We start from the raw sequence: 71160 nt of genomic DNA on the forward strand, positions 1-71160 counted from the left end.
ATAGATGATTGTCTGGCCAATTCGGGTCTCTTTTGTAATCCAGTTTTGGTTAAATCAGGCCTCCTACTGTCTTTGTTGAATTGGTTATTGGTTCTCTTTTAGTGAAGGCTAAGATAGGTCTCCTCTTTTGACTTTACAAGCTGGTGTCAGGTGGGTAATTAGGTAGTTTTTGTTTGAATTTTAGAAAGTCTGGCTTCTTTTCGTGCTCGACAAATAGTTAAGCGGACTTGTATGCAATATAAGAAGCATAGCATTTTGCTGTCTGTTAGCTATTTGGTTGACTCTTTTAACTTATATCTCAAGCCTCTTATGTGTGTGATATACAACACCGCATTTATCTGCTCTTAGTTTGAACTCGACATCTTATTAGCCTTAGAGGGCTTAGATTATACATTCTTTAACAAACAAGCATCCACTTTACTATCATGAACTCATGGCATCACTCATATGAAGTGTCAATGTTGTATCTAGAAGATCCATGAACAGAGCGTAGTAGTAGTAGTAGTAGTAGTATTTTTTCCCCTTTTGATTTGCCACTACATCATCAGGTGGGTGATTTAGCCACTAGTGTGGAACCACAATACAAATATTTATAATAGAATACATTCATGTCTAATGACTTGTCTACTTTTTTATCATGGATATTGCTATTCATTGTTAGCACAAGTTCAAGTGAGTTACCGCTAGTCCAGTTTTAAAAACATATAAGCATGATTATTGAAGATTCTATGTAACGATTCACGATGTTGATGATGTGGACTTCTTTTTTATGTGACACTATGGATTGGCTTAAGTGTCCATAATGAACTGACAAGTACTTTTTTTGCAGTGTTGTGGCCGTTGCATGTGTATCAACAAAAGCACCCACTCAACTTGGTTTTCCTTGGACTCTTCACAGCATCTCTGAGTCTGACTGTAGGTGTAAGCTGCGCCGCCAACACAGATGGTTTGTGATCTCGATTTCATCTTAATGCTCATAACAACTTGTTTCTGTGGGTTGAAACTGGCACTTATAACCCAAATTAATCATACAGGAAAGATCGTCCTCGAAGCGTTGATTTTAACGTCAGCAGTGGTTTCATCTCTGACTGCATACACTTTCTGGGCATCAAAGAAGGGCAAAGACTTCAGCTTCCTGGGACCCATTTTGTTCACCAGTCTCGTCATTCTTTTGGTCACTAGTTTCATGCAGGTCAATCTTTTATTTTTCTCTCTTACACATAGGGTGAAAACAAGCCGAGCCAAGTCCGAGCTTGACTAGGCTCGAGCTCGAGCTCGTTTAACTTATGAAAGCTTGCGCTCGGCTCGATTTGAGCTTTGTTTCTAAAGCTCTAGCTTGGTTTGTTTATTAATTTATAATTATAATTTTATATGTAATTTGATTATTTTTCATAATTTTAATAAGTAGTAATATATAGTTGATATATTAAATAAAAATTATATAAATAGTAGGCTCGTTTTGGCTTGCGAGCCAGCTTGAGCTCGATAACCGAAGCTCGGGCTCGTTTAATAAACGAGTTTGTTTTTAGGCTTGGGCTCGAGCTTTTTTAAGCTAGGCTCGTTTCGAGGTTTATTTTGAGCCGATCTTGACTAGCTCACGAGAACGAGCCTTATTTTGAGCCGATCTTGACTAGCTCACAAGTAGCTCTGCTCGTTTGCATCCCTACTTACACACAATGCACCTTTTGTAATCATATTATAAAAAATGCAAAAAAAAAAAACAGTTGAAAATCATGTTGACCCGACTTGTTTTGACCTGCAGGTGTTCTTCCCACTTGGACCTGCTACAAATGCCATTATTGGTGGATTTGGTGCGGTGTTGTTTTCTGGGTACATAATCTACGACACAGAAAACTTGATTAAGCGATTTACATACGATGAATACATCTGGGCATCAGTCACTCTCTATCTTGACATATTGAACCTCTTCCTTTCAATCCTGCGGATGCTGAGACAAGGAGACAATTAGACATCACAATGTATGTTAAGCATGCTTTGCTTATCTTGAATAACATGTTCATCATCTATCCTTTTGTTTTTTGTTGATCTATAAAAATCCATAGCACATTATGACCAGCAATTTGTAAGTATGATAATCAAAGTGTTTTGTGATGTAATGATTATGATACTCTTTCATTAAAGAATGCTAGTGTGTAAATGTGAGTGCATGGTGATCAACAGGTGGGCGGAAGCCAAGAAGAGACCTATTAAAAATGAGGTTGGGTTGACTGACGAAAGTTTATTGGTTATAGATATTTTACTAAGTTATTATATTATTAACACTAGCTTACAACCCCGTGTATTACACGGGTTAAATGACAAAAAAATGTAAATTATAAACTTGTATATAATTCTTATTAATGAAATGACTTATTTAGATAAAATAGTAAAACAAAATAACAGTTATATTTTCGCTATTTAAAATAATTTTCTAAGTTTTCACTTATCTTATGAGATGCTACAATCCATTTTATTATATATCTTAAAAAAAGTAACACTAAAAAATAAAAAAAAATAATGATCATAAAATTGTAAGTATTTTTAAAAATAATTATAAGTTATGAGGTTATGGTAAATGAATTGTAATTAAATTCTACTATGTATGTTACTGATATAAAAAAATCTTTGATATAAATACTATTTTTAGATATATGGATCATGAGACAAGATTCGAATATCATCATTGTATAGAAAATATTACATTTAAAAAAATCATACTAAAAATAATGTAAACGTTTAAAAATACAGGACTAAAGTTTTTTAAGCTATAAATTTGAGCGTCTACAATAATCTTTTTAATTAGTAGTCGACATCTAAATATTCAAATTAAAATTCTTATAATATTATATAATGTCTTTATTTAGCATGATGATAATGTTTTTAGTTGCGTAATATGATTGAAACTAAGTTTAATATTTAAAATTCAATGTTATTAGGAAGTTGGACCATTTTTTAAGATGAAAACATATTGATATTAACATAAATTTAAAATTGGAAGAAAATATTGAACACGTGTATTACACGGTTTAAGTAAATATAATGTTATATACTTAATAGCAAAAAAAATACGTCTTTTAAAAACCATTTAGTGTTCGCTTTAAAGATAATTTGGTACTTTATTTAGATAACATGCTTGTAATTTTAGTCTTCTAAGTTATACACTATAAGTATTTGTACATGTGATTTGATACTTTATTAGTAATTATTGTTTATATCCAAATAATATATTTTATCTTAACAAATATATATGGTTAGGGTAAAATAAAAATTTCTACAAGTTGTGAGAACTTAGAGAACTCGGCCTTACAAAAAGTTATTTGAATATTTTTATAGGGGGGTGTGAATGAGCGGTTAGAGACTCAGGGCGTTAAAGTTTTTGATTTTGGATTATAGGGACTCAAAAAGTAATTTACTATTAATTAAATTTGCAATTATACGTTTGATCTCTAACTATATAATATTATACTTATTATATTATTTGATACATTTATATTTGTTATAGATAATTATTAATTAAATTTGAATTTATACGTTTATCTCTAACTATATTAATTAATATTATATTATATTTTGTGTATAAAAAATAATATGTAATATTATTATTAAAAGGGAGGAGGCACCAGAGAGTGACACGTATACAAAAAGATTTTTGTTTATTAGTATGTGTGTGTTTATGTTTATTTATGTTTATTATTTGTGTGTTTATTTTTATATTTATGTTTATTAGTATAGGAAGATTTCAATACTTAGGGGGTGTTTGGCCTAGCTTTTATTTTTTGGCTTATGCTTATATTTTAAAGTAGCTTATAGCTTATTTTCTATAATTTGATAAGCTCTTTTTAAGTGTTTGGATTAGCTTATAGCTTATTTTCTATCATATGAGCTAAAACACCCTTGCTTCTTCAAATAAGCTAAAAAAACCATCTTCACACAAACTTCTTCAAACTAGCTTATATAAGCTAATAAGCATAAGCTTAAAAAGCTAAACCAAACACTAAGTTAAGCTTATTTTATAAAAAAAGCTAAAAAAGCTATAAGCTTTGTGAAAAAAGCTAGGCCAAACACCCCCTTAAATGTTTTAAAAGTAGCGCCTACATAGGTTAGAAAATCAAGATCCAACGGGTCCAAAAGGTGAAGTTTGACAACTTGGGTCAAAATGGACAGGGAACTATATTCAAATACTCTCGACCCTGTAGAACTTAGGGGGGTGTTGGCCTGTTGGGTTTGTGTTTTAGAATGATTTAGATGTTTAAAGAAACGAAAATTTGAAGAAATTGGAATTAATTTTATTTTATTTCATCTAAAACTGTAAATGTGTTTTGATACTTTAGTTGGATAGTTAGGATACACGGTATGGTGATGGTCATCCCTTGGAAGATGGTCAGCCACGTAAGCGCCACGTAAGATGGGGCAAAGAGGATGGAGGTAAGGAAATGGGGGATGATCCTAACATGCATATATATAAGTTGTATGTATAGGTGTGTGAGAGAGGGGGAGGACCGGCTTGGGCGTCCCATTCCCGACAATCATTACGCCAGCTGGTGGGGGGGAAATGGGGGGACGACGGCGCCAGACCAAAGACGTGAGGGGACGAACCCCTATACCGTCCAGACTTATGTAGAAGCAATTGGGGTTTATTAATTTTGACCATAATTTTGTTTTTCTGGTCTTTTAACATAATGTCTACAATAATATCAAACCAATCAAATTATTTTTTGAGTCCATATGTTTTAGTGGTTTTAACCACTTGAGTTCAAAATCAAAAAGTTAAATGCTCCGAGGCCCTAACCATTTATTTTATAACGTTTTTAATCCAATTTTGTTAAAAAATTGGACTCAAAAGGTTAAAATTTGGACTCAAAAAGACTCAAATGGTTATAAAAAAAGTGTCTAGGGACTATGGGTGTTAAACATTTTGATTTTGGACTCAAATGGTAAAACCACTAAAACACAAAGACTCAAAAAGTAATTTACTCCGCGATATATGTAATGAAAAAATACCGAAACCAACTTGTATTTAAACCAAAAACCATTAAAATTTATATCGGTAGTGGTAATGTTCGTACAGTATTGGGTCGGTAAAAAAGTACATGTGTTGCAAAATAAAAAAAATAATTATTCATAATTGTTCAATTACACAAAAGTTGTCTTGTGTAACATATAAAATGAAGTCGTAATATGCTTAAAAATATATTGACAAGTGTTTAACGAGTATTGAAAACGGTTCTGATAATATTGATCCTGGTACTGATTTTGTTCTATCAATATCGGTTCAATTTGTTATGACAGTCTTACTCGGTATAGCTTATGATACTCAAATACTTCATTTTTAAATATAACTATCTTTTAATAAAATTATATCGTAATGTTAAAGAAAATCAACGTAATTGCGTATTTAGTTTTTTCTTATTTAAAGTTAACTATGTTGTGAAAAAACCACCTATTAACCTAATAGTAAACCATAAGAGAAAGAGATGTAGGGAGAAAGAGACTGATATTTCATTGATAGATATGATTACAATAGTGGTATATATAGGTGTACAAAACTTGGAGAGAAAGCTAATCTATTTTTGGTGTTGATAACCACATTAATAATAAATATATTCATAACACTCCCCCTTGGTTATCAACATAATACGCTTGATGCTACCTCGTTAAAAACCTTACTAGGAAAACCCGGTGGGACAAAACCATAGCTAAGGGAAAAAGAGTGCAGCGTGTAATGCGTATTAGTTCCCCCTGATACTTCTAGATCAGGTATGTTGCCTCATTAAAAACCTTACTAAGAAAACTCAATGGGACAAAACTTAGTCAAGGGAAAAAGAGTGCAACTTAAAAAAATCTCCCCCTCATTTTAACATGTATCCTTTAAGTGACGTGTGTCCATCTTCCTTGAAAGTTGATCAAAGTTTTGTTGTCAATGATTTGTCGCTCGATCCCTTATTGTGCAATTCTTTATGTTGATCAATGTTGTATAATCTTCTAACAAGACTTTAGGTGCCTCATTCCAAAAAATATCATATGTCCAGGACTGTATTTAGTTACATTCCTGCATCTACAAGACTAACCAAACTTGTTTTGATGGGTTAGTAAAATATAATCAAATATCGTTTATACCTGAAATATTTTGTTAAACTTATTCCAATGTCTCTTCGCTTGACAAAGGTTATATCATGACAATAAGCTCAAGTGAAAGATATTATAACCATACATATCTAGCAAAACATTTTAGTGCACACATCATTTAATGATGGTACTTCTAGAATGAGAATCTCGACTTTGGTAGGAGATGATAATAAGCATTTCTTATAACAAATGACTTAACAACTTTTAACATACTTTAAGGTTCAACTATTCCCAACATCATCTTCTAGATGTACTTGAGGGATTGATAAAACATAATTACATATATACTCGAACTGCAGTTCGAGTAATAGACCGTGCCAATGTCACTCAAAAAAATTTCCCCTCTAAAAGCTCGACAGTTGCTCTCGATGATGCCTAGACATCATCACTGTAAACTGCGATTATAGTGAACTTTTAAAAGTAGAATGTTGATAAAACATGGCTAATTTAATCAAATTTATATCCCTCTTTAGGCGAATATCTCGAGTTGTACAACACTCGACCCAACTATTTTAGTCCATATATATTTTATCAACTTCATATCAATGCTTCTGCCATTATCAATCCATGATGGAATTTGTTCCATCTTATCCAAATATGCACGTGCTTTCATTCTTTAGAAGTTTCGCTAATAAAATTTGCCCATTTAACACATAGATATCTATATCATATGCAAAAATGTCATGAACACTTGCTTTTATCTCTGAAATCTATATTGTACCATGCGTGTACACTATTTATTGAGATATCACAATCACCGGGTACAAGTTTTCTATGTATGTTTCTTGGTGCACATGTATTACATCGTTAAGATGTTTCAATTAACCTTTTAAGCATTCAATTGCTTTAGAAACTCATCAGGAGTTCCAATTATATCCAATATGTAAAATAATCATAACCTGTTCAAATCCGAATATGTATAAATGAACACATTGTTCTCGAGAACTTAGTTTACATGACTTACATAATTTAATCCTTCGGGACTTTCATGTAAACTTTCAGTATCAAGTGATACATAACATTCATAAGACACATATCAATTCTGTCTTTATATTACCAGACTAACAAAATATTAGAAAGTCAATGCATCCACCACTGGAGAATATGTCTTCTCATAATCAATCATAGGTTTTTGCGAAAATTCTTGTGCCACCAATTTTTCCTTATATCACTCAATTTGATTCTCACATAATTCGCATAAAAGACCTGTTTATATCCAACATATTTTACAACTTCAGTTGTATGGACTGTTGGTCCAGAGACTTTCCATTAGAGAATTCAACTTTGCCTTATCTGCGTCTTTCCATTTTGGCAAATCATTTCTATGTTTACGTTTATAGGCATATCACAAATCTTGATCCTCATCACTTAATCATTTCAAGCGCTACATTATATACAAAAGTATAACGATGTCGATTTTATTTTGATTCCATACATATCTTAGACATGATACAACTTATCGAGATCTCTTTATTTTCAGGTACCTGAGGTTCTTCTTGAACCATCATGTCTATTGTCTCTTTAGGAGATCTTATTACTATAACCTCGACTTGACCATCTTAATTACTTGCTCCACTTTTCGAGGAATTTTATTATTGGAATCACTAGTCTACCACGTTTTAGGCGTGTAATAGACTCATTACAAAAATATATGGTTGTCATCTTGGGACACAAATATAACTGGAGCATAAGCAGTTGATTATGTGACTTACTTAGTCACTCTATTTAGGTCAGTGAACTTGTCTGGTAATTTGTTCTTTAATATAGGTAAATGAATTATACTTTAAACTTCTAGTTCATAGTTTATAGTTTGAGGGTCAAGATGCCATGATAATTCATTTCACTTTTCACTTTCCAACTGCTTGTTATCTCCCCCTAATGTTGGGAACATTCATTTAATAAAATGAAAATCAATGTGCCATAAACGAATTTCTCACTACTGGCTTTAAGTATTCAATCATAGACGATTATTTATACCCAACATATTCTCAAACATTTTAGAAGTCCCATCTTTGTACGGTGTGGTGGATGAGTTTCAATATATGTCGCACAACCAAAATCTTTGATGAGACATCTTTGGTTCCTGACCAAAAACCAATTGTATGGGGAGAATTATAACTTATTGGCTTGATGTGAATTAATGGTACTATATGTAAAATTACATGTACCTAAATGCACTTTTACTCCTCTCATGATCACCGGCTTTGTAATCAATAGTAGACATATAGTGATCATCTCAACAATAACACTTATTCCAATTTGGTAATCAAATTCATCATTACCAATAAATATATTAATCTGGATTAATATGCTTGCTATCACATTAGCTAAGCCACAATCACACAAACTTCAGGTTGTGGATTTTATAACCATTTAGACGATGCATCGATTTAAAACACTAAATGGTATTGTGTTGGGATATTCATATCCTCTAACCATTTCCAGAATATTTAGGGAAACACACCCTACTTTATTTGGCAAATATATAACTTCATTTGAGAGCAAACATCACATGTATAATTATCAAGAAGAATCTTCTATTTCTTTAATAATTTCACATCATCAGCGACTCAGTGTGGTCTAACCGGTCATGCCAATTAATTAAATAATCATGATACATAAACTTCTGATTTGTGATTGTATATGTATTATTTGGTCGTACATAATACAAAACGTAATATACAAGAGAATGGTTGATCTCATCTTGCTTGTATGAACTTCCTTTGAATTCAAACTATCACGCTAAAAATTAATATAACTCATTATTAACTCCATAGTTTGCCACCATGTATTATAACTTCATAGTTTGTCACTTTTGGTGGTCCATCTCATTATAAACGTGACCATCATTACAATTCTAAATGTTTGATCTCATCGTTACAACTTTCTCAATTATGTCCATGATCGCTACCTTTACAATGCTCAATATGTAATCACATTCACTTCAGGAAATGTGATAGAATCTGAAAACGTATCTAGATTTTCATTCGTTGCTTAGTCACACGAGTATAAAAGCATTTCAAACCTTTCATACTCTTTTATGATATTGCTACTTCATGAGCATATCTCACGTGTGACAACTAAAAAGAATTTATAAAGTTTTCCTCATAAACCATCTTCTCTTACATGATATCAATTGAGAAAGAATTGTGTATCTGATTCATATAATGTTTATCGGTCTAAAATCTTATGACCTTGTATGAATTGACAATGAGATTTATGGAGTATGACACATTGGGTATCATATCTAAGAACATGTATACTCTATCATGAGAGTAATAACAAAACAACTAACTTTGGTCTTTTATTTTTATTTGCTTTATACTATAATCTCTGTACAAATATTCAAAAAAAACATCTTGAAGACAAAACTGACATGTGATAAAAGACACCACTTGAATGTATGTAATACAAAACTTTAAGAAATAAGATATTTTCTTTCATCGATTACAAGAAAATATATATAATCATGTATAATCAATAACAAGTGTATATCTGTAAATTTATTCATTGTACACTTATATTATAAGTTGTGATTGTTTTCATAAATAAGCATCAAATGTAGTAAAATCAACATAAATAATTAGTATTTAGAGCCGCATATCAACTTAGTAATATCAATAAACAAATGCAAACAAAAAAAATCGTGACTGATTAATATCACAACTAATATCACACCATTGTTTATTGATGGATCAACGGTATATGGATATTGTACAGATTTTACAAACATATTTTTGATCATATAAAACACACATATTTTTGATCATATAAAACACACATAGTACAGAACAATGTTGGCTTCAATAATCAACAATTTATATAAAGCTACTATCAACTTGAATATACCTGATCTAAAAGTAGCATCTTGTAACCAATCTTTATACGATAGTTGGTTGATTTAAGCTATTTAATTTGTTGCAAATTTGAATAACAATCAAAACTAAATCATAGAGGATGTATAATTTTGCAATTAAGGAAATCAAAACATTCAGTGATTCATTACTTTTACATTTAGGATATCTTAAATAAGCCAAGTAAAGGATTACAAAATAAATTAATTAAATCACCAATGGTTCATTATGTCATTTACCTAGAAAAGTTTAAATATATATTGTATATAGTCAACTATAATTTGGATTGACTTAGATTTCCCTTTATAACTCTAACAATGTAATTCATCGTAAAAAAAAAAAAAAAAACTTAGAACAAAATTAAAAGACTATTTAAAACAATTTATCCCATAGTAATAAGTCAATTACAATGTGACGGCATGCCATATTATTAGAGATACGGAAGATTTTATTAGAGATAAAGATATATTAATAAAGCCAAAGTGATATTCTAATATTTAACTAAATGCCATATTCCAATCTTATTTAGGTAAACAAGATTATGTAACCCTAGCCACCAGAGAATCAAGTTTATATATGTTAAAAAAAATCACGTACACACATCAAAAGCATTATAATCATGATGCATAGTCAAATAATTAACATAAACAATATTGATTTTACTCAATTTTTAATGAACTTTACTAAATGGGTTATTTTTTAAAATTTTAATAACAATTATAAGTTAGTAGTACAGCATCGACTTCGAAAGTCAGATTTATGGTCATCTTAATTAATTTTTTCATGAAAAGAACTTGAATGATATGCATCAACAAAATACAGATTATAAAAGTAGATGCTTTACCTTGGATTCCTTTTGAATTCTTTATGCATCATTATACGGAACCGAATTAATGAGCCCATCTTGTTCACGCAGCTCGCATCCGGAATCCTTAATAGACGAAACCAAAAAGTGTAGATGAAGGGGTTGGAGGTGTCAGCTACTTATCACAAAAGAGTACTTTCGTACTGATAACGTTTTGTGAAACAACGACCTATTAACCTAATAGTGAACCATAAGAGAAAGAGATGTAGGGAGAGAGAGACTGATATTTCATTGATAGATATGATTACAATAGTGGTATATATAGGTGTACAAAACTTGGAGAGAAAGCTAATCTATTTTTGGTGTTGATAACCACATTAATAATAAATATATTCATAACAAACTAACATTTGTTATTAGTTTACTCTATTAATAGTTTTACTAATTGTGAAATTTACTCTGTATGATTATTTTTTTGTTGTAAACACTTGTTATTGGTGAAAACAAAATCAAATGACATATGAAATATCAATAAATTAAATGATATATGAAATATTAATAAAAAGTTAAATAGGTTAAATGTTATTTGTATACTAATTATCTAATCTAATACTAATAAAAGAGTTCTTTTAATGTCGCATGACATTCGCTCATAATAAAGGATTCCACCAAAATGCTATGTGGAAATTAGGGATGAGATCGGTGCAATACGAGTACTGTACTGATATCGAAAATACCAATACCGAAATTGAGTACAAGTGGATACCGAATATATCAGTTCGGTATCGGTATGGTATCGATTTTTCGGTACTTTACTACTTTGGTGTTTTCCATTGTTATACCTAATATCCATAACCGATGGATACGAACCAATATATTACAAATAAGTTTAAATTATCATACTAGAAGATGCCATGAACGAGTACACTTGGGCCATGTTTTTTATTGTTGATGAAGATACCATGAACAACTTAGAAGAAAAATCGTGAAGATGGGATATTGGTTTGGAATTCAAATCTAAATAGAAAAGTAAATATAATGAAAAATTAATATTGAATGAGTACAACATAATCTGCCACATACGCAACACTTGTTTTAATCAATTGACTCAATTATGCAACTACTATCTACTATCCACATATTCTTCATTTCACTAACTATTCAAACACTTAATGTTTAGTTTACAAAAACAATAAATAACTAAAATGATTGTAAACAAATATTCAACTGGTTTATGAGAAAAAACTACATCACCCAAGTTAACCCATCTACATTTAAGGATAAAAATTAATAGTTGCCAAAAAAAACCCCTTGAAATTCCTAAAATTACGTACTAATACCGGTTTTTGACGAAAAATACAGGTACCGATACCGTTATTTATTGATACTGAAATTCAAAAAATCTAATACCAGTACCGGTACCGTTTATGGTTGGTACGGTATAGTGCCATTATTTATCAATGCTGTGTTTTTCTACAGAAGTTGCATCTTGGTACAGAGGTCATAACTTGGTCTATGATTGGAGTTAATATTTGATAGAGTAAATTACAAGTTTTGTCGTTTATGTTTACATCAAATTGCAGACGTTGTCCTTTTGGCCAAAAGTTTACAGGCGGTGTCCTTAACCTTTCAAAATCTTGCATGTTTTGTCCTTAGCCCAAACCTGGTTAGAAATCTCAGTTAAAAATTGTCATGTGCAATGCACATGAGGGTAAAATGGTAATTTCCCTTTCAACCCCATTTAAAATAAAAAGAATTTCATTAAAACAATACCACCCACCTATCACTTAACCCCATCACACCTGCATCGTTGACATTACCATTTCTTCTTCAATGGCTTTTGAAAATCATCAATTTTTATAACCAGATTGTATAATGATATATACTTCCCACATTGTATCATTGTAAATATAGATATTTATTATGTATCTATCTGCCACACTCGCATTGTACTAGAACACAGAACGTGCCCCTGTCCTTTCCAAATAGTTATCACACCGGAAAAATCACAATTCCGGCAGCCGGCGGTGGCGATACGGCGGAGATGGAGCCTCCATCCGTAACCAAACGCAAAACAGTCACAGAACCGATCAATGGCCGCATCAAGCACGATAAACAAGGCCGCACTCCAAACAAAAGACGCAGAGAGATGTTGCTAGGGTTAGGGTTTTGGATTCAAGGATTCCGATGCTTTCCATGGATGGCGGTTATCTTCTTCCTCAAAGACGGACTCCGTGTGGATCCTTCAACGCTGCAGATTCTCCTAAATTCTGCCAACCTTCCGATGGTTGCCAAACCGTTTTACGGTCTTGTTTATGATTGATTTTGAACCTGATTTTAATCTTGATTGTTGTTTTGGACTGAAAGTTGGTTCAGTTTTTGTTGAAAAACTGTTCTTCGTATGCTCTGTTTCTGTGTATTCATGGTTGAGTGTGAGCCGAATTTTTATCCGGTTTGCCTGATTTAAATAAAATGTAGTTCAGTTTTTTTTAAATAATTGTGGAATCTTCGTATGTTATGTTCCTGAATCTTCATGATTGATTGTAAAGTGAATTTTTGATCTAGTTAATCCATTTGAAATGAAGACTGGTTCAGGGGTGTCGGTGTAGTGTGAGAGATATAGAGATATTATATTTATTTATTTTTCAATTTATTACAAACTAGTCACTAAACATAAGTTTTTTTACATAATAGTCCTTGAAGATATGAAATGACAACAATACCCTCATGTGCAAGGCACATGACCAAATTTAACCAAAAATTCTAACTGGGTTTGGCCTAAAGGACATAACGTGCAAGATTTTGGAAGGTTAAGGACACCGCCTGTAAACTTTTGGAAAAAACGACAGCGTCTGCAATTTGGTGTAAACATAAAGGACAAAACTTGTAATTTACTCTATTTGATATTTTTACAGTAGATAGTTCTAAGAGGTTACTAAATTCTCCAACTGACATTTTTTCAATCGGATATATGAGGATTTTTCTATAAAATAAACCGTAAACTGTCGACAGAATGTGACGAAATTGCCCTTCATGTGCTAAATGATTTTCGGTGACTTTTATGTGAACAACTAAATTTTGAGAAAATTACACAAACCTTTTCGAAACTAATGACATGTCTCATAAATTATTTGTAACTTTTATAATGCGTTTACTATTTTAAAAGAAAATCACGAAAACAGCTCAACAACGAACGTTGAGCTGAAATCGTCGAAACTTGATGTTTATGTGTAGAAGTGCAATTGTTTGTTAGTACGATGTGTCAATTGTTATATGATCATTTACATATTATGAGGTGTACACATGCACGTAACCACACGAACGAACAACTAAGTGTCAACATGTATGCATATTATGTGGTACTATACGTGTAGAATTTATGTGACGTATGTGGATAATAACTAACTACAATGTAACCATATCAGGACGTGGTTGACCACACTTAACTATAGTCACTAAATCTAGTCGAGCAAATCTAAGGTGAGTTCACAACTTTACTAAAATATTAGAAATATGATTTACATTTTTTTATATTTTACATGTGTAATACACGGGTTGGTAACTCTTATAAATTAAAATATTATTCAATCTAAGTTTCTTTATATTTAATCCTTGTAATACATAGGTTTATAAGCTAGTATTAAAATAAAAAACACACATGAGAACTTGTACACTCTTGTTTTTAAAAACTTAGCAGTTTATTATTCATAAGCATTACCTATGATTAATCAATGAAATTCTCTCGCGCAATGGAGTGAGAAACATATATGTATTACAAATTAAAAAAAATCTATCTATAATGAATTAACTACACAAAAGTTGTCACGTGTGACCAAAAAAAAAAAAATTAAAGTTCTGACATGTCCAAGATGATATTAATACGTGTTTTCTACAATCATTTCAATAAAAGTTATTTTGAATACAATCGTGAAGTTATAAAAAATAATGTCGGGTATAGTTTGCGATACCAAAAAATACTTTATTTTGAATACAACTTTGTTTTCAACAGAAAAATCGAACTATTGACAATATAAATAAAACTAATCATAACTACGTATTTAATTTGAAGTTAACGATCGCAAGTTGTTTGAGAAAAAATATAATTAAGTGACACATGAAACTAAAATATATCAATCCTAGTATGAGGTGTCAAAATTTTAGTGGGCATGATTAGAGGCGCACAAACCGATTATTTTCTTTTAATCGACTCCGTTAACCCAACTGTCAGTTATTTTCTCGTTTTTGCTCTAGTTGGTTATTGATTTAACTGGTTCTGTTATTCACTTTAACTGATTTGGTTAATAACAAGTTATTTTCGATTAATGTATAACACAATTACATGCATAATTATGTAGACCTTGACACAAATCAACATAGTGTTATATATAACAACACAGTTATACGAATGATGCGATTATTTTTTTTCAAATTCTAAAAAGTATATTAATAAGGTACTCGCACAAAAGAGAAAAATGTGTTTGATTTTATGGTATAACTTATCCTTTTTAATAATATGACAAAAAAAATTATAGGTGTTTAAAAAATGGGGAAGAAGGACTTGAAAAAGAGTAAACAAGTAAGTTATAATGGCTTTAATAACTAGTTTTTTTTTTATATTGAAAGTGAACTTTTTTCTATCATTTCTTCATGTTTCGTTGATTCACTCATTCATGTCTTTATGGTCTATATAAAACGTGTTAACTGCCTGGAAGGGGGTTAGAAGGGTGGTATGGATAAAGTTCTAGCCTCGGTGTATAGATCCTGCGAGGACTTGACTCAAGCTTATTAGGACTTCCTTTGAGACGGTTCCAATGCTGCTTGAATGAGGTCAATCGGAGTCTGTTTGATACATTGTGTACGACTTCTTATTTTTAAGAGCCATTGTATTTGATCTAAATCATAATATGTAATATAATGTAATATAACATTATAATGTAATGTAATAATGTAATATAGCATTTAACTAGTTATTGCCCCGCCTATGTTGCGGGGCACCAAGCCGAACATTTCTCTTTCATAATATATCGTCTGTGTTTCGGTTGATCTAAAAAAAATAGATCTAGTCAACCAGCTAAAACAAAACACTACCATACTTTTGCTAAAAAAACTAAAACGATGAAAAAAACTATAACTTTAAACTGGGGCAATGTTGTAATTTGTTCATGAAAAATGAGCGTGTGCCAAGCACCCGCTAGACACGAATAAAAATTACACCGAGTCAACCAATTAAAACAAAACATTACCCTAGTTTTGTCAAGAAAAAAAAAAAACTAAAACGATGGCATGACTGTAATTTTACACTGGGGCAAAATCGTAATTTGACAGGGAAAAAAACCAAAAATGATGGCAAAGCTGTAAGTTTGTTGAGGGAAAAACCGTAATTTGGTTGGGAGGAGAAAAAAACAAAACAATAGCAAAACTATAAATTTAAACAGGACAAAATCATAACTTGGCTGGACGAATGAGAAAGTGTCAGGCAGTGCCTGACACTATTCCCCTACATGGGAAATGTATTATTATCAGTAAAATATAACATATAACATGTAATATAAAGTAATATAGCATTACAATTTAATGTAGTAATAAAATATAACATTACAATGTAATGTCATTGATCCAGTCAAATTATAATTTTTTTCCGTTTAAATTTACAGTTTTGTCATTGGTTTTATTTTTTTTTCTTCTAGTCAAATTAAGGTTTTGCCCTCAGTTCAAATTTACAATTTTGCCATCGTTTTGGATTTTCTTTTCCTGTCAAATTATGATTTTGCCCACGGTATAAAATTACAGTCATGCGATCGTTTTAGTTTTATTTCTTGATAAAACTATGGTAGTGTTTTTTAATTGTTTGACGCGGAGTAATTTTTATTCGTGTCAGGCAGCTACCTGGCACACACACATTTATCTTGAAAAGTTACAATTTTGCCCAAACTTTAAAATTATAGTTTTTCTATCATTTTAGTTTTTTTTTTTTGGCAAAAGTACCGTAGTGTTTTGTTTTAATTGGTTGAATCGATTTAGTTTTTTTTGATATCGTGTTAGGAGTGGTATGCACAAGTAATCGAAATACAGACGTACATATTGTGAGAGAGATTTATTTGATTTCTCCCACAACACAGCCAAGACAAAAACTAGCATAACACATAATATAATGTAATTTAACATATAATATTATTCTATTACATCATTACAAATTTGTATTTTTAACAAAAAAGTTTTCGAACCATCAATATCAAGGTATCAATCACTCACCTTTCGAAAACGGCCTTTTCAAAACCCTTCATTTGGACCCTAATACGAGAAAAGCCCAAAAAACAATAAAAAACAATTAAAAAAAACAAACCAAAACCACAAAAACACCCTTGCTTAGTTCCCCCTCTTTGTAATTTCACTCTGTATGTATAACAATCTCAAATGTAACAAAAACCACATTCAATTTCCGAAATCACTCTTCAAATTTTCCGATTATTCATCTCTCTCTCCGTTAATTCCTCAAACAAACACTGTTCTTGAAATAGCCACCAGAGTTCACGCTCATACAATCCTTATTACATTCACGTTTACGTGAATTGTTGTTTGTATTGTTCGTTTGATCACAAAACAAGCCTCTTCTAGGGTTTTCCACCAGTTTGTTGCTGTTTTAGGGGTTTTAAGCTGTTGTTTTGTTGTAGGTTGGTGTTTAGAGAGTGATTTAGAGTAGTGTGATCAGTTATGTTGGACTTTAGGATAGTGGATTAGGGTTTATAGGGTGATTTTTTAGGGATTAGGGTTAGAGTTAGGGTTTGGTGTTTAGAGATGGTGAATGAGACTGAGCTTGAAGAAGGAGAGGCTCGGTTTGACGATAATGATGCTGGTTTTGACCCTGATACAGCTCTCTCTTACATTGTAAGAGTTTTGACTTTTGTTTGTTTGTAGAAGTTTTGTTTTTTACGCGATTGAATTCATGAATTGTGTTAGTGAAACTTTGTGGTGGTGGTGGTGGTTGGACCGAGAAGTTTACGGTCATTGAATCGTGTCAAGTTTCGTTTTGTATGCGTTATTGTAGGGATTTTACTAAACTGGTTTGGTAACTGTTGCAGAAAAACCAAAGACATGAATCTGCATTGTTGATTGGATTTATGTTTGTTGGTACTTGGTAGTTTGTTGTAATGTCAGTTTGAAACTATTTGTGGTTCATTGAATTGAGAATTCTAGACAGTATGCTTCAGTCGTTGCAAAAAACGACAATTTGAGCACTGAATTTAAGTAGTGGATTGTTTACTTTTTAAAATGTAGCTGTACAAGCACTCATAAACTTATTTACGCAATTATCACGTGCCATATTCTTTTCTTTATAATCATTAACATTTATCATTTATGTTTCTGCTTCTTTTAGGACAAGAGACTTCAACATGTGTTGGGTCATTTTCAGAAAGATTTTGAGCAAGAGATGTCTGCAGAACTATTGGGTAAGCCACCCGTAATAACATATTTCTATCTGGGGCATCACTATAACTAATTTCTTGGCAGGGCCCAAATATGGTGGGTACGGATCCTTTTTACCCGTACATAAGCATCCTACCGCTATACCTTCCCATACGAACACTTTGAATTCCAACAAACCGAGTTCACCTAAAACTTTTCATATGGAGGTATACAAATTATACTTTTTTCGTTATTTATCTTGATTGATATGTGAATCGTGTTTTTTGTTGACGATTGTGGTTTGTGTTACCATTTAGGCTGCTCCTGCCCCCCTAAATCCAGTCGCACTAGTAGACCCTGTTAAACCAGCTGCATTGCACCATAAAGATGTATGTGTTGATCAAAATGCTCCATCTGTTGATGACGTGGCGAGCAAAGATGCATCTTTATCGCGTGGTGAAACATTTCTATCGAAAAATGAAACCCCTGCTGGTGGTTTGGTAAATCCAACTGGACAAAGGTCACTAAAGGTACGGATTAAGGTCGGTTCATATAAGCCTGCCATTAAAAACGATGAAATTTATAGTGGTCTTGGACTTCTTACTCCATCTTCCTCAATGAGCAACAATACCGATGATAGTAGTGACAATGACCCTCCGATTGAATCCCATGACGCCCCTTTCGATTCTCCGCGTAGCATACTACGTGTAAGTGTAATCATGTGCTTCTTACTATTGTTTTGTTATATTTATTTATATATATGTAATATGTTAATTTCTTATTTCTGTCACCATGTTGTAGGATATGAGCTCTATATTTGTCCCCGGAAGCCGGCTGCTCTCACCGTTAAACGAGAGTTTACTTTGCTTAAAGAATAAGGTTACGCCTTTGTTCATGGGGAGACAAACGAGTTTTTCCGTTGTTGTTGATGATTCATCATCTGTTCGTGAAGAAGTAAAGCAGATGGAACCAGAATCTGTTGACTGTAAACAGGGGTTGACCAGTGATATTAAAGTCAAACCATCATCTGATTATATAACATCTGAAACAAATCGAGCAGCTAAGAAAGATGTACCTCTGAAGATCAGAGAAACCAAAAAGGAAATGATGAAAGACCAATTGTTTGGCAATGAGTTTACAAGCAACGAGTCTGCTGAAAGCTATGAGCAGAAAAAGGTCAAAAAGCTTTCGCTTGATTCAAGGGGAGTTAGACTGATCGTTTGTGAAAACGAACCCGATGTTATTAAACATGAGACCGATCGTTTTGAAAAGAAAGTTGGTCTTAGAGCTATCAATTGTGAACCACAAGAAGCAAAATCATCTAACAATATGGCAAAACTGCCATTTGAAAGAAAAAATAAGTTGACAGGCATTCACAAAAAGGAAAACTTGAGGTCTAATCTCTCTGGAGTAACGAAAGACAAGAAAACCGCTTTAAGAGATATTGTAGAGGTACGTAATAGCTATAAAGATTTATTTGACACTGACAATGGAGCAATAAAAGTGGAAAATACTCCGGGAAATGCAATTCCTGCTGACGTGGCGGCCACTCAGCAAATAGTAGTGGGCCCTGCTGCCCCTCCTGATAATTGGGTAGGGTGTGATCGTTGCGAGAAGTGGCGCCTCTTGCCAATTGGTATCGAGCCACATAATCTGCCTGATAAATGGCTCTGTAGCATGTCAACATGGCTGTGAGTTCTTTTCTATCGCTCTTTATCTTTAGAGTAAAATGCCATTTTTGTCCCTGAGGTTTGGCTAGTTTTGCGATTTTCATCCAAAGGTTTGTTTTTCGGCCGTATCTGGGTCCAAAAGGTTTGAAATCTTGCCATTTTCATCCGGCTCGTTAACTCCATCCATTTTTCTCTGTTAAGTCAGGGGTGTTTCTGACTTTTTGTTAAGTTAAAGGGCAATTCGGTGTTTTCACCTTATGTACAAGCATTTAGCATAATGTACAAGTATTCAAAAGACTGAATTGCCCTTTAAGTTAACAAAAATGACGAAAATACCCTTGACTTAACAGAGAAAAATGGATGGAGCTAACGAACCGGATGGAAATGGCAAGATTTCAATCATTTTGGACCCATATGCGGAAAAAAAACCTTTGGAAGAAAATCGCAAAACGGGCCAAACCTCAGGGACGAAAATGACATTTTACTCTTATCTTTATATTTCTAAATTTTTTTTGTAGGCCTGGAAGGAATCGTTGTGATATTGGTGAGGATGAAACTACAAGGGGGGTTCAGGAATTGAACCTTCAGTTTATCTCTCAGAGTCAAGGCATCCTTCAATGTAACGATAGTATGGTTAATATCAGGAATTCTGAACGTAAAAACTCAAATATTCATTCTGAGACCATGGCTAATAAATTTGAAAAGAGCAAGTCTCGACCACCCGAAGGTGCGAGCTCCAGTTTGATTGAAGCTTCACATTCATCAATGGATGCTCTGCAGCTTGATAGACAGAAAAGAAAAGGTTTGAACGAAAGAAACCAACTGTTGTAGCGTGATAGACAAACAAAAAAGAAAATGCCGTTTTCGTCCCTGAGGTTTCGCCAGTTTTGTGACTTTCGTCCAAAGGTTTGTTTTTCCACAACTGGATGCAAAAGGTTTGAAATCTTGCCATTTTCATCTGGCTCGATAACTCCATCCATTTTTCTCCGTTAAGTCAGGGGTATTTCCATTTTTTTTGTTAACGTTAAGGGCAATTCGGTCTTTTTCAGGGGTATTCCGTTTTTTTCACATAACGTGAAAAAAAACTGATTTGCTCTTTAAGTTAACAAAAAAGACGGAAATACCTCCGACTTAACGGAGAAAAATGGATCTAGTTAACGGGCTGAATGAAAATGACAAGATTTCAAACCTTTTGGATCTAGATGCGAAAAAACAAACCTTTGGACGAAAATCACAAAGCTGGCCAAACCTCAGGGATGGAAATGGCAGTTTACTCAAAAAGTATAAATATCCGTTGCGAAATGTGATAATTATATGTGAAAGTACTAATTTGTCCCTTTAAAATATGTTTTCAGGTGATGTGAGACTTAAAAAACTGAAAAGCAAGACAGGGTCTGAGCAGTACGAGACTGTAACTTCAATAAAGATCAAGACTGAAAGTGAGCAGCTAAACTTTAGCAATGGAAGTCATCGGCCCACAGATAGATTGGTAGTTTCAGTCAAAACACGGACTGAAAATAATATATTGGATAAAGAGGTGGAAATTCATGCGAAGAAGAGGAAATTGAAAGACTGGCAAGAAAGTCAACCTCATGCAAACGTATCGGAAAATAGCGAAAATAGAATAAAAAGGAAAGAGAAGAGGTTAAAGACGGAGGTAAAGGAGTCTAGTGACGACATATGTTTAAATAAAGGAAAAACAATGAAAATAAAATTACCGGCTAGTAAAGAGAATTCAGTTGACACAAATCATGTGAAAAATCAGCAGCATAGAAGTAAAACTACTTGTAAAAAGGATTCGGAATCCGAGCGGTTTTCGCTTGCTGCAAATTCAAGTTCTTCAATAGTTTCCGGTTCTTGCAAAAGGGCCAGCTTGCAAGAACGAATAGAGTCACCAGCAGGGGCAGTTTTGTCATCTCCTATTAGTTCTTTTAATGTTGGAAAAACTATTTCAAGAAAAGCTCATGTTAGGACTGAAATTCCAAGAAAGGACATTGAATCAAGCCAAAGTCAAAGAATTGGTGGCAAAGCGGACTTAAAGCATAAAGAAGCCTCAAAGATTAGAAATAGTCATAATCTTGAACATACAACAAATGCTAATGGTGCTATAGACAAATATGAAAGATCTAATGTCCAAAGAGTAAAGATTAAAGCGTCCGATCCGTTGACAAGTCAACCTAATAAAATGAGAAGGGTTGAAGCAAACTTGGGTGATATGGGCAGCCCCGAAATGAACCCGACTGTAAAAAGAAAATCTAAAAAGGTTTCTTTGGGTGATATATCAAAGATAAGGGATGCAAGTGATGTAGAGCCAAAAGTTGAGGTTCAAGCATTTGATTATACCGGTCAAAATCGGTCGAAGGTTATGAAACATCCTGGAGTTGCTGCTAATCCAAATCATACAAGTCTTGTGACTGATTGCGATAATCTCAGTGTTACAAGCTTCTTGAAGGAGTTTGCATCTAGTCAAAGTCAAACTGCTTTGACTGCTTTCAAAAGAGCCGAGGAGTCAAAAGACCATGCTGACCGTTTAAAGGTTTGTATTTTTTATTCACTAAAATTTTATGTCTGGTCATGTAACAGTATTTTAACTTTTAACCTGTGCAGATTTCTGGATTTGATTATGAGTGTAACAATGCGTACTTTGACTCTGCTTTGAAGTTTCTTTGTGCTGCTTCTCTTCTCGAGGCCTGCAATGCCGACATCAGCAAATCAAAAGGAGTGGATACAATCAATGTCTACACCACTTCCGCCAAACTTTTCAAGTAACGCTTAAAGTTTTATATTACATAATCGATGATGCCACGAATAATATTGTTAAAATACTCTAGCGTCTAGCTCATGAGTTTTAAAACAACTTGCAGAATCTGTGCTGAAGAATATGAGAAACGAAAAGAACTGGTTGCGTCGACACTGGCCTATAAATGCATGGAAGTTTCATGCATGAGGATAGTCTATTGCAAGAATTTGCTGACAAGACAAGACTTACAAACAAGTATGCAAATGGTTACTCAAGTTATTTACAAATTATCATTTTGTTATTGTTATAATAATATATCGAATTTATTTGACCCACACAGGTGAGTCACCGTCATCTTCCGCATCTGACGTTGATAACTTAAACAATCAAGCAACAATGGATAAAACCGTGTTGTCTAAAAGCATCGCACATCATAAAAACCATCTAATTGTTAGAAATCAGGCTAACTTTACGAGGCTGCTTGATCTTGTAAGCGCATACTAAATTAAATACATTTGAAATTATATCCGTTCTGTTGAAACTGATTATCTGCTTTTGTTGTAATTGATTTGCAGGCAAGTGATGTAAATCTTGCAATGGAAGCTTCTACGAAAGCACAGAACGCTTACAAATCTGCTAGTGCGGTTATAGAAGAAGCTCAGAACAAAGAGATGACAATTTCAGTCAAACGGGTTGTCAACTTCAGTTTTCAAGATGTGAAAGAATTTGCATGTTTGGTACAAAAGGCACGCGAGGCTGTGGCTGTAAATCGTCAAGGCAACAAGAGGCAGTGAAGTTAGAATAACTTATTGCCATCATTTTTGACCTATCTATACAAAACAAACAAATAGGATGAAGATCAGGATCAGAATATAGAAAAAAAGTGAATATGAATTTTGACCGTTGACCCTTTTAGCACTTTGTGATGGTGTTGGGTATATGAGATGAGAATATGGAGAGGCTTTATTGTAGGATATTGATGTTAGAACTTCATACATAACTTGCTGTTAGTGATTAAAAATGCAACATCTCATCATAGACTTTGTTACCAAATTTGGATTCTGTAGGACTGTCTTTTGACAATCAAAAGACAATTTTTAGTCTGCTTTTGACTTTACTAGACTTTTGGTCTAGTGGTAATGATTACACACACAATCAGTGACGGAACTAGAACATTAATTCAGAGGTATCCAAAAAAAAAATCACCGTTCAATCGTACAATATTAAAAAAACGACAATAAATAAATAAAGTAAAACAAATACCTAATAGATTTGTCCTCTTCTTTTTTCATAGCGTGAAATCGTTCCATCACATCGTTGTCTTTTACTTCACGTAAAAAATCTTTACCGCACAAACCATAGCACTGTTCAAAAATCCCAAGCCTATTCGATTACATAAATCCGTCTTGACAATCTTCAATTTCAAAATACATTTCAGCCCAAATTGCATATAACAGTCATTCAAATTGCATATAACAGTCATTCAGTCAACAAGTTTAAAAACATGAATACTTCTAAGTTCTAAAAGATACTCACTTGACACCAAAAAACCAAACAAATTAATTAACAAAACCGATGAAGTCGGACTCAATACCCACGACTTTAGTCAATATTTAGTGATTTATTTACCATGTATCCTTAATCAGAATCAGAATCAGAGCCCATGAAGTCAGACTCAATACCCACCCACGACCTAACAACCATGAATTCAGCCGACAGCCGCTGAACTGAGCCAATGAAGCAAACGTTTGATGATGAATCAGAATCATCACTGATGAAGCAGACGTTTGATGATGAGGATTGAGAATCGACATTTGGTATCCTTGCCGTGCATTAAAACTTCAGGGCTTATTTTATTATTTTGGGCTAACATATTGGGCAATTGGGCTTATTATTTACAATCTTCAACTGATTTGGGATAACATATTGGGCAATTTGGCTTACTATTTACAATTCATTTGGGCTAACAGACTTTTTTTAGGGGTGTCCTTGTACTTGTTTAGGGGTATCCTTGGTATAAAAACCGAAAAAAAATTACACTACCGATTAAAAGTTGAGCCGTAGCTCGTGCTACGGCTCGGTATACATTAAGTCCGCCCCTGCACACAATCGTTGTTCTTTTAGACTGCAGGGAGTGGGGCGCTTGGGTTGGGGGCTTTGCTCGACACGTGGCGATTGTGGGCTCCACCGGACCACCCCAAAAAAAGTGGGGTGTGGAAGCGGCGTGGGTTAGCGGCGTTTGACTGCCATGTTGGCTTGGCTGACTTTATTTTTTTTATATATAATTGAGATCTATAAAATAAAATACAAACTTAGATTTTTCTTAAGTTACATAACATCCTAAAAAAACTACTTATTAAATCCTAAAAAATTAAAGAAAGTAGTTAATAATTCCTAATTTTTTTTTACAAAGGTCTATAAATATTAAAGTGGGAAACCCATTTAAATTCTGGATTCTCATCGTGCCTCCACTCGATCTTCGCGATCTCCATTCGATCGTCGTGGCTTAGGTCCCCAGCAGGGACACGATCGAAACAAACTTTAAACCGATCCAACTTTGGTTTTAGTTCACGCCACTTGTGTTGGCAGGCGTTTAGATTGTCGGAGTTACTTTCTTGTGCTTAAACACGTTAATGTCATCGTGCCAATGAGCTTAACGAACGTAAATGTGCCCTTAAACACGTAGTATAAAAGGTGTCTCGTCACAACACGCAGACACATTATTTTCACTCTTTAATTTAAAAAAAAAACTATTCTCATGTGACATGTCAGTATAAATTCGCGTTTCACCGTAAGTTTTCTCACTGACATTACTAGCTAGGGGTGTGCATGGTTCGGTTCGGTTTTGGGCAAAACCAAAACCGAAATGTCAGTTTTCGGTTTTTGATAACCGCTTGGTTTTGGTTTTTCGGTTTTTACACCAGTTCGGTTCGGTTTTTCTGTTACACCGGTTCGGTTCGGTTTTTCTGTTGATTCGGTTTTAGTTCATTGGCTGCAGTGGCGGATCCAGGGGTGTTTTGGGGGTTCCCGGGAACCCCCTTGGTTTGGAAAAAAATGAAAAAAAATAGTGGAAATTTTATGTGATTTAAAAAAATTGGGAAAATTAGTGAAATTTTACCAAAAGGAACCCGGTAGAAAAATTTTCTGGATCCGCCACTGATTGGCTGCCGGGTTACTGTCGGAGTTCGCCGGAGTAGGTAACGTCAATAAGAGAACACAAATGATGATTCTGAAGAGAAAAAAGATCATTCACTCCAATGTCTAAAAATATGAATGAACCTAATTTCATACAATGTTTTCTTAATAATGAATTAATGGTCCACATTATTGACTGGAATGTTAAAACAGGGAACAAAAGAGGGAAAGAGAGAAGAGGAGAGACAAGGGTGTTATATTTAATATTCTTTTTAGTTTTAATTTTTTGAATTAAATAAGCAAAATTACAAAAGTATCCCCATGTGGCTAGCACATCCATACTTAACTAAAAATTTTAATTAGGTTAGTGTCAAAGGACGTAGGGTGTAATGTGTTTTACAAATAAAGGACTGTAACTGTAAATATTGAAGTTAAAGATCATCCATTGCAATCCAATACAAACGCAAAGGACGAAAAATGTAATTTACCCAATATATTAAGTTGTGACAATTCAACTACCCGCTTCAAATTTAGAGTGACACGTACACATGATATATATTAAAAAGAAACTAAAGAACTTAAAGGAAAAGATTTCTCATTATATAAAAGATTATATAAAAGTTTAGGAGAACAAAATTACTTAACTAAAATAGAGAGGGCAAAATTACTTAATAAAATTACTTGCTATATGAACACAGGTTGTTAGTAAGGCTAGGGGTATGGGGTTCGTCCCCACCCCGTCGAGCTCCGGCGACGACCGACAAACCATCATGGGCCCTCCTCCCGTCCCATCCTCAGCGTCGAGTTCTTGTCGGTGGCGACGATCCAATTTTGGTGGGCCCCCTTCAAATGTGACCGTTAAAATAAAAAAAAATACAATTACAATTACAATATTTTGCATTTTAGAGAGAAAGTGTCTCGTTTTAGGTTTTAGAGAGAGAGAGGATGTTGGAGAAGAGGAGTGAGACTATGAGAGGGAAAGATATGAGAGGGAAAGAGAAGATGTCAATTGTTTAATTTTTTATTTTACTTTTTTTGCTTAATTTGAGAGGAAAAGGGGTGGTGGAGAATATATATTTTTTTACTTTTTTTTTTGTTTAAGTTTAGTTTTTTTTTATTAAAAATAAAAAATAATACAATTGTTGTTTTTAGTGTATTTTTTTGTTCAAGTTTATGTAATGTTTTTTAATATTAATGAAAATATTTTGTTAGTTTATTTGTTATATGTTAAAAAAAGTAGAAGATTAAAAAAATAAAAAACATAAAAGTGGTAGGGTAGGATCATCTAGGACCATCCTCCATACCCTCTAGTTTTGTGGGATGGACCATCCTTGGGAGGACTATGACATGGCGCCTACGTGGCGGATCATCCTCCCGACCATCACCATACCCTCTAGCCTAAAGGGGTTGCTAGTAATGTCAGCGAAAACTCTTTTTTTTTTTAGCAAGGAACGACGTGTCAACCAGCATGATATAAACGCTCTGACCAAGGACGACTACTCGACCGCCGCCAGCCCATTAGCTCTCCCGGTAAGACTACAAGGTATGGTGATGGACCATCCTTGGAGGATGATCCGCCACGTAGGCGACACGTCATAGTCCTCCCAAGGATGGATCATCCTCCAAAACTAGGGGGCATGGGAGGATGGTCCTAGTCATCATCCTCCACCACTTTTATATTTTTTTTATTTTTTTTAATCTTCAACTTTTTTTAAACATTTAACAAATAAAGTAACAAAATATTTTCATTAATATTAAAAAACATTACATAAACTTAAAAAAAAATTAAACTTAAAAAAAATAAATTAAAAAAAACCTAAAGTTAAAAAAAAAAACTTAATGTACTCGTCTAATGCATCGGGTGCGAAACCGTATGCAAGTTGGCGAATGGCCGACGTACATTTTTGTAAATTACTGAAACCCCTTTGCCCCCTAGCATCGTTTCGCAATGTAAAAAACGGATCAGACTGGGCCATGTCGCCTGCAATACGTAAGAACAGTGGACGACTCATGCGGAAACGACGTCGAAAAATCTCGGCTGGGTACACGGGTTCGTCGGCAAAATAATCGGCTACTAGTTTATCGTGGCCGGCTATAAATTTAGAACAAAACATAAATGAAATTAATTATAAAATACATTTTAAAATCTATATAAAACATAAGGAAAAAAAAAAGTAAAATACCTTCTTGGTCTCGGTTATATTTTGCTCGTCTAGTTAGCCGTTGGGACGACCCTTCATCGGCCGCCATGAACACCTGAGCCGCGTTCATAATCATGTTGTGCATAATAGCATCCTCTTCCGAAGACGATGAATACCACTCGGACGAAGACGATGAAGACATAGAAGAAATTGAAGAAATGGAAGAAACGGGTGAAGCCATGATAATTTTTTAGCGAGAGATGGGGTGGTAGCGGGTAAAAAATGGTACAAAATATGATGATTTTTTTATAAAAAGGGAAGAGTGGTTTATAAAATATGAGAGAGATGGGGTGGTAGTGGGTGAAAAGTTATGAAAAAAGGGGTTAAAGATGTGAGTATTTATAAAAATGGAAGTGAAATGAGGTGTTTTTTAAAATACAGCCGTTTGAAATTTTGTTTTTTTTTTTATTTTCAACGGTCAAAAAGGTGGGGGGCCCACCATTATCGCTTCGTCGCAAACGGCTAGAAGCCGACGATCAAGACGGGACGGGATGGGGGCGGCATGGTGTTTGGACCGTCGCCGACCCGCGACGCACCGGGGCCGCACCCCATACCGTGTAGCCTAATGTGAGCGAAAACTCTACCAAATTTGCTAATATGACGATAGCTTGTTGCCTTGATCAATTGTGTCCTACTCCCCACGAGTTAAGACAAAACATTAGTCAACTCGTCATAATCAATTGTATAAATACTTTGATTGATCACTTCAAAATATATTGCTGCTTTGACCTTAAACCCTAGATTCTGTGTCGTGAACTACGTTCAAAATTCATGAGAATGGTAATTTAATCTCTATGTTAATAATCAATTGTGCCACTTAGTCATCATAATCAATTGTATACTTTGATTTCACCTGCATAATTGTGTTATTTTCCCTTTGTATTTCATGTCTTGTTAGTATTTTCTTCGTTATGATCATTTTATGTTGCTTGAGTGTTGGGATGATTGATTTTAATTTATACATTTTCAAAGAAGTCAACGTTCAACATCCATGAAGAAGAAGGTAACTTAATCCTTGGTTTAAACAACAAGGCTCAAGCCCCTGTGCTCATGTATTCCCTGTATTTTTGCGCATCAGGTTGTTGTACATCATGTATTTCAGCCTGTACATGTGTTTCAATTAGTCGCCGATTAATCCCAATTTTTCCCACACTGTGTGCCGAAACATTTTGTGTGGGAGCGCAGAAGCGCTGTAATGTGTCACACATGAAGTACTTTCTGGCCATTTTCAGAATAAAAGAAAATTTAATGTGCATTTTGGAGTAACTTTTTGTTCATGTATTCATTCTGGGAATTTGGCCCTTACAAAAATCATCGCCCGCCCGTCAAAGTCTTACCTCTCTGTTTTCCTTATGAATGTAACAGTTGGATTGATACGCACAACACATTCCACAGTTAATCACCACTAGTTAGTTCCATTGCATCATAAAAGTTGCATAGTCAGCATGAACGAGAGAGGACCAATGAACTTAGAAGAAGGATGGGGCTTGATGCAGAGAGGCATAACAAAGTTAAAGAACATTCTAGAAGACCTTCCCGAGTCGCCATTCAGCTCAGAGGAATACATGATGTTCTATCAGTATCTATTCTCACTTTTATTGGTCTTGTGATTAACTTCCCAGTTAATTTATTATGTTATATGTTGTATGATTTCTTGAATTTGTTCCAGACTCGTGTTCAACATGTGCACGCAGAAACCGCCACATGATTACTCTCAACAGTTGTATGACAAGTATCGCGAGTCTTTTGAAGACTACATTACTTCAACGGTAATTTGCCTAGGATTGGATTGTTTTAATTACCACTATGATTCTTTATTCTATATTTTTAAATGATTATATATATAGTATATATAATATATAATATGTTTGCCAATCATAGTTGTTAATGGTGTATTAATTTTCTTGCACAGGTGTTACCATCCTTAACAGAGAAACATGATGAGTTCATGCTCAGGGAGTTTGTGAGAAGGTGGTCAAATCATAAAGTCATGGCTTTGTGGCTTTCACGATTTTTCCACTACGTTGATCGCTACTTTATCTACCGTAGATCTCTTCCGACACTAAATGAAGTTGCATTTGCTTGTTTCCGTGATCTGGTATTCAACATTCTTCAGATGTTATTTGTTAATTTCTTCAGATATTTAGTGTTGATTCTCTGTTGGATACGGCGTTAGGTGTACCGAAAGGTGAAAGGGAAGGTGAGAGATGCAGTAATATCTCTGGTATGCATTTAACCATTGGTTTCTCTGCAGACCTGGTTGTGTTAGTTCCCTGTTGAAATATATATATTGAATGATGATTTTGTAACCAGATCGATCAAGAGCGTGAAGGCGAGCAGATTGACGAATCTTTACTGAAGAACGTTCTAGATATATTTATTGAGATGGGAAAGGGACAGATGGAGTTCTATGAGAACGATTTTGAATCATCCATGCTAAAAGATACAGCAGCGTACTATTCGCGCAAGGCTTCAAACTGGATCTCAGAAGATTCTTGTCTAGATTATATGCTCAAAGTAAACTTCTTATATGATCTTCAATATAAAATTATAATTATAATTATAATTTCAACATCATATTTGTTTGGTATTTCAGGCAGAGGAGTGTTTGAAAAGGGAAAAGGACAGAGTTTTAATCTATCTTCACGTCAGCAGTGTGCCAAAGCGGCTCGAGGTCTTTTTTTCTTTATACAAGATTTTTTAGGTTTTCCTTAATAGTTAATATACTTGAAGGCTGTATAATGTGTATATCTCTCCAATTGGTTGTGTGTAGAAAGTTCAACATGAGTTGTTAACTGTTTATGCAACTCAATTGCTTGGAAACGAACAATCTGGTTTTCATGCATTGCTCAGAGATGACAAGGTATATATATATGCACTGCTCAATAATCTTTTTGTTAAAAAATAAAATAGTGTTCACATCTGTATAATGGTTCAGACTATTTACTCCTTGTCTAGGTTGATGATTTATCAAGGATGTACAGACTCTTTTCAATGATACCCCGGGGACTAGAACGTGTATCTAGTATGTTTAAGCAGGTTTGTAATATTAGACGCAAATTTCTTTCTTTCTTATGTTCGTTTTCAATCTTGTTGTTTCATATGTATCCCTATGTTGTACAGTATGTCACTGCTGAAGGTACAACATTGGTTAAGCAAATAGAGGATGCTGTAAGTAACAACAAGGTTTGTACATACGATTATACGAAACATGTTAATTCACAATCTTTTTCAAGCATTTAAGCCGTTGTGTGGCTCTTTGCAGGCTGAAAAGAGAGATATGGTTGGTTTGCTAGAACAGGTAATCATAAAAATATGGAATTTTCAGAATTAGTAATCTTGATAATTTACTTATGAGCGGAAACTTGTGTGTGTTCAGGTTTTTGTTAGAAAAGTGCTTGAACACCAGGATAAGTACTTGACATACGTAAATGACTGTTTTAGTAACAATTAATATGATTTTTTGTTTTCTTACTATATTCTGTTTCGAAATTATTGTGTAGGCACTTGGAGAAACATTTGAAATCTTCTGCAATAAGATCATTGCTGGAAGTTCAAGTGCAGAGGTACTTGCTACGTATTGTGATAATATTCTTAAGAAAGGTGGTAGTGATAAATTGAGTGATGAAGCCGTTGAAGATACATTTGAGAAGGTATTTTTTTTTTGTGTGATAGAAGTGGTAATGCAGGATTACAGGCTCACATTTAAGTTTTTAAATCAATTTGCACTTTTGCAGGTTGTTAGGCAGCTTGCCTACATCAGTGATAGAGATCTATTTGCAGTATTTTATAGGTAAAATCGTTTAGGTTGTGATAAGTTGAAGTGGTAACGCAGGATTACGGGCTGGCATAACAAATTTTATTTTTCCTTTCTGATAACTAGAGATGGAAACATGGGTGGGCTGTGAGGACCGGTAACATGTCAATAACTAGGGTCTGTTTGGTACGGGGTAATGAAATGGACAAAGGAATGAAATGGATCATTATCATTCCATGGTCTTGTTTGGTTACCATGTGGGAATGGAAAAAACAATTGCTTTGTGAATAAAATCAGCGGTGGAGGCAGTGGGTGGCGCCGACGGGTGGTGGTGGGGGTGGCGGTGACAGAGGGCGGTGGTGGTGGCGCTGGTATGTGCCATCGGTGGTTGGTAGCGGTGGCGCCGATGGTCGATGGCGGCGGGGGTCAGTGGTGGCGGGGGTGGGGGTGGGGATGGTGATGATGTTGGTGGTCGGTGGTGGTGATGGAGGTGAGAGAGGGAATGGAATGAAAAAAAAAACGAGGGGGTGGATGGAATGAATTTGAGGTTTTTAGAGGGAATGGAATGCCGTATGTAATGTAATGGGTGATTCCATTATCTTCACCAACCAAACACATTTTTTTCATTCACTCGTAGAAGGGGTATCAGCAGATAAAAGCAAGATTGACAGCATGTTGAGCTGGCCACAACCCACTACTGTAGTGCATTCCACTCCGCCTCTCATTCCTCATACCAAACACTACCCTTGTGTGTAAAATATGGTCACAGAATTTGAATTATTATAGATAATAGATGGTTTCTGGTCCGTTTACCTGTTTCCTTATTAGTTAATTTCCTTTTTTTTACCTGTTAAAGATAGATCGTAATTGAAAGCAACACATAGATAAGTATATGGTATGAATTGCCAGCTATAGTAAACAATATATTCTGCTACCAGGAAAAAACTTGCTCGGCGGTTTTTGTTTGACAAGAGTGCCAATGATGAGCATGAGAGAAGTATCCTAACAAAGATGAAACAACACTTTGGCGGTCATTTCACGTCAAAGATAGAGGGAATGGTAAGTGCGTATTAGACAAAGTAATATAGTATAGGGACTAGATGTGTAATCTATTTTTTGTGTCTGGTTCAGTTTACTGATTTAGCATTGGCAAAAGAATACCAATCCCACTTTGAGGAGTACTTGAGCGATAATTCAAATGTTAGCCCTGGGATTGACTTGACCGTTACTGTGTTGACAACTAGCTTCTGGCCAAGTTACAAATCCTTTGACTTAAATCTACCAGCAGAAATGGTACAACCACCATTTTTACTTCATTTTTACGAGAAATAAAGATTTGACTATTGTTCTTGTTTTTCCTTTAGGTGAAGTGTGTTGAAGTTTTCAGAGATTTTTATGAAACAAAAACAAAGCACAGGAAACTAACATGGATATATTCACTGGGTACCTGCAACATAAACGGGAAATTTGAACCAAAAACTTTGGAGCTCATTGTCACAACCTACCAGGTATGCTATTTCTATTAACTTACGTAGATAAATAGTTGGTTTATGTGTAAGTTGACCTTTTGATTTTGACTTTGACTTTGACTGATGCAGGCTTCTGCACTCCTATTGTTCAACTCATCAGACAGATTGAGTTACCAAGAAATTATGAGTCAGTTGAACTTGTCAGATGACGTTGTCGTTAGGCTGCTCCATTCTCTGTCATGTGCAAAATATAAAATTCTTATCAAGGAGCCAAACACTAAAACAGTCTCTCCAACTGATATATTTGAATTCAACTCAAAGTTCACAGATAAGATGAGGAGGATAAGGGTATTTAAGCGTTGTTACTTTCTATACATCTTATGATTACATGATAGTTTAATTATTTTTTAAAATTTAGATTCCTCTACCTCCTGTGGATGAGAAGAAGAAGGTAATTGAGGATGTTGATAAGGATAGACGGTATGCAATTGATGCTTCACTTGTGAGAATCATGAAAAGCAGGAAAGTGTTGGGATACCAGCAGTTGGTTATAGAGTGTGTTGAACAGTTAAGCAGCATGTTTATGGTAACTTTCTTTCCCCCCTCAAAATACAAAATAAAAATTAAATAAAAATGGATAGGTGTGAAAAGCTTAACAAACAAGCTTCAAATTGAAAATTAGTACGAGCATAGTTGTCAATAGCGGTCGCTATGGTTGCTATAGCGAATAGCGTAGCATATAGGTCGAAGGTCGCTACAGGGTATGTAGTCATAAATAGCGGGATTTCAGTTTTTGTTTTTTTTTTTTGTTTTTTTAAATATATGCGATTTAATATAGCTATAAAATAGTTGGATTTTAGGAATTTGTTAAATATACATGTAAAATAGCATATATACCCGGGTATTTGATATAATATACATATTATTTTAAAAAAAATTCTAGTGTATGGCAATTTATAAAATAGCGTCCGCTATTTATCGCTATTCGCTATGTACCATATAGGTATCTTATCGCTATTTGTCGATATTCGCCATTAACAACTATAAGTACGAGTTCTTACAATGATAAAGCCATATTGTAAATCTCAAATTTGATATTCCTAAAAGTATGTTACATAACTAACACATTTTGGTGTGTTGGCTAGAGATGGCAAATCCTGCGGGCTAGGTGTTGGCCAAAATAAGCAACTTTTGCATGAGTTGAAACTGGAAAATATTTGTCCAAATATATGAAGTTTATTACAAGTAATCAATGCGTCAAATATGATAAGAAATTTTAATATTATATAAAAAAAATAATCAATTTTTTGCATAAATTGATTTTGGGGATTTTATGTTAAAACTATCCTTTGAGCAAGGACTTTGACCCTTGTTCTTTTAAGCTATTTTCATTTCATTTTTCTTGTTTGACCCGTTAAGAGGTGAAACATAACATGAATCGACCCGTTCATAAGTCAATGGATTGCGCTTGCCACCTCTATTTAGCCATTTTTTTAAACATTTTTCACAATCTTCTCCGCATTAATCCGTAACTGATGAGTCATGAACATATGCAGCCTGATGTAAAAGCAATAAAGAAGAGGATTGAAGATCTCATAACTCGTGACTATCTTGAAAGAGACAAGGACGACCCAAACATTTTCCGGTACTTGGCATGATTCTGGTTGGCTGTGATGGTCACGGATACATTACACTTGCATATAAGCTTTACTTGACATGTTCTATTGCTCGATATGTGATGGGAATCTGTTGAAAAAGAAAAGGTAACAGACAGGATTTGGTATAAATATAACTTGGTCAATTTATATGGTTAAGCATGGCTCAACCATTTTGGGACCCAAAGCAATGTATAAATTTGAGGGCCTTTCCCATGTACTTTTTTGCCTACAATCCTAACATGCTGATATACATGATGACATTAGCTAATTAGCTATACCATATTGCGTTTTAGAATTTTTAAGGTTATGTGAAGAAACACCAAACTAATCTGGTGATTAGTCTGTGGTTAGTGTCTAGTCCAAATAAGGTTAATCTTCTTCTCTTCTCGTCTAAACAGCGATGATGATCCTATAAAACAATCAACACACAGTAAGCTCGTTACAAGGAGGAGAATAGGGGGTTCTCCTTGTAACCACCCTCCGGCGTGAGAATAAGTAACTGTTTTGAGGATAATAGTGTATGTATTAAGTGAGAGAGCGATCCTTAAAACCTGGAGGTGAAGTTCTCTATTTATAACCGAGGTGGGTTGTGATGGAGATGGGTTGATGGGCCTTGGGCCTGAGGACGACAACAAGAAATATCCATTCTGCTCCCTCTGCTACGACCGTTAGTGATTCCAGGCGAGAGGGTGGCTGGTGCATGCTGAATGGATCCACGTGTCCTGACGATTGTCCTTGTTGTCTGGTCTGTCATCTTCAGCTAATTGGAGATCATGGAGCAGTGGTCGGCGCACACTGATTGGTGCCACGTATATGTCCTTGTGTATCTTTTTGTCTTCTGTATGATTGTTCATCGTGCGGCACGATCAGATACAGACTGTTGAACGCTTATTGGCCCACTGCTCTGCCACTTGTACCTTTTGTACTTGTCCGATTTTTACCTGCGCTTCTTGTCTCCACGCGACTCGGGTATATCCCGTGCAGCCGGCGCAAGGTCGGGAAAGATATCAATTTGGTTTATCTTGGGTATCGTCTCTCGCGCGAGAGGCTGACTTGTATGATCGGCGCAGAATTTAGTACCATACCCCTTCATTATGTAATACTAGTACAAATGAAGGAACATACATAAATGAAGAACACACCAGAACTGAATAAGAACATGGTACAAGTAATAAAGATCATACAGAAATAATGAAGAAAACAAGAACGTAATAAAAAAATAATAACTACGAATGATGATTTGGAATCTGGATATTGATATTGACTAAAAAAAACTCTGGGCTGCTAAAATTGGGCCCTAAATTTCAAGGGCCCAAAGCTATAACTTTTTGGGTAACACTGGTGGGCCGCGTCTGGATATGAATATATGATGCCATCAATACAATTGTAAATTTAGAGGTGTACAAAATGGTTTTTCTAACCTAACCGGGTTAAACGATTAGACCGGTTATTTTGTTAAAAAAAAAAAAGAAAAATCAAGTTATTAAGACCATGTATAGTGGTTATGTGAAATCCCCATTTCACATTCAACCCACATGTGAAACATCATCTCCCTTGCATGTGAACTAGTCAAAATAATGTGGTCTTGGTGGTTTATACATGTGCAACCCACATTTTCTAAATTGTTTGTTTCCCTTTTTGAAAGTGTTTAGTAACAGGCTTAGTGGGTTTAACCCATTAGGTCCATGTTTTTTTAATTCAGTTTGTAATTAAGCCTATAAAAAGGCATATGATATGTACCTTAGTGTTTGATTCCTACTATTTTCTTTTGAGCTTAATTCACTCAACGAATTATTTATTATAAATCTGATTGGTACATAACATAGTAAAATGAACATTTTAAGCTCAAACAATTTCAGAGGTGACGCTTCTTATTAGAAACCACAAACGTATTTTTTTGAGCAGTATATGTTTACGTATTTAACTCAATAACAAGAAAAAATTATATTAAAAGAATTATTAGAGCATCGGTTTTAATGTAGTAGCAAGTTGATGACGTACCAATCACCCTAACAAATATGAGTTTGAAGGTTGACTTTCTTTTATGTTAGGAATGTTTATTCTCCAAAGCATTATATTTTTATCAACTAGAAAATGACATCTCAGTTTAACAAAAGATAGACTACATGTATAAATTTGACAATAATCTCACATTGACTATTGAAAGTAATGGAGGGAGAACAGAAGGAAGCACCTGCGATCGGCATTGACCTTGGAACAACATATTCATGTGTCGCGGTCTGGAAGCATAATCGAGTCGAAATCATACCCAATGAACAAGGCAACAGAACCACACCGTCTACTGTTGCTTTTCGTGATGAAGAACGCCTTGTTGGTGATGGTGCCAAGAATCAAGCCGCCATGAATCCTGCTAACACCATTTTTGGTCAGCCTACTAGTTTTTTTTTTCTTTTTGATGTTATATTATTATTATTATTGTTGTCTTTATGAATTAAAAGTGGATTTTTTAGATGCTAAGAGGTTGATTGGAAGGCGATACAGTGATCCAAATGTGCAGGCTGACATGAAGTTGTGGCCTTTCGAGGTGATAAAGTGGTTCCCCGACACGCCTAAGATTGTTGTCTCGTACGATGGTCAAACGAAGAGATTTTCGGCCGAAGAAATTTTAGCAATGATACTTGGAAAGATGAAAGAGACTGCTGAGGCATACCTTAGAAAAGATGTGAAAGATGCTGTTGTAACGGTCCCAGCTTATTTTAATAATTCGCAGCGTCAAGCAACACAGGATGCTGCCACTATTGCTGGATTAAACATCATCCGCATGATCAGCGAGCCAACAGCCGCTGCAATCGCGTATGGTCTAGATAATAAGTTTGATATTACTAGAAAAATGAATTTGCTTGTGTTTGACTTGGGTGGTGGTACTTTTGATGTCTCTATGTTGACTATCGATGAAACGGGTAGTTTTAAAGTGAAAGCTGTTGCGGGTGACACTCATTTGGGAGGTGAGGATTTTGATAACTGTATGGTGGATCATTGTGTTCAGGTATTCAAACGAAGATGGAACAAAGATTTGACAACGAATGTAAAAGCGTTGGGGAGGTTACGAGTTGCGTGTGAGAAAGCGAAAAGGATTCTCTCAAGCACTACGCAGACGTCGATCGATTTAGATTTCTTGCACGAGGGGGTTGATTTTTCAATGAAGTTTACTCGCGCCAAGTTTGAAGAGCTGAACATGGAGTTATTCGATAAATGTATCGAGATCGTGGAGAAATGTTTAAATGATGCAAATATTGAGAAATCAGATGTAGATAAGATTATTCTTGTCGGTGGGTCGACCAGGATACCAAAGGTCCAGTGTATGTTGCGGGAACTATTCGACTCAAAGGAGTTATGCAAGAGCGTGAACCCTGATGAGGCTGTCGCGTATGGTGCAGCCATAATGGCGGCAAATTTAAGCGGTGATCATAGTCACGAGAGTGTCAAAAATTTGTTGTTATCGGATGTCACACCTTTGTCACTTGGTGTTGAGACAATAGGACAAGTAATGAATGTTGTGATCCCTAGGAACACTCCAATACCTACAAAGGAGACTCAAGTGTATTTTACAACTGAAGATGATCAAACTTTTATAAATATCAAGGTGTATCAAGGTGAAAGAGCGAGATCTATAGATAACCATTTGTTGGGGAAGTTCGGTATTTCTGGGATACCGCGCGCTCCCAAAGGAGTTTCGAAAGTCAAAGAATGCTTTGAAGTAGACGCTAATGGTATCCTTACCGTCACAGCGGAGATATTATCTACCGGGATGACTAAGAAAATGGTAATAAGTAACGCAAATGGAAGATTGTCAAAGGAACAGATTGAAAAGATGGTAAAAGATGGCGAAAGATACAAACTTGAGGATCAAGAATACAAGAAAAAAGTGGAGGCATTTAATGAGTTAGAAGAATTGATATACATCAAGAGGAATAAGATCAAAGACGACGGTATCAAGAAGAAGTTGCATCCGTTCATCGTGGAGAAGATAGAGGATGCCTTAGATGACACGACTCGGTGGCTTGAGGGCAACCAAGGGGCCGATGTTGATGAGCTTCAACGCGTGAAGGCTACGCTAGAGCTTGGTTGGATGTCACTAATCTAGTCATGTCGTTATGTTCGTTGTGTGACATGTTTTGCTTACATAAATTTGGGTGTATATAAGTTGATGGGTCTGTAAATTTGTATATATAGCAAATCTCTGTTACCTTTTCTTTCTCTACGTATTCGCATAATCGCATCATATATCATTAAAACAAGGTAAATTGGATTTTAATAATCCCACCTTTTGGTGGTTGGCCAATAATAATCCCACCATCACAAATCTCCACCGGCAATCCCACCTGTTAAAAAAAATCTCACTGGACCTCCGTTAAAATTCAGTTTCCCTTAAAACAAGTCGAGTAAAGCCGAGATGCAAAAGAACATAAAACTTCTAATATGTGAACTATAATGCAAATAGCAAAACCGAAAATACTATAACACCCATGAGAGCATCAGTAACTGTCATGTCGGTCTTTCAAGCATCTATCATTAATCCAAAACATTGGCAAGATCTAGAGTAGTTTCTAGCCAATCAAACTCAAAGCACCAGTTAACTACTCTGGATTTCATGATACTTTGGCTCTCATTAATCATGGTCCACCAAAATCATGCTAAGTACCGGAACAAATTCGGGTTCTCTTTGTCTCTTTCAAGATAATCACGCGTTATCAGATCTTCAATCCTCTTCTTAATTGCTTTCACATCCGGCTGCATATGTTCATGACTCATCAGTTACCGATTAATGTAGAGAAGATTGAAAAAAATGTAAAGAAAGTTACCTTAAACATGCGGCCTAACTGTTCAACACACTCCATAACCAACTGTTGGTATCCCAACACTTTCCGGCTTTTCATGATTCGCACAATCGACGCATCAATTGCATACCGCCTATCCTTATCAACATCCTCGATAACCTTCTTCTTCTCATCCACCGGAGGTAGAGGAATCTAAATTTGAAAAAAAAAAATATAACAATTAAACTATAGTTTAACCGTATAACCATAAGATATATAAAAAGTAACATCACTCAAATAGTCAAATACCTTGATCCTTCTCATTTTATCTGTGAACTTTGAGTTGAATTCGAATATATCAGTTGGCGAGATTGTTTTCGTGTTTGGCTCCTTGATAAGAATTTTATATTTTGCACATGACAAAGAATGGAGCACCCTAACGACATCATCATCTGACAAGTTCAACTGACTCATAATTTCTTGGTAACTCAATCGGTCTGATGAGTTGAACAATAGTAGTGCAGAAGCCTGCATCAGTCAAAGTTGAAGTCAAAGTTGAAGTCAAAGGGTCAACTTTACACATGGACCGATTATTTATATTTATCTACTTAAGTTGATAAAAAAATAACATTTTTTATAGGAGAACTTAACCTGGTAGGTTGTGACAATGAGCTCCACAGTTTTTTGTTCAAATTTCCCGTTAAGGTTGCAGGTACCCAATGAGTACATCCACGTAAGTTTCCTGTGCTTTGTTTTTGTTTGATAGAATTCTTTGAAAACTTCAACACATTTCACCTAACAAAACAAAAACAATATAAACACATTGCGGAACAGCAAAACCAAAACTCGGATCTTCGTTTCTCGTAAAAATGAAGTGAATGGTGGTTGTACCATTTCTGCTGGTAGATTTAAGTCAAACGATTTGTAACTTGGCCAAAAGCCGGTAGTCAACACAGTTACAGTCAAGTCAATCCCGGGGCTAACATTTGAATTATTGCTCAAATACTCCTCAAAGTGGGGTTGGTTTTCTTTTGCCAATGCTAAATCAGTAACCTGAATGAAGCAAACACAAAAGATAGATTACAGTTTTGTATTGTATTGTATTGTAGGCATTGCAAAATATAATTGAGCTGGCAACTTTGACCCCTTCACTTTGTAATTAATAAATTTGGGTCACGATTTATCTCTAATGGGTCATATAGGAAACGGGTCAAATGAGTTGAACAAGTTAAGCGGGTCAAAAGTTGTCCAAAGTGTATTTATAATGCACAAGACCTCTTAGGAGTTAGATCGCGATATTCAAAACTTCATATTACGACTGAAATAATGTCTTCTAATCATATTCAAGACGCTTAACTATTCATAACAAGTTATATACAATATCTTAAAGAGAAAGGTCTTTCTCTATTAACCCTCAAACTTTTGACAACATTCACTATTAACCCCCAAACTTTCGACATGAGGCACATTCACTATTAACCCTCAAAATTTTGACGACATTCACTACTAACCCTCAAACTTTTGACATGAATCATATTAACCCTCATCTTTAAGTAAGTTACACGTTCACTTCTAACTTTTGGTAATTGACAACTTTTACCCTCCAACCTTTTCTACTTAATAAATACTTTTCTTTATTTATGCCTAACCACTTTAGCGTCTAATTTACTTTTACGACTTTACACTGCAACGTCCGAGACATACTTTTTTTATCTATGTCAAATGACGTTAATTTCACAAACGTAACGTGTGTAACAAAGTAAAAAAAACATGTAATGTCACGTGTGCGCACCACACGTTAATGTCATCATCGTTGCACATGTAACAAAGTCACAAACACAACTTTGCCGCCGCAGCGCGTGGCACGGGTCAAAAATCTACTTATCTTTAGACAGAAAGTGTTTCACGTCAGCCTGAACCAAAAAAAAATCGCATGTGTTGACATGAACCAATTTAGACCCGTTACTCACCCCCATCTAACCCATCCATTTGCCACCTCAACACATATATGAATATGACTAATTACTTATGCATACTTACCATCCCCTCCATCTTTGATGTGAATTGACCGCCACATTGTTGCTTCAACTTCGTCAGAATACTTCTCTCATGCTCATCATTAGCACTCTTGTCAAACAAAATCCGCCGAGCCAGTTTTTTCCTGTTAGCAGAATACACTGTCGGTACAGCTGGCAATTTCAAACCATATTCTTAAAGTTTATCAGAACCTAAATGGTTTTACCTATAAAATTCAGCAAATAGATCTTTATCACTGATGTACGCAAGCAGCTTCACAACCTGCAAATCGATTTCAAACTCATTTGTGAGTCGTTAGTACCACTTCTACTAAAAGAATAGCATTATAACAATAAAAAAAAATACCTTATCAAGCGTATCTTCAACTGCTTCATCACTCAATTTCTCACTTCCACCCTTCTTAAGAATATTATCACAATACGTAGCGAGTAACTCCGCACTTGAGCTTCCCGCAACACCCTTATTGCAGAATACTTCAAATGCTTCTTTAAGTGCCTACACGTGAATTTAAAAAGAACAAACGTTACGAAAAAATGATATTAGTGCTCTATCAACAGAACTACTATATAAGTATATACCGTATACATACCTTGTGAAAGAGGGTATGGTTACTAAAACAGTCATTTACGTACGCCAAGTACTTATCATGGAGCTCAATCACTTTTCTAACAAAAACCTGAAAACACTTGCACACGTAAGTTTCTGCTCATACACAAATAATATATTATAAGGGTTACCTGTTCGTGCAAGCCAGCCACGTCTCTCTTTTCAGCCTGTAAAGAACCAACAAATGGTGTAATAAAAATATGATTTGAAAAGATTGTGGATTAACATGTTTAGTATGTAACTATGCAGTGGCGAAGCTTGAAATTTTTTACGGGGGGTCGAAAATGTATATACCCAAAAATTTCTATAGAACCGGGGGGTCGAAAACATATATACCCAAAAATTTCTATACGAAAACTACATATATAACACTACTGGCCGAAAAGTTCGGGGGGTCGGGCGCCCCTCCCGGCCCCTTCAAAGCATCGCCCCTGTAACTATGTACAAAGTACAAACCTTCTTGTTACTTGCAGCATCTTCCGCTTGTTTAACCAATGTTGTACCTTCAGCGGTCACATGCTGTACAACATAGGGATACATATGAAACAACAAGATTGAAAAAGAACATAAGAAAAAAAGAAAAAAAAAACGCGCGTCCAGTATTACGAACCTGCTTAAACATAGTAGATACAGGTTCTAGTCCCTTGGGTATCTTTGAAAAGAGTCGGTACATCCTTGATAAATCAACAACCTAGACCAAAAAAACAAATGAGCAAGGATGGAAACATTATTTTATATGATTAAATAAATTTCACTAATTAGTGCATACCTTGTCATCCCGGAGCAATGCATGACAACCGGAGTGTTCCTTTTCGAGCAATTGAGTTGCGTAAACAGATAACAACTCATGTTGAACTTTCTGCACGCAGTCAATCGGAGAGAATGAGCGATACAAATTACATAACCATCGAAGTATATTAAGTAAAGAGTAAAGTACACGGATGATCCCTATGGTCTACCAAAATTTTGGATTTGGTCCCTAGCTTTCCCAAAGTACACGGATAGTCCCTGTGGTTTGCACTTTGTAACACATTTAGTCCCCAGCCAACAAATCTAAAGGTTTTAGCATGTCCAAGTTAGGGACTAAATGCGTTACAAAGTGCAAACCACATGGACCATTCGTGTACTTTTGGAAAAAGCTGGGGCCTAAATGCTTTACAAAGTGCAAACCGCAGGGACCATCTATGTACTTTTGGAAAGCTAGAGACCAAATTCAAAATTTGGGTAAACCACAGGGACCATCTGTGTACTTTACTCTTAAGTAAAACTTGAAAATGTTAAAAAAAAAAAAAAAAAAAAAAAAAAAAAAAAAAAAAACCTCGAGAAGCTTTGGCTCACTACTGCCATGAAGATAAATTATAACTCTCTCCTTTTCCTTTTTCAAACACTCCTCTGCCTGAAAATTCCAAATAAAAATAATTAAAATGTTGAAATTATAAGTTTATTTTGAAGACGAAATAAGAAGTTTACTTTGAGCATATAATCTGGACAAGAATCTTCTAAGATCCAGTTTGAAGCCTTGCGTGAATAATACGCTGCTGTATCTTTCAGCATCGATAATTCAAAATCATTCTCATAGAACTCCATTTGACCCATTCCTATCTCAACAAATATATCTAGAACATTCTTCAGTAACGCTCGATCAATCTGTTCGCCTTCACGCTCTTGATCAATCTGGTTACAAAATCATTAAAATATTTCAATTGAAAACCATCACAATTCACAACCATGTTTGCGGAAAAAACAACTGAGAAACACATACTAGAGATATTACAGCGTCTCTCACTTTCCCATTCACCTCTGTGTACACCTAAAGTTAGAAGATAAAATAGAACGATTCAAGTCAAACGGATAATATTATGGATTGTTAAAGATTTTTTGAATATTATTTCATAGAATACCAGATCACGGAAACAAGCGAGTCCAACTTCATTTAGTGGCGGAAGAGATCTACGGGCGATAAAGTAGCGATCAAGATAGTGGAAGAATCGTGAAAGCCAGCGAACCATGACTTTATGATTCGACCACCTTCTCACAAGCTCCCTGAGCATGAACTCATCATGTTTCTCTCTTAAAGAAGGTAACACCTGCAAACATATAATCTTAGCATTTGTAGATGGAAAAGTACCCCCCCTGGTTTTAAAAAGCGAGAGGCGCACAAAAGCGACGATGTCTAAAATTGAGGCGCGAAGCGCAAAAGCGGTGGGCTTTTCGTACCCGATGCGCAAGAAGTTTATAGAATTTTTTTTATACATCCCATACATATCCCATAGATTTTTAGCTTCCTTAACCAAAATATAGCTATAAACAAGGCTTTTATACCATTTTACTTACATGTACAAGTCAAAAAACCCAAGGTACAACATTTTTCTGCAGTAAAACGCCTCAGATACATGAGGCGCGCGCCTCAGGCCAAAAAGCCCCCACAAAAACTCTAAAATTTGCGCTTTTTGGGCACTTCTTGTAATTACACAAGGCGCTAAGCGAAAAAGCCCCAGAGGCTGTGCCTTAGTGCGCCTCGCGCCTAGGCGCGCTTTTTAAAACCCAGACCCCCCCCCCTCCCTCTAATATGAACCTAACACGAAATTTGTGGGTCTGGGTTTAGTCTAAGTGGGTACGGGTAAGTTTCGGGTCAAACCCACGAACACATTTAGCTCAGAGGCCATGTTTGGGTCCACAAGTTGACCCGTTTAACACCTTTACGTTTAAGTAAAAAAAAGACTATTATATCATAAGTCATAACTTAACTAATTGAGTTTTGTATGCGAAAGCTTTTGAAAAAAAAAAAATCGAATTTTACATGTATTAGTATTTTTGGTTGTAAACTAGTAATTTTAGAGTATCATGCCTTGTTCAAGTTCATGTGTGTCGCAACCTTTTTAGTTTTCAGTTCGGGTTGGTTTTGACCCGCGGTCACGACTTGTTTAACACCTCTACAGCAGAAATGACAATATGCATAAAATGATTTTCAGTTCGGGTTGGGTTTGACACTTTGACCCGCAGTCACGACCCGTTTAACACCTCTACAGCAGGAATAACAATATGCATTAAATGAAAAAGATCAATTTATGCCTTTAATTTGCACACCTAGACTTACAATAGCAAAAAATCATTGAACTGTCATAAAAAAAATAATATGTAGTTTACCGTTGAAGTAATGTACTCTTCAAACGACTCACGATACTTGTCATACAACTGCTGAGAGTAATCATGCGGCGGTTTCTGCGTGCACATGTTGTAGATAGTTCTGCAACAAAGTTCAAGAAAATTATACAACATATAACCTAATAAAGTAACCGCGAAATCACAAGAACAGTAAAAGCGAGATTCTATACGTATAGAGCATCATGTATTCCTCTGAGTTGAACTGTGGCTCAGGATAACCTTCTAGAATCTTCTTCAACTTTGTTATCCCTTTCTGCATGAAGTCCCATCCTTGTTCTAAGATTATTATCTTTCTATCCTTCATTTTGATTAATGTTCTACTTATACCACACTCTTACAGCTCTGTATAGAATCAAAACCAATGAATCAGATTACTTGCAATGATGAGCAGTGGCGGATCTAGAAAACTTTCATAGGGGTAACGTCTTAAAAGAAAGGGGTAACGAAATCGAAAAAACGTTAAAAAAATGTCAAATTTTTCCAAAATTTACACTACCGATGGATCGCCAAGGGGTAGCGGAGGCTACCCCTTCTTATATGGTACATCCGCCCCTGATGATGAGAATTTGTGACTAAGGTGGTAAACGAACCGAACCGAACAGAACGAAACAGAGCCTTGTTCATGTTCGTTCGTTTAGCATTAAACTTGTTCACGCACGGTTCACGCACACACATCGAACGAAAGTTCTTGTTTGTGTTCGTTCATTAAGAAATTGAACTTGCTCACAAACAGTTCATGAACGCAAACGAACATATACCATTTAGAAAAAAGAAGAAAAAAACAACATTCATAATCCCAAACATTAGATGTAATCACCTTGTTAAACACTAATTATAAACATAATTATCCCAAAATAAAGGCACAAGGTATTAGACATAATAAGCATATACATAATTATCCAAAAATAATGTTTCAAATATATAAGTTTCTAATGACTAAAAATAAGATAAACAAAAGAGCGCGAACAGACGTAAAAGTTCACGAATGCAATTGAACGAACGCTACCTTTGTTCGTGTTAGTTAATTTAATTAATCAAACGAAATTCCTTGTACATGTTCGTTCGTTCATTTAATAAACGGAAGAACTTAAACGAGACGGTTCGTTGATCTTTCAGTTCATTTACAGCCCTATTTATGACATCTGAAAATAAATAAAAAATAAAAAAAGATGCAAGCTTTATAATGCAGAGGAAAGGAAGATGAAAACTTACTTATACAGCAACCAACAACAGGACAATGAATTAACAAATTTTAATCAACATGAACGCTTATAACAACAATTTGAACAGAATAAACCAAATGGGGGAATCTCACATAAACCCTAAAGATTCAATAAACCAAAATTCCCAAAATTGGAAGCCAAAAAACGACTTTATCAACGTGGAAACAAAAGGGTTTCGATAAAGATGCACTAGCAGGCAAACCCAAAAGGGATTTTAAAAAGGGTTTCGAAAAGAAGACGATCTGGGTGGTATGATCACAATTCGCAACGAAATATATACAATCAAATACACCAAGATACGTATACCGATCAATAGATTAGATGTTGCGAATGTGCAACGAAAAGTGTCTTTTTTAAAGGAAAATTATATATCGTATGGATCGGTTACAATAAACTATTATATATGATGGTTGGTTTCGGCTACAAAGTTCATTTTTTCTTACAAAATGTACAAAGTCATAAAACATCACAATTTCAGCCATACAACACACTCAAAACCTACAAATAACAGAGTGAAGATCACTAAAACACAATATTCAAACCCTAACAATCTATAAAAACTTCAAACACACCATCCTATAACCAATAACTGTGAATATAAAACACAACAGGATAATCAACATAAAACACACTCATGTTAGTTATTCGATAATCAAAGCCTTATCATCCAAAACACAACACAAAACCCACAAATATGGCGTTTAGTTAATCTCCACTTTGTTATTTGGGGTGGTTTTGAATATGTTTTATGGTTGACGTTATGGTGTTTTATAACTTTTTACACTTTGTAGGAAAAATGCACTTTGTAGCAACTCTTACCCTGTATAATATGAGACATGAGATATAAGTTTATTTTTATTTTTTTATATTCATTAAAAATTATATTTTGTGATACACAAAAATCGTAGATCTGGTCAGGTTAGACTGAAATATAGTCCCTACCTTTTTAAAATTACAGTTTATATTTCAAAATAGATTTGGTCGGGCTAGACTGCAGATATAGGCACAATCACCAGGGTTTTTTATAATCTTTACACTCTGCTACAAATACATACAATATCCATACATGCTCTTTGTATTGATAATATTTGGGTACATTGTAAATGATGACATATGTGTGAATTGATTTAAAAGTACGCAAGTTAAAGATGTTTGAGTCGATCGAAAAATATGCAGTTTCAATAAAATAATAATTAGCGATAAACATGGTATTCACGATCCAAGAAGGTAAAAATGAAAATCATGGAAACATAACAGATTGAATCGATTGAATAGAAAATTTTAAAACAGTACCTTTGATGTCGACCGTAACTGATGGAAGGTTTTGATTTACGAAAGGAGATTTTAGGGTTAAGAAAGGGATTTGGGGATATCAAATGATTTGGCGATTTGGTATCGGCGGAATCGATTCTTAATTAATAGGAGAGTCCAGTGATGATGTGGCATTTAAAGTGTGGTAAGAAACATGTGGATTATTTATAATGTGGTATTTAGAATCTTGTGTATTACACGGCTTGAGTAATGTAATGGTATATACTTACTAACATAAAGGTTATATCTTTTTAAAAAACATGTGTATTGTTATATAAAGGTTATGTCTTTAAAAAAAACATGTGTATTTTTATGGTTGAGTAAACACGTGTATTAAACCAACATGGCCAAAGACAATTTGATACTTTATTTAGATAACTCGATTGTAATTTTAGTGTCCTGAGTTATACGATAAACGAAATTACAAGTACCTGTATATATTATTTGATACTTTATTAGTAATTATTGTTTATATCCAAGTAATATATCTATATCTATATTATATTATAATGCATGAGGGATAAGCATTTTAAGATACCAATAAAAATAAGAATTTTTCTCTCTTAATTATAAATGCACCCCTAAAATGAGGGTAAATTGGTTTTTTAAACGATAATTGTATTTATCCCCATCCCCCCTCATGTTACTACACTTAAATCCCTGAGTTTTAACATAATTATAGGTAATTAGTTACATTTTTCACTCTCCACAACAAACTTATAATTCTTTTATGTATTCTTGCTGTCACACCCCAATCGATGGCGGAAACATCGGGATGAGACGAAGTGTGTATAGATTGCTAGAGACGTCATAACACTATGTGTCAATATTTAATTAAATTCAAATCTCATTTCAAAACTAAATGTCATACATAATTCAAAAGGAAATAACAACTTTGTTTCATCATTCCTCCATACTTCAATAATCAACCTGCAACATGTATTAAAATAGAGTTCAATGCTAAAGCAAAGAGCGAGTATACAAGTTTGTTTACATAGCATATTAGAATAAAACTCTTATCCAACATGAACATAATAAAATAGTTTCAACCATGCTAGTTTACGCAGTCCAAGTGATAGCCCAAGTTTCCAATGCGTTAAGTGCCTTTCCCAAAGTTTAACGGGAGGTTATATGTCTCATCCTAACAATACCCCAAAGACTAACGGGGAGGTGCATTACTCCTATAGCTCTAAAATTGGCGGATGTTACAGTCTCCCCTACTTTAGGAGATTTCGTCCTCGAAATCTAAGATTAACGTATTTTCATAAAAATTTAGAACAATCCACATGCCATACTTAGTTAACAAGATTAACGTATCCCTGGCATGTGAATACACAGGTCAACCCATCGAGTATGTTAAGGTGTGGCTTCTTACGAAGTTAATGACAAGTTTATCACATAAAGTTTCACCCAAGTAACACGAATCTAGTATAACGTATTAGCATGCACGTGAAATAAATTCCAAAATTTTTGAAAAGGAACGTTCAATCATAAAATTTCATTGAGAACGAAGAAAAGTTGGTAACTACCTCCGAGGTAAGAGAATCACCTCTAGCTCGTTGGTGAAGTTAGAAAGTGAGTGGAGCTAATCATCAAGGTTTGGGAATCACCCCTATCTTGATGATAAGTTTCCATTTTTTCAAGTTTCATGTTTAAATGGATAGAGTAAGTTTCAAATAAGTTTCAAGTGTCATGTGCGTTTAATATAGAATACATGTTGCACCCAAAGTGTTAAAAGTAAAAATGGGTTCGAGTATACTCACATAATTGCTAAGTCTTCCGATTATCCAATTGTTGACGAGTGTAAGAGATTAGGAGGATGGAACACCGAGGTTACCCTATAAGGGCAAACGATGGTGCATGAATGAACGGAATTCCAAGAGAACGAATGAGGGTGGTTATCCTAGATATGAAGAATAATACAGAACGAATTCACTATTAATATTTATAGGTGAGATAATATCCCTCATATTTATAGTTTACATTTTAAGGGTTTAGTTAATAGAATTTATCCCACTAATAACCGTGAGAGTTAAAAAAAAGAACACACTAAATTGTTGGTTATTTAGAGAATTTAAGGGTTTTATTTAAGTTTAAAAAAAAGTATAAAAAGTAAAATGTTAATTATTTAAGTTAAATAAAAAAGGAATATAAATAACGAGACTAAAAACAAATACACAAAACCCGCAAGGTACCCGGTTCGAATCAACTTCTTCCCCATTGACTATAACCATTTCCATAACTAAAGATTTACTAGATCTCCGATTTACATAAATGGTCATGTGTAAAATTTATTAGAACAAGAATGATATTGTGGGGTTGTGGTTAGCTTGTAAACAAAATATTTTGATATTAACTTTATTTGATGAAAACAGTAGAAATCAATAAAAGAAGATATTTGAAAAGGATGCCATTGTCTTCTTTATAATAAACCTAGACTACTAGTAATTGGTTTGGTTTTATAATAACAAAATAGCATTGTGTCATCTTCTTAGTTGCAAAACAAACCATACGTACTGTTATGTTTTTTTTTTCTTTTATTTTTGCAAATTCCTTTCATGTTTCATTATAGCTATAAAACAAAGTGATAAGAACCCAAATGTATCAGTGAGGATGAGGTATACCGAACGGACGGAAACTGAACCGAATCTGACCCGAGCCGAAACGAAACTGCACCGAGACTTGACCCGCAAAACCCGAGTACGAAAACTGCGGAGCCATAGCTGAACCGAACAATCCGACTCTGAATCATCACGAAGCAAAACCAAACTGACTGAATAACATCGCCACCTCCACTGTTGACGACGACCCGAATTTGAACCGACTAATCTCGAAAATCACTTGAAACTCGAACCAAAAACCAACTCAGGATCAAATCTCGAACCATGACCCGCAACTAGAACTACTTACCTGAAGCTTGCACATCAACACCATCACTGCTCCACGACCGTCGCCGGACTTCCGACAGAAACCCGTCGGTCAAAGCAAAGACCGCTGATTCTTTGTCGGTCACCTGCTGGCGTCGCGTCGGACCACCGGTAACCGCTCGAGCTTCTTCTTTCTCTCTCCTCACTCTCTCTCTCTCCGCTCTGTCCCGTCCCCGCGTCACTGTACGCCACCACCAGACGGTGGTGGTGGTCGTCCGTTAATTGAGGGGGAGGGGATGTTGTGGTGGTGTGGTGTTTGACGAGACACGAACAGTCGACCGTCGCCGGATCCATTCCGGTCACCGGACTGAAATAGATGGAGGGAAGGGATGTCTGGTGGTGTATGTTTGAATTACAAAGTGGATGAACGAATCTCTGTGTTTTGTAGGTGTAAATGTGCAGACAAAGAGAGGTGAAGGGGACAAGGGGGTAAGCGGCTGTAATACCAGAATGGGTATTAGGGTTTTCAACTTTTAAATAGGTAGGGTTTAGTTAGTGAGTTGGGTTAAGTTTGATTTAACGAGAGTTTTTAAAAATTCAGCAATTTATTCAAACACCCCTTGACTTTAATTAAACTTATGTTACCTTTTTTTTTAAACAAGAAACTAACTTTACAATTTAACTAACTAAGTTAGTTTATAATAATAGCTTTACAATTTAACGAGACTAACTAGATTATTATAGAAATAAACTTTTAAATAGTAAAACTACTTAATTTAATCAATTAAACCATGAATAAATACCCATTTTTCATAATGAATTAAAATAGAGATAAAAGATTTCCGACGATACGACGGATTATAATTTTGCAAGAGGCAAGCTTCTAAAATAGATTTTTAAAACTCGATTTCTAAATTAGGAAAGTCATGAAAACGCGGGGCGTTACAGTCTCCCCTCCTTTAGGAAATTTCGTCCCGAAATTTATTCAGAAGGAAGACTTGAAAGGGTTTTGGCAAACAGAAGAGGATTGTTTAAAATTGAGGCTTTGGAGTTTGTGACAACAAAGAATAATCGAGGTATAAGGGTAAACGATTGATCTAATAAAAGATTATGAGTATAAGAATAGCATGAGTAACGGATAGACGAAAGTAGCATGTTAATAATGAGGTCTCGTCGTAGATAATCAGATATAATGCGCTTGTGAGTTGTTTAAAGTTTGTATTAGGTCCAAAAGGTCTACAAAACACTGAATTTCTCACGGCACGTTTTACGAATGTTTGGTAACATAGTGAAAACACTTATATATAGGAAGTACCAACGGCGTATCCACCATGTTTTGACCACGTTACGTCCGTTTCGTATTCGGTGTCATGTTACATCCCGTGTCTTACCATACACAGTAGTACACTCTATGGTTTCTCATACGCCCATCACTATAATCCCGTGTGCACCCGCGATTATATTGACCGTCGCATGATCCGCATAGCTTGTACTAGTTACGTATGACTCACGGTATACATAAATTTTGAAAACAAAAATGCGTGAGTAGAGAAATGTAGCATATAAGCATGTTTACGTTCCAAATAGTATAAGTCCAACGTAAGCGAATCCTTCGGGTTTCGCTCGTGTACATGTGCGAATGTATAAATTTTTGAGTAAAAAGCATGAGCATAGTATAAGTTTAAATTTGAACATGCACGTAAGCATAAACACAAAACGCATGCCAGGAGTATGAGTAAAAGTATAAGCATAATGTGTTTTAAAAATGAGCATAAATGTGAGCACAAACGAATGACGTGAGTATAGACACAATTCGTATAAATGAGAGTACAAACAAAAGTACGGGCATAACAAAAATCTTATAAACGTGAGTATAAATGCGAGTATGAATGTAACGAAAATCGTATAAACGGGAGTATAAATGCGAGTACGAGTATAACATAAATCGTATAAATGAGAGTATAAATGCGAGTACGAGTGTGAATACGAGTATAAATATGAGTATAAACACAAGATGCTTGAGTATGGATGTAAATGTGAAAATTAAGTGTAAAACATGAATGTTTAAGTATGAATAAAATACATGTGTATGAGTATAAGTGTAACAAAGTTGTAAAAGTGCAAATGAAAACATAACTTGTATGAATATGAATACGAATGTAGCATAGACATGAATGTAAGGACAACGTAAATGTATAATTGTGAGTGTGTGTATAAACGTAAAACGTATGAATTTTGATTCATGAGTATAACATAAATGTGTAAGTGTGAACATAAGTAAAGGCATAGAATGTATAAGTATGGATGCAGGAAATAATGATTTTACTTACATTATAAATCGAAATGCACGAGTTTATGCGCGTAAAAGATTAAAAGTTTTGAGTATGAAAGAAAACAAAAATGAGTAGTATACGTGATATGGTCAGAAGATATAAGCTAAAACACATAAGATGATATGCATGTATAGTTGTTTGAGCCAAACGTGAAGTTTAATTAAATAGATTAAGTTGACATGAAATATAGAATCTTGGCTGTAAATGTAAAGAGAGTGTAAAAACATCTATTGGTTATGTGAGTTGTACGTTGTAAACGAATGGAAGTGCCACTGTGGTTTTAAAAAGAATTGATATGGTTGAAAATTTGTCGGTTCCTACGAAGTTTCCTTGCCCACATGTTTTGAATTTAATTGTTGTAGCGAGTAGGGTTTTGAAAAAAAAATCTAAAGATTAATAAGTTTGCATCGTTTTAAGTGACTTTGCGTTAGAAAATTTTGAAACTTACAGCTTCTTGTAAAAAAAAAATTGATCCTTAGAAAAAGGAATTTGGTACATGAACTTAGTGATTGTTGAAAAATGTTTCATTGGTTTTGAAAAGGAATTTTAGTAGATGATTAAATAATATTGGTAATATTTTATAGGTGTGTGCGAAAAAGTTAATTTGATTCTCAATTGAGAATAACAATCTCTAGTTTAATGGCGTGAGAGGAGCGTGTTTCAATGTTTACGTTGATTGGTGAATTTGTGGGCAACGGATTTATTAAACCGATTAGGCTGACAAGTAGTATTTCATGAAATTTTTGAAATCGAGGAACACACGTTTATGGTAACATTTAAAATTTTTTGTGTATGCGAGTGATGTGAAAATAGATTATAGAATAAGAGGTACGTTTAAATAAATGAAGCATTTTGAAATACATGATAAATGATTTAGGTATAAACATGATCGTGTTTACGTAATATAGTCTATGAAAGAAAGTATTGGTAACAATCACCTAGGTAAGGGAATCACCCCAAATCCGTTGGTGAGGTCGTTGTAAGATGAGAAAAGAAGCGAAGTTAATCGTCAAGGTAAGGAAATCACTCCTATCTCGATGATATGTCTTCACTCGTTACGAAAGTGTAATTAAAATTAAGTGAAATTATGCATGCTAATGATGTATAATCGTATGATGTATGCGCAAAAGTGAAATCTTAAAAATGGTTCAAAATTGACAAGAAAGAGTTTCATCATAAAAGATCGAAGATAATAAAGCGTACATCTGATAAAAAAGAAACTTGGATGGTTCCAAAACGGAACGTTGACTAACCAAAGTGGTCGAAAGGACTTTTGAATCTGAGAGCATGCTTTGGCCTAATAGGTGGTATACTCTCGCCGACAAGTCGGTTAACAGTATTCACCCTTCCGGTTACTACATGCCCCAATTCAATCGAAAATTCGAGACTTGGCGAGATTTATGTAAAATCAAGGAGTGGGACTAGTCGACTAGATGCGGGTTTCACCCCTAGCTTGACGAGTTCGTACCCTTAGTGTGGTTGGTACTCGTTGGGTCAAAATTTAATTTCGACACGTTAACGAGGGTCCACTAGAAATTGAATTTGAAATTTGAAATTTGAAATTTGAAATTTCCATTAAGATGTGGATTTCACTCCTAACTTAATGGTGTAATTTCGTGCAACAAAAATAAAATAAAGCGGGATGAGAGTTGTTTACCAAATTGTGGGTTTCACGCCTATGTTGGTAAACTCGTCTTGTTTGTACAATGCGAGGGTTTTTGAGTTTTTAAGAAAAATCGAGTAAAATGCTTTAGTAAAGGGGAGTATGTTAAAGGAATACGAAAACAAGTGTAAACACATAAGAATGCACATCAAGAACGGTACATAAAGGATAGGACAATAAAACAAGTACCAACACATGGTGAAATATGTTAAGAATACACATAAAGAATCGAACAACGGAACAAGTATTAACACGTAATAAAACAAGTATAGCATGTGAAGTGTTAACACATAAGTGACATATAGGTTTGAAAGATGAAAAGAGAATAAATAAAGGCAAATAAGATAGCATGCAAGTAGTTTCAAGCAAAACATGAGAATAAAGCTCTAAAACTATAGACTAGGTTAAAGCATTCCTACTTTTCCTAATTCCCTATAGTTATGGCTCTGATACCAATCTGTCACACCCCAACCGATGGCGGAAACATCGGGATGAGACGAAGTGTGTATAGATTGCTAGAGACGTCATAACACTATGTGTCAATATTTAATTAAATTCAAATTTCATTTCAAAACTAAATGTCATACATAATTCAAAAGGAAATAACAACTTTGTTTCATAACATAACATAACAACCAAAATGATAGATTAATCTAGGTGTGTATCTAGTCCACCCTAACTTGTTTCATCATTCCTCCATACTTCAATAATCAACCTGCAACATGTATTAAAATAGAGTTCAATGCAAAAGCAAAGAGCGAGTATACAAGTTTGTTTACATAGCATATTAGAATAAAACTCTTATCCAACATGAACATAATAAAATAGTTTCAACCATGCTAGTTTACGCAGTCCAAGTGATAGCCCAAGTTTCCAATGCGTTAAGTGCCTTTCCCAAAGTTTAACGGGAGGTTATATGTCTCATCCTAACAATACCCCAAAGACTAACGGGGAGGTGCATTACTCCTATAGCTCTAAAATTGGCGGATGTTACACTTGCCATAACTTATAAACTATAGTGTTTTAAAATAATCCGAAAGTGCCTTGACGACCTACACATTTTTGTCGACGTTTCGATAGTTGTCTTGATCAATATTGACATGTTGACGTGTGGATTAAAAAGTACAAGTAGATGATGCCTTTAGCCTTGGTACACAAGTGATTAAAGCCCAACGTACTAAGTCATTATTCTAAAATGTTTAATAGTTATAGAATGTCAAGTGATTAAATATTGTCAATTTAATCATCTCATCTAAATTACACTTTAATCTCTCATTTTTAAAAATATTATAGATAACTAGTTAGTAGTTACATTATCCACTTATAAAAAAACTAACCCCCCTCCCCACGATTTTTAAATGGACATAACTTTTTGGTAAGTTAACATTTTTTTAAACTACACCATATAAACGAGTACTTTATTCTCTTTAGTTTGAGTATAATATTGCTATAGTTTTTCTTTTACTTAAAGAAATTATAAGTTACGTGATTAACAGTGTCTAAGGGTGAGTAATAACTGAATCGTTAACCGAAATCAACAAAAACTGCATTAACTGAAAACTGATTAACCGAAACCCAAATTAACCAAAAACAGTTATCGATTTTTCTGTACCCTCATTTAACCAAAATTAACTAAATCGAACTATTTATATTTTCATATATTTATAGCTTTTATACCTTCAGTCCATGTATTTCATATTTATACACCCCCCCCCTAATTTTATGTATTCATACCTCCATTTCATGTAGGGGTGAGCAAATTAACCGCCATAACCGATAACCGAACCATAACAAACATATTCACACCAATTTTACTATGAAAAATTGGTTAACCGACCAATCGGTTATGGTTATGGTTATGAAGCTTTTGCAAACCGATATAACAAAAACCGAATCGAACTTGTAATGTAAAGTCTATAATTCTATATAATGGATTTATGTTTTACAACAACCATGTATTTTTTTTACTAATATAAAAGTATGGTACTAAAAAAATGATATTGATGTAGATGTCATTTTATTTTGATGGAGAACTGAGGTGTTATGATAGTATGAATATTCTGTATAACACTGACTACATAATTACTTTAATAAAATGGATTATACATCGGTAGTTTAACCAAAAGTACGTGTAGTCTTGTATGTCTTATAAAAAAGGCCCAAGCTAAGTCCAACATGGTGAGTTCCATTCTTATTTTGTAGGCCCATTGACGTATAATTTTTAACTTTAGTCGAAAAGTTAGTTTTAGCTAAAGTTTTTGGTTAACAACCGAAATTAACCAAAACCGAACCATGACCGACTTTATAACCGGTTAACCATAACCGAAAGTTCGTTTATGGTTAAGAAAATCCATAACCGAAGTTAGTTGTTATGGTTGTGATTAATGGTAAAAACCGAACCAAACCGACCCATGCACACCCCTAATTTCATGTACCTATATATCTATTTCATGTATTTATACCTAAATTTCATTTTTTTTCTAATCAAAAGTTTTAGCCAAAGTTTGGTTTTGGCTATTAACCTAAATTAAACGAATCAAACAAAAAACCGTCAATCTAACTGAATAAACCAAACCAATTAACTGAAAACGGATTAGTTAATAAAATAGACTAATCGATGACCTCGATCTTGGTTGAGGATAATAATCTAACCAACCAAACAATGCACATTGTGGCAACGTTTGTGTGTGGCAAAGTCTGTGTTTCATGCCGCATCGCGGCGCACCTATCGATCATTAACCGAAATTGGTTATCGGTGAGCAATAACTAAATCGTTAACCTAAGCCAACCGAAAACAAACGAAACCAAACCGAAATCAACCAAAAACTGAATTAACTGAAAAGTGAAAACCGAATTAACCAAAAACCGGTTAAAAATATTTTTGTACTCTCGTTTAACTGAAATTAGTTGAACCGAACCAAATCATTCATATTTTCATATATTTCTAGCTTTTATATCTCTTGTTCATATATTTCATATTTTATATCTCCATTTCATATATTTATACTTTCATTTCATGTATTTATATCTCAATTTCTTACATTTCTAAGCAAAAGTTTTAGCCCCAAGTTTGGTTTTTGCTATTAACTAAAATTAACTAAACCAAACCAAAACCGTCAATCTAACTGAATAAATCGAAGTGGTTAACCGAAAACTTATTGGTTAATAAAATAGACTAACCGGTGACTTTGGTTTCGGCTTCATTTGAGGATAATAACTTAACCATGCACAACACAATGAAATGGATTACCCGATTACTTCGCTTTTGATGTATATCCATTACAATGATGCTACAATAAATATTATACGAATAAGAAAACAAAAAAAACGAGTATCACAATGCGATGTGTTGCTCCCACTGCATCGTGCGGTCTCCTACAAGTTTTGTATTATTAAGCTGGTATACTCGAGTCAAATTGGCAATGTTTTATTGCACGGGTTATTTTATCACTATCTTAACAAGGTGTGTAAAGAAAAAAAATATTATTTAATAAGAGAGAAATAGGAAAATAAGGGTGAGAATAAATTAGATTTGGTTAAATTATTGTTTATTTTTACCATTATTTTCTTACTTCCCTCTCAAATTAAATAATAATTTTAAACAATAAATCTAGTTGGTCCTAACCCCCCCCCCCTCCTACCTCCACCCTCGTGTTGCAGGTCGGGGGCATAAAAATGTGTTGACCGAACGATGAAGATTATAATGTAAATTAATGAATGAAAAATTAATCTGGGTAAAGTACAAGGGGTGTGAATGAAAATTACTAAATGACAAAGTAATAATGTATATGAGGTGTAAATAAATTTTCACTAAATGATAAAGCACTAAATGACAACTTAGTAAAGTAAAGAGATGTAAACGAAAGTTTACTCTAAAAGACAAATTAACTATTATTCATCCTTATCTTCTAAATTAATACATATCATATCATATCATGTAACACTCCATCCTGTTATTACCGAATATCTTACATATTCAGATAATTTGGTCCAATTTTTTTTTTTTGTATAAATAAAACGAATAACTAATGAGCCTGGGTTAACTGATAACCCAGACGAACCGACATAACAAATTAATACACTTAATTTACAATTTAGAGATATCAGAGTTTTAACTCAAAAACTTTGTCATGCATGATCATGCTTCAACCTTCTAGTGAACATCTCCAAAGAGATAGCGTATCAATAGTGTTCTGTTTTTCGCATTCTTGGTCGTCCGTCCGGTTCCCGCCGCTGTAAAAGCCTAACATGGCGAAGTGGGTAAGTCGGTCGGGTTTGGGTCACAGGTTGGGATAGGTTTGGGTTAGGATAGGTTTGGGTCATGATAAGCATATTAGAAAAGAGTTACGATGGGTTAAGGTCATGATAGGTTTGGGTCATGTTAGATTGGGTTAAAATGGGTTTTGATACAAATCAATATGGGTGAGAACGGGAACTCTAGTATTAAAATATATATGTCTAATTTTTAACATAAAAAGAACATAAAACATATAATAACGTGAAAATAGAAAGAAAGGTAACATGGATAGTGTGATGGTTTAAATTACCTAAATATCTGTTTGTTTCTACCAAAAAAACATATTTAATATTTTAATAATTTTTATTAATAAAAGTCGATAAAAAAGCAAATGGTTTTAATTACCCACAAATTCAAAAGACACATTTTCTACTTAGTAGTTCTGAAAACATATTCTCTCACACACAATGGTAGTTAAGAAACAAAAAAAAAACATAGGCTTGTAGAAGAAGCCTACGGTGGTAGGAGGCGTGGACGAGGTGGTACACGGAGGTGACAACGACAGAACGAGCTATTGTACAAGAGTGTAACAGGTTGTCAGTGTTTATATCGGCAGTAGATAATAATTGCTGGTGGCGGCGATGGCGGTCGGAGTACGGGCGGAGACGGCGCTAGAAAGTATGGGTGGCGACGATGGTCGGAAGTACGGGCGACGACTAGAAGGCTGTGACGGTGACTTTTAACATGTTATGGACCTATGGCGTTAAAGAGAAGAAGATCTGGAACTGGTAGCTGGCAACGCACCACCGTCCATCCTGACCCTTATTTTATTTTGTCTGACCCATCCTGACCCATGGATGTCTCCCCACCCCCCTCCGCCCCTCGTTCAACCCATCGAAACCCACTGCTAATTTTCTTTTAGCCCATACTAACCCATTGCATTGTAAAAATTATCCATATTGACCCAAGATTAACTGTTTGGGTTACATTTGCCAGGTCAGTGTTTGAGTTAAAGTGTCAAACGCGATTAAAACAACAAAGAAAAACATAACTTTTTTTAGAGGTTTATTCCTCTACAATCCAATTCACATCCAATTCGGTCCATTTTACTTTTAGTTATTAAGAGGATTATTCCTCTACACTTTTTAAACTATAGCCCACTACCCGGGCTCATATTCCTTAAGTTTTTCGCTCTTACTATTCGGTTTGGGTTTATTACTTAATGGTCGTTTATGGGTATTATCCATTCTAGTTCATAACTCATATTTTCTTATGACACCAAAATGATCAACTTTATCAAAGAACTCATTATTAAATCTACCATTGGAGGTAGTTTGACCGTACCATAATCCGAGGGCGTTTTAGTAAATTTTAGCCCTTTTACGAACACGAAAAACTTTTATAAGTGTAAATGAAAACAAACAGGCACATTTAGCTCGTTATTCTATCTAGATTTATTACGTCCCTAAGGACATAAAAGTTTCCAGTGGTTTAGTAGTTTAAAACACATTTAGCCGTAATTTCGCATCATAGACATGTTATTAGCTCTAAAGGTCGTTTTACCCAAATAGTAGATATATTTCATCTGAGTTAATCTAATTGCAACATCTAGCCCAACCATATTTCGTCAGGCCAAAAGCCCTTATTGAAAGTATAATCCTTTACACATACCTGGCGCGGGTCAAATCAATGACCCGTTATCAATACCTTGTGATTCTATTCGCTAATTCATGGCAATGCATGCCCATACATTATGTTTACCTGTAAGTATGAAACTTAACAAACAATGCATTAAATATCATATCCATTTGACCCGCTTGACCTGTTTATAGCTTACTCTTTTAGTGTTTCGACTAACAATGTATTGGTTATTCCTAAAAGGTGCATACTTACCATCTTACCCATTTGACTCGTTATCGTTTACACCTTAGGGTCCTATTACAAAAAGTCATAGGTTTACTTAGGGGTGTTCATCGAATCGAATAACGATTTTTGCATTATTCGAATCAAATTTTTCAAATTTTTATTTTTTTACATGAATTCGTATTCGATTCAATTAATATTTGAAACTCGAATTCGAATACATTCGATTTAATTCAAATTCACCCTAAACAAAAAATTATTTTACTTTCATTTTTTACAACTGCTACAAGTAATTATATTCAACATAAAATATAATAATCCGAAAAATTAGTTTACTATCAATATGTCAAAACACCAAAACTTAGAAGATAGATTGGTTACTGGTAGCGATTTAAGTTAGGTAAAATTTTGGAAATAAGTAGTATGAGCTATTTAGAAGGTTTGGTAATGTTATGAATAATAAACTATCAATTATAGAGGTAGTTTATACTTTGGCCAAGTTTAGAAGCTATATGTGTGTGTATATATGTTTGTGTATGTATATACATATATTAAAAAATATATATAAATTGAATTCGAATCGAATTGAAAATAATAAATTCGTTTTCGATTCTAATTCGATTACTGGACTCGAATACGAATCAACTCGAATTCAAACATTTTTAATCGACTTCGAATCGAGTCGAATTTCGAATTTTTCGAACCCAAATCGAATTCTGAACACCCCTAGGTTTATTGCCAAAAAATCATTTTTACTTGTTCGACCCATTTTGATTCGCGCCAGAAAGTCTTATTTTGAAAATTCATTGGTTTACCACCAAGAATTCATTTTTACTCGTTCGACTCATTTTGGTTCGTGTCAGAAGGTCTTATTTTGAATATTCATTATTTACTACCAAGAATTCATTTTTACTCGTTCGACCCGTTTTGGTTCACGCTAGAAGGTCTTATTTAAAAATTCATTGGTTCATCGCCAAAGCATCGTTACTTACCATTTTACTCGTTCGACTCTTTTCATGGTTTACACCATTGGTCTCGACTTTAACCGGTCATTGTTTATTTCTAACTATAGTACATCGTCTTTTATCCATTTTGACCCGTTCATGGTTTACACCATGGGGTCTCGACTTTAACAACTCATTGTTTTTAACCAACTACTTCTCATTTCTTAAATAGTGATTCTATTCTAGGAAGTGTAAGATTTACATATCTTGCGTCCGATCATGTTTTCTCGTGTTTTTGACCCGTTTGACCCATTCATTTCCAAGCTCTCACCTAGCTTGTCAAGAGTCAAATTATCATATAACATCCACAAAATGGTTAGCTTAGTCATCTTACATCATGACCATCACACCTTATGAACTTTTATACCATATTTCTCATTCAATTCTATTATAGATCAGTTGCCATTTGACATATATAAATACAATAACAAGCTCATGAAACGAATTTAGGCGTTTTATCAAATACTTGGTGGGTATCATTCTTAGGCCATCATAATGGCAAAACTAACAACCAAAATTACCGTGTTTTCTTTCCATCTTAACAAGTTCATACACTTATTAGCATTAAGTTAACATAAACTTTCAATTATCATAAACTAATACATCAACTATGATACAAGAATTTGGGGTTTTCATCACTATGTAAAAACCCATTTCACCATATAAATGGACATTCATCCAAACATCTAATTTAGTCAAGTACCTCATACTTTTTTGTAAATATGATGATTTCAAGCACATTTTAACATCACTATAACATCAATTTCATTATACCATCAACACCCACTTCATGACATGTATGAACATTTACTTGAATCTTTAAATTGATCAAGAATTTTACATATACTAGCAATTACGATGATCATAAACATAAATACATCATCAATTTCATCAATATCATCAAAACTCACTTACACCAAAACTCATGATATGAAATTTCACCACATGCTTTATGATTTGTAGGCTTAGATGATTTATAATCCTCAATCATGCAAGGAAATCATTTCATTTTTCATCTTCAATTTTGAATTTTTTTCATTCTTTGAGACTTTGGGAGATCCCCCCCCCCTCTCTATGTGTGTGTTTTGGTTTTTCTTGCCATTTTATACTTACAGTTCCATTTTAGCCCTAAGGTTTGGTTTGTATTTAGTTTATTTATAACTCATTTAGCTTTCATCAATAACCAACAATATTAACTAGGTTAATATTCCTAGTTATTTGTTTCATGCCAATTATAAAACGGACATGATAATTCGATTTACTAAGTTCGGGGATGCTACCACCCGACTTAAATTAAGTCCCGATAGCCCGAGCCTTTTTATGAACTTTATTTCTTAAAAAGGCATTCATTTAACATTAGGCTTATCTAATTAAATCATAATGTTTATCGGGTTAACTTTTACCACTAACAATATTTTACCCGCCCATCCCTAGTTAATTTGGTTTGAGTTCTAGATTCGTTTTGGAGATGTTACAAGTCTACCCCCCTTAAAGAGGTTTCATCCCCGAAACCTTTCTTACGTTGTTCCTTGGGTCAAGCGCAAGGAAATTAGTTTCGGTTTTCATTTGAGCATTGCTCAAATTTTAATCATTCAATAATCTTACTAGCAAGGTAGGGCGTACTCGACCCATTTCCGATTTTTATCGTTTTCTTGGTCAACATCTTTGTTCTTGAGACGTTTAACCTTTTGGTCAAAGATTGCCATAAGCTTTGCCGCACGCGCCTTTCACATGTAAGGTCCCATAGGCCATCACTTCCATCTTGTATTCCTTCTCTTTATCATTAACTAGAGCGAGTCAGTCTCCGACCACTCGATCATATGAATCTATCAGCACAAGTATTCAACGCTAATCTTGTTAAGACAAGTGCAATGGCGATAGGTTATAAACACTATTTGACCTTGATCGATCTTGCCGGTTAGACTCACCAGTAACCGGTCACCTTATACCCCGTTATTCAACTACCAGTCCAGTTTAAATTTTTTAGAATTTTTAGTTTTTTTCCTATAATTTTAAAATTATTTTTATAATAAATTAGTTCAACTATTAGTCTGGTTTTAAAAATATTCCTTAAACCTTCAAAGTTTATGGCTTTACTATTCCTGATGTGGATAAAGCAATGAAACATCCAATTAGAGGTGTACAAAAAAACAGAACCGGAAACGTACCCGGGAAAAAGACCCGGAACCGGGTATCTAAGAACCGACCCCACCCGTAAGGTACGCATAGGGTATACATTTTAGGACAAAAAACCGAACTCGGAACCGGAACCGATCTGTACTCGATTATATCCGATAACTGGTTCCAATTCAATACCCAGAATCGGGTTTTCCCAATACCTGAACTGGGTTTTCCAAATACTCGAAAATATATATGTTTTTTCTAGCTCCTTCAATTAAAAAATATATATAATAATCTTTATTTTTATGTTTTTAGGCAAATATATATATATATATATATATATATTTTAGGTATAGGATCCTCTACCTATATATATATATATATATATATATATATATATATATATATATATATATATAGGTAGAGGATCCTATACATTAATCCAGAAGTGTGAGAAATGTATTATAACACTATATATAACACTATATAACAAATATTACACTATAGTTTGTCTGATAGCATGTCTATGATGGATGTATAGTGTTATATATTGTTTTATAGTGTCATATAGTGTTACATAGTGTTATATGGTGTTATATGGTGTTATATGGTGTTACATAGTGTTATACGGTGTTTATATGGTGTTATATAGTGTTATATATACTGTTATAATACACTTCTCACACTTCTGGATTAACGTACAGGATCCCTACCCTATATATATAGGGAGAAGATCATGCGAGAACCACCTCTTATTGGGAGAACCGCGAGAACCAATGTGAACACAACCAAAAATGCCTAAAAATAGCTAAAAATCACAAAAAAAAAAATTAATATTTTTTATATAAAAATCGCTACTTTTCGAAGCCAAAAAAATTTTTTTTTTTGCCACTAAAAGTAGCGATTTGAGCATAAAAAATATTAAAAAAATTAGATTTTTTTTTTATTTTTTTAAGATTTTTTTTAGGTTTTTTGAGGGTTTAGTTTTTAGCATTTTAGCTTGGGGGGGGGGGGGATGTTTAGGTTTTTGTGGGGTGGGGGAGGGGGGTTTAGGTTTTTCTTTTGGGGGGAGGGGGGTTAGGTTTTTTTTTTTTTTTTGGGTGGGGGCGGTTCTCGCAATAAAAGGAGTTTTGGGGATCGCTAAAATGAAAACCACCTTTAGTTGTAAGAACCATGGGAACCACTTTCTAGCCTTTAGATCAACAAGATGGATGGATGAGATTAAAAGTAACAAAAATTAATATTAAATACATTTTGTCTTATTATGTCTTTAATATTTTAATAAAAAAGGGTAGTTTAATAAAATAACTCTTTTTTGTCTTTTTCTCTTTATTATTTTTTAATTACTTTTTTGTTTTATTATATTACTTTTTAGTTTTATTATATTACTTTTTATTTTTTAAAAATATTTTTTTATTAAAAACATTTTTAAATTCATATTTTTTTAACAAAGACAATTTTTTTTTCGCGCCAGTTTTTGCACGCCGTTTTTACGCATCGTTTTTTAATGAGTCGTTTTTTCACGCCGTTTTTTACGCTCGGCTTTTTCAACCGTCATTTTTTTAACGCGCCGTTTTTTACGTCCCATTTTAACGCAGCCTTTTTTACGTCCCGTTTTTTTTTTTTTTTTTGCGGCGTTTTTATGCGCCACATTCACGCCCCTTGATTAGGCGCCGTTTTATCACACGGTTTTTTACGTTTTACAACTTACGTAGAAAAAGGTTTACGTTTTACGTTTTACGTTAAACTTTTTACGTTTTACGTTAAAAAGTTTAAGTTAAACTTTTTACGTTTTACGTTAAACTTTTTACTTTTTACGCACCGTTTTTTAGCGCGCCGTGTTTTACGTCCCGTTTTTACACGCCGTTTTTTTGCCCCGTTTTTTAGGTCTCGTTATTACGTCCCGTTTTTACGCGTCGTTTTTACGCGCCGTTTTTACGCGTCGTTTTTACGCGCCGTTTTTACACGCCGTTTTTTTACGCCCCCGTTTTTTACATGGGTTTTTTTACGACCCGTTTTTCGCCCCATTTTTTTGACGACGTTTTTGCGACCGTGTTTTTACGCGCTGTTTTTTATGCCCGGTTTTACGCGCCGTTTTACGTTAAAAAGTTTACGTTTTACGTTTTATGTTTTACGTTAAAAAGTTTACGTTTTACGTTTTAAGTTTACGTTTTACATTAAAAAGTTTTTACATAAAAGTTTACGTTTTACGTAAAATTTTTATAGTTTTACGTTTTACGTTAAAATTTTTACGTTTTACGTTAAAAAGTAAAACGTAAACTTTTATGTTTTACGATAAAAAGTTTACGTTTTACGTTTTTAGTTTACGTTTTACGTTGAAAAGTTTACGTTTTACGTAAAAATTTTATATTTTTTATCCTCACACAGCCACCACCTCCGACACCGACGACACCACCACTCACACAGCCACCACCTCCAACACCACCGCCGTGAACACCGTCGGGCCACCCCCAAAACCGCTGTTCGAAGTATAAATGTTTCGTATAACGGATTTTTCGAAAATCAGGCAGAGTTTCCTCTGTTTTTGGACAATCCCGACAACTAAGTGTCGATTTATTTTTTAAAAATACAACAATAAACCAATCACAATTATCAATATATATAGTTTTCGTCGAAATGTCAAAACATAACAAATTTCTAATCCAGTCGGTTCGAGCTCGGGTCGCGAATAACTAAAAATCTATAACTATATAAACAAGAATTTCGCATTGTTTAAATTGTTACCGGGTCTGGTTTTGACCGTGGTTGACTGCTGTTGACCAGCAGTTTGACCGTTGACTTTTGACTGTTGACCCGAATCGTTGACCCGAATAATCTGTTGACCGAAGTTTGACTGGACCCGAGGCTTGACCCTTGAACCGAATCTGTTGAATCGAGAATCCGAACCAAACTTAAAACCCGAAACTCCCGAACTTGCTGAGCCGAAACCCGAGAAGTAACCCGACCAAGCTTTGACCTGTGCCTGCTGTCGACCGGACCCCATACATGAACTGGGACTATAAATGCTTACAATTTGGGGATGATACCACTTACAATTTGCGACGGTATCTTCATCACCTCTACTGCAGTCGTCGCCCGTCGTTCATCGTCACTCCCCCGGTCATCTTCTCCGATGGCCATCGTTCACCGCCGACCACCGCCATTCTCCGACCATCCTTCTCACCTCAGGTAACCAACAACAACCACCATAGCCACCACCTGCAATACCATTACCATCTCTGATCACCTCCGGCGACCACCATCAAACCTGCTCTAAAACTCCGACCATCTCCATTCGCCGTCGCCGGTGGTCTCACCGAAGAAGAAGAGGGGGTTTAGGTGCGTCGTTGTCGGAGAAGGGGGGGTTGTCGGCAGCCGGAGCTCACTTCGGTGGTAGGTGCTACGAGAGTGAGAGAGTTCTGATTTGGGTTTCTTGTTGTTCAGAGGATTTTTGTAGCTGATCAAAAAAACAAAAACAAAAGAATTGAACAACCTGATAATGTTCATGACCCTCATTATCATGCATAAAAATTAAGTTTACTAACAACTACAGTACCACTAAAAAAAGCATATAGAATGATGATATCATTTTCAATACCTGAAGTGTAATGCCCGTAATTAAAAGACGGTAATTGGTGTTGTAGATCCTCATGGTCTTAGAAAGAAGTGAATTCTTGGGGATAAAATGAGATGAAAGAGGAGAGAAGAGAGAGGTAGATAAAGAGACAGTGCTTTAAATGAAGAGAGAGAAAGATTAGACATTTGGGAGTAAATGACCAAAACACCCTTTTTGTTGTTGTAATCTGATTGGTGGAGAGTGGTTTTCACGGTTCTTACAACTGGAGGTGGTTTCTATTTTAGCAGCTCCCTATATATATATATATATATATATATATATATATATATATATATATATATATATAGGTAAAGAGTAAAATACAAATGCGCTTATCGTACGATACGTACGCGATCATCCCAGCCGTTCGATTAGGTGCAGATCTGGTGCGAATTCAATACATACCGCATGTGATAAAATGGTTAGCATGGGGTAGTGTGAAAAATGGCATGGGGTGTGTAGATGGACAAAATCGCATGTGGAAGATTTGAATATCGCATGTGAAAAAATGGCATGGGGTAATGTGAAAAATGGCATGGGTTGTGAAGAATCGCATGTGGAAGATTGAATATCGCATGTGAAAAATGGCTAGCATGGGATAATGTGAAAAATAGCATGGGTTGTGTAAAATCGCATGTGGAAAATTGAATATCGCATGTGAAAAAATGGCATGGGGTAATGTGAAAAATGGCATGGGGTGTGTAGAATCGCATGTGGAAAATTGAATATCGCATGTGAAAAAATGGCTAGCATTGGGTAATGTGAAAAATGGCATGGGGTGTGTAGAATCGCATGTGGAAAATTGAATATCACATGTGAAAAATTTGTGTGTGTGTTACTGTTCATCTTCTTCGATTGTTGGTCGATCATTGTCAGTCTTCTTCCGTTTGACCCTTACAACTCCCAAATTAGTAGTTCTTATTATCGATATCGCACTAAAAGGAACGAAGGGAGGTTGGGGAAGAAGATTTTCAGGTTTTTGAATTTGATTTAGGGTTTAATTTTGAACTATCATCGGTCAATTACAGAGATTTATGACCTCGCAATGACGTTTAACCTTCCTGGTATGATTTAGATATATTAAAATGATTAATTTAATCATTTAAATTAGTTTCGCTCGCGTTTGATCGATTGAAGATCGTACGGCTGAGGGCATCGCGTACATAATGTAGGATAAGAGGTATTGTACGTTAACCGGCCTCTCTCTCTCTATATATATATATAGAACAAAGATCCGTTAGGAACCACGCTTTATTGCGAGAACCGCGAGAACCAATGTGAACACAACCAAAAATGCCTAAAAATAGCTAAAAACACACAATTTTTTTAATATTTTTTATATAAAAAATCGCTACGTTTAGTAGCCAAAAAAATTTTTAATTTTAAAAAAAAAAATTGAATTTAAAAAAAAATTTGCTACTAAAAGTAGCGATTTTAATATAAAAATATTAAAAAAAATTTTAGATTTTTTTTTGATTTTTTTTTAGATTTTTTTAGGTTTTTTTAGGTTTAGTTTTTAGCATTTTAGCTTGGGGGCGGGGGGGGGGGGGGGGGGTTAGGTTTTTTTGGGGGTTTTAGTTTTTAGCATTTAGCTTGGGGGGAGGGGGTTAGTTTTTTTAGGGTTTTTTAGATATTTTAGGTTGTGTTCACATTGGTTCTCGCGGTTCTCGCAATAAAGGTGGTTCTCGCATGAACCTTACCCTATATATATAGTCTTAGGATCCTGTAAAAAGGATATTTTTCGTGAGAAGTGTGAGAAGGCATAAAAATTCATATATAGGCATCATATTTTGGACTTGGACACAATGTTTTGGTTGTTTTGGCAAGAAAAACACCAAACATAACAATTTAAGACACAATGCAGTGAATTCTAGGCTTAAAACTTAAAACACCATGCCAATAACATTAAGTAATGTGTTTTAAGTGTTTTGTAGTGTGTTTTAAATTTCAGGCCCATAATCCTACACATGAATTTCTATGCCTTCTCACACTTCTCACAAAAAAGGTCCTTTTGACAGGAACCTCACCATATATATATATAGGGAGAAGATCATGCGAGAACCACCTCTTATTGCGAGAACCGTGAGAACCAATGTGAACACAACCAAAAATGCCTAAAAATAGCTAAAAATCACACAATTTTTTTTTAAATATTTTTATATAAAAATCGCTACTTTTCGAAGCCAAAAAAAAATTTTGCCACTAAAAGTAGCGATTTGAGCATAAAAAATATTAAAAAAAAAAATTTAGATTTTTTTTTATTTTTTTAGATTTTTTTTTAAATTTTTAGGTTTTTTGGGGGTTTAGTTTTTAGCATTTTAGCTTGTGGGGGGGGGGGGTGGGGGGTTTAGGTTTTTGGGGTTTAGGTTTTTTTTTTAGGTTTTTTGAGGGTTTTAGTTTTTAGCATTTAGCTTTGGGGGGGGGTAGGTTTTTTTTTGGGGGTGGGGGGGTTTAGGTTTTTTTTTTTGGGGGGGGGGTCGGGGTTAGGTTTTTTTAAGTTTTATTTAGGTTTTTTTAGCTATTTTAGGCTGTGTTCACATTGGTTCTCAAGGTTCTCACAATAAGGGTGGTTCTCGTATGAGCCCCTCCCTATATATATATATATATGGAAATGTTTAAATAAGAACGCTAAATATTGTGAGAACCGTGGGAACGAATAAAAACCCATGAAAACTTGGTAAAAAACAATTTAAAAAAAAATTACACTTATCATTATTCGAATAAAGTTTTAGAAATTTAATTTACACGTTTAAATTTAAATGGATTCGTAAATAAAGAAGATTTACACATGTGTAAAAAAAATCTAATAAGAGTGATTTTGATAGAAGAAATGAATTATTTGATGTTTTAAATTATTTGTTTGATGTTGTATTTTAATTACAATGAGGTTTGTATTAAAAAAAAATTGGTTTTAATTGGTTTTTTCATTCGTTCTCATGGTTCTCGCAATATTTAGCGTTTTCAAGATAACCCTCAATATATATATATATTTGTAACAAAAAAAAGTTGCAGCCTCAAAATTGGTGTTTTTTGCATACTCGACAAGTTTTTTTTCATACCCGAAAATAGGGTATTATAATCCGGGAACCGGAAGAACCGGTTCCATACCTGAACCGGTACATAGGGTATGGTTTTTTAAGCCAATAACCGGAACCAAAACCGGAACCGAGTATAGCATTACCCGATTTTCCCCTTTAATTCAATACCCGGAACCGGTTATTGAAAATGCCCGATATGTGCACCTCTACATCCAATTGGAGATAAAAGATATCTTCCTCTTAGACCATGGACAGTGTGAGGTATACGGCTTGGTATTTTTTTTTACACATGACGTTCACATCAGCAAGGCCTGAAAATTGGGTACAATGGAGTAGTGGGGAGGCATATGATATTAGCGGGTTTTGGAAATTTGAAAAAGAGTAAATTACAAGTTTTGTCATTTATATTTGTGTCAAATTGCAAGCGGTGTGGTTTACCTTTAAATTTGACGAATTTTGTCCTTAACGTTTCAAAATCC

At 34.6% G+C, this 71160-nt stretch overlaps 5 protein-coding genes across 10 annotated transcripts in view; 4 read left to right on the plus strand and 1 right to left on the minus strand.

The window, feature by feature from the left end:
* Positions 1-2158, plus strand: part of LOC110929943 (BI1-like protein) — a 2967-nt gene extending 809 nt beyond the window's left edge. Inside the window, exons 2-4 of the mRNA XM_022173136.2 lie at positions 830-946; positions 1035-1192; positions 1763-2158. Of these exons, the coding sequence (XP_022028828.1) occupies positions 830-946; positions 1035-1192; positions 1763-1969 (482 nt within the window). The 3' untranslated portion in view covers positions 1970-2158. The remainder of the gene's footprint in view (positions 1-829; positions 947-1034; positions 1193-1762) is intronic.
* Positions 2159-17118: 14960 nt separating this feature from the next.
* On the plus strand, positions 17119-23703 carry LOC110929944. Its single transcript, XM_022173137.2, has 11 exons — positions 17119-17670; positions 18161-18233; positions 18295-18416; positions 18507-18896; positions 18991-19880; positions 20378-20661; positions 21215-22395; positions 22467-22624; positions 22724-22854; positions 22940-23088; positions 23175-23703. Exons 1-11 carry the CDS (start codon positions 17581-17583, stop codon positions 23391-23393), a joined length of 3687 nt encoding a protein of 1228 aa, XP_022028829.1. The 5' UTR covers positions 17119-17580; the 3' UTR covers positions 23394-23703.
* Positions 23704-28564: 4861 nt separating this feature from the next.
* LOC110929945 (cullin-1) lies at positions 28565-35087 on the plus strand. 5 transcript variants are annotated; one of them, XM_035987546.1, is made up of 20 exons: positions 28565-28715; positions 29301-29514; positions 29605-29704; positions 29848-30033; positions 30112-30159; positions 30249-30452; positions 30532-30609; positions 30709-30798; positions 30894-30974; positions 31059-31121; positions 31201-31236; positions 31315-31362; positions 31439-31588; positions 31673-31728; positions 32631-32751; positions 32824-32985; positions 33057-33200; positions 33291-33509; positions 33580-33747; positions 34718-35087. In XM_035987546.1, the coding sequence occupies exons 2-20, from the start codon at positions 29381-29383 to the stop codon at positions 34817-34819; spliced, it is 2190 nt and encodes a 729-aa protein (XP_035843439.1). In that variant the 5' UTR covers positions 28565-28715; positions 29301-29380; the 3' UTR covers positions 34820-35087. The 5 variants fall into 5 exon arrangements, with proteins under 5 accessions (XP_035843439.1, XP_035843441.1, XP_035843440.1 ...); XM_035987548.1 differs by having other exon boundaries at positions 31059-31106; XM_035987547.1 differs by having other exon boundaries at positions 29301-29505.
* A 1885-nt stretch (positions 35088-36972) lies between these two features.
* Positions 36973-39037, plus strand: LOC110929947 (heat shock cognate 70 kDa protein). Its single transcript, XM_022173143.2, has 2 exons — positions 36973-37205; positions 37291-39037. Exons 1-2 carry the CDS (start codon positions 36989-36991, stop codon positions 38922-38924), a joined length of 1851 nt encoding a protein of 616 aa, XP_022028835.1. The 5' UTR covers positions 36973-36988; the 3' UTR covers positions 38925-39037.
* A 204-nt stretch (positions 39038-39241) lies between these two features.
* LOC110929946 (cullin-1) lies at positions 39242-46998 on the minus strand. Of its 2 annotated transcripts, none has more exons than XM_022173141.2 (20): positions 46618-46998; positions 45576-45747; positions 45388-45487; positions 44142-44327; positions 44003-44050; positions 43711-43914; positions 43559-43636; positions 43010-43099; positions 42851-42931; positions 42697-42759; positions 42372-42407; positions 42224-42310; positions 41980-42129; positions 41840-41895; positions 41638-41758; positions 40489-40650; positions 40249-40392; positions 39907-40125; positions 39643-39810; positions 39242-39571 (listed from the first exon to the last, which is right to left on the minus strand). In XM_022173141.2, exons 2-20 carry the CDS (start codon positions 45707-45709, stop codon positions 39470-39472), a joined length of 2229 nt encoding a protein of 742 aa, XP_022028833.1. In that variant the 5' UTR covers positions 45710-45747; positions 46618-46998; the 3' UTR covers positions 39242-39469. The 2 variants fall into 2 exon arrangements, with proteins under 2 accessions (XP_022028833.1, XP_022028834.1); XM_022173142.2 differs by lacking the exon at positions 46618-46998 and adding an exon at positions 45902-46563.
* Positions 46999-71160: the final 24162 nt, after the last annotated feature.

This window comes from Helianthus annuus, chromosome 3 (assembly GCF_002127325.2).
Source record: "Helianthus annuus cultivar XRQ/B chromosome 3, HanXRQr2.0-SUNRISE, whole genome shotgun sequence".
In the NCBI taxonomy this organism is placed as follows: Eukaryota; Viridiplantae; Streptophyta; class Magnoliopsida; order Asterales; family Asteraceae; genus Helianthus; species Helianthus annuus.

Bases quoted from the DNA above. Each gene is read 5' to 3' on its own strand.
- LOC110929944 (XM_022173137.2), top strand. From the start codon at position 17,581: ATGGTGAATGAGACTGAGCTTGAAGAAGGAGAGGCTCGGTTTGACGAT. The intron at 17,671-18,160 runs GTAAGAGTTTTG...TGCTTCTTTTAG, and splicing joins ATACAGCTCTCTCTTACATT to GACAAGAGACTTCAACATGT. The intron at 20,662-21,214 runs GTTTGAACGAAA...ATATGTTTTCAG, and splicing joins TGATAGACAGAAAAGAAAAG to GTGATGTGAGACTTAAAAAA.
- LOC110929945 (XM_035987546.1), top strand. From the start codon at position 29,381: ATGAACGAGAGAGGACCAATGAACTTAGAAGAAGGATGGGGCTTGATG. The intron at 30,610-30,708 runs GTCTTTTTTTCT...GGTTGTGTGTAG, and splicing joins GTGTGCCAAAGCGGCTCGAG to AAAGTTCAACATGAGTTGTT. The intron at 30,975-31,058 runs GTTTGTAATATT...TATGTTGTACAG, and splicing joins TATCTAGTATGTTTAAGCAG to TATGTCACTGCTGAAGGTAC.
- LOC110929947 (XM_022173143.2), top strand. From the start codon at position 36,989: ATGGAGGGAGAACAGAAGGAAGCACCTGCGATCGGCATTGACCTTGGA. The intron at 37,206-37,290 runs GTCAGCCTACTA...TGGATTTTTTAG, and splicing joins TCCTGCTAACACCATTTTTG to ATGCTAAGAGGTTGATTGGA.
- LOC110929946 (XM_022173141.2), bottom strand. From the start codon at position 45,709: ATGAAGGATAGAAAGATAATAATCTTAGAACAAGGATGGGACTTCATG. The intron at 42,408-42,696 runs GTTTGTACTTTG...GGTTCTTTACAG, and splicing joins ATGCTGCAAGTAACAAGAAG to GCTGAAAAGAGAGACGTGGC. The intron at 42,130-42,223 runs GTATGTATACGG...ATTCACGTGTAG, and splicing joins ACCATACCCTCTTTCACAAG to GCACTTAAAGAAGCATTTGA.